Here is a 72,089-nt window from a genome sequence, read left to right as displayed (position 1 = left end):
GAAGAGGTGTAGATAGTACTTCTTGCGATCAAATCTATAATTAAAAAATACAATGATTTTATAATATATTTCTATAATCCCCTTTCCCTGAGAGTTATCTCTAAGCTTTGTAGGAGGCTCTTTAACAATTGCAGAAGTGCAGCTCTTTGGGATAGAAGGCAGAAACTGTGTAACACATCATCCTGGAAGACCAGTTTAGAAGAGAAAGCAAGGCAAAATACAATCTGTGTTTGAAACTGAAGCCAAAATGTAGATGAACAAAGTCAAAATGTAGTCATGTTAATACTACCCTTATACTGCTGAAAAAATTGCAATGGAAATCTACAGCTCATGTTCATAATCTTTTTCCTTCTCATCTGATAGAACACAGTGCCAGTAAATGAGCAAGTCTCATTAATACCAAGGTGAGGTACTGATTTCCTATTATTTCTGTATTTCCACTGCACTAATGCCTGGAGACTTTCATTAGAATGGGCCCAACTGTATTCATTTATGCAAAATCACAGGACTTCTGAAGTTGTTGAAAGAGAAACCTAGCCCTGCTTATGCAGGCAAGAATTTTCCCTATAACATACTGAGTTTTTCTTGGTGGTATCTGTCTCCAAACAGTGATCAGGCTTTATGTCCTGGATGGCAACATTAAGTATAATCTGCTGTCATCTCCTCATGACAACATATAAGCCAAAACACTTGCAAACAAACCAAAATATTTTCTTCTGGATCAGGAGTTTGAATTAGATGACTGAATTTTCCTGGCATGAGAGGATTATTCCTTGTCTTTCACCTAATCCTCCTCTGTTATGCAATATATATAGTTACACACAGTTTTTTGTTTCCCATGGGTATGAAAAGATTACTTTTCCACTGGGTTTCCTGCATCACTGTAATACTTCCCCTTGATTCTCCGGTTTCGTCTGCTCAACTCTGTGTTTATAGTGCGTCCGGTAACCTGAATGAAGTTACAGTTTTCAGATCTGTCATTTAGTCTTTGGATATACTACTAGAGGCCCCAAGGTCTTGTATTCAACCTTTAAGATCTTTAGTTCTATTATCCGCCATCCATTGTGTCAAAGTAGTTTTTCCCACAAGCGTTTCAATTACGAATTGATGCTTAGTATTTGCTAAGAACTTTAAAACCTTTGGTTTCCATTGAGCTTTTCATCTCAGGTCCTAGAAGTACGTTGAGCTTTGGAAGCACTTTTGTAGATCTTGTATTTATTTGATCCTTTGATCTTAGGTATCCTTTGCATTCACAGTTGTTTTAAAAAGATAATATAGGTTTAAATCATCTCCATTACATTTTGTGCTGGTGAGGCACAGTATGTTCACTCGTGTAAGTGGCAGGAAATTCTGAAGTCCTGTGATATGAGTCATTTCCTGTTTTCTGTGACCTTTTAATAATACGTGCACCTTCCTCAAACAAAATATTTTTCCAGTGCACAATACCTGTGTCTCTGTCTTGACTAGTATCTGGCAACTACCATAAATACTTACTGCTATTGCATTTCAACAAACATGGTATTTGTCTTTTCCATTGGTAGACAGGGTTCTGTGTTTCTGAGGGCTTTTGAGTTTGTTTGGCTGTTGTTTTTCCTGTGAATTTCAGGTCCATAGTATTATTCAGTTATTAGTAGACAGTGCAGTGGTGCTTCTTCATCTTCATTACTGGATATAAAGAGTTACAGTCACTTCACATTTATTTCAGCTCCTGTCAAGATCAGTGAAATTAATCTTTTCTTGACTGAACTGTCAGCACGACAAAGTTCAAGTTTTTTACTTGCAGATCATTTCTGAGGTATACAGTCTGCTTCAATATGTTCACATGCAACTGTAGTTTGTGAAATTAGATAAATTCTTCATATGGTATTAAGAAATTACTAGATCTTTTCCATAGGGGGAAAAGACCTCTTGATGTTAAATTGTCTTCCAGGAACCTAGCAGCTTTTTATGGAACTTTTTAATCATAAGCTTTTGTTACTTTGAATCTATACATGTCATAAATACCTGAATACACACTCTGAGCATGAGAGGGTGTAAACTGGCAGCAGTCCAGTACCAGACCTCATGTTTTCATTCACTACCCACTTATGCAGGGCTTTGTCCTGCTCCTGAGGAACTACTAATAAATCTCCCAGTGATTTTTGTGTAAGCAGAACTAAGTTGTAATGGTTTCCTCTCATATATCAGGCACTCTATTTCCTTCACACTCCGCAGTGCTTCCTTGCATGTAATTCCAGTTGTTTCAGCCTACTGTTGTTTCTGTCTCTTTACTTTTTTTTCTTTTTGATTTGGTCTCAAGTGTGGTTTCTTGTTGCTTAGTGTTTTAAGAGTCACTGAACAAAGAACTGCAAGCATATATTTTCAGTGAGATTTTGTTCATGTAATCTGATTCAATGTCTTATGTTGAACTTAGAATACGCAATGCTATGCATAAAGTAATATTTTTATATAATGTCTTGTTATTCGGGATGTGTTTATGGACTTGTATAGGCAGAGTGGCCCATAGGTTTTCTTTATTTTCAAAAATAGCTGGAGACTAATTTATTAATGATAACCAACAGTCAGCATCTTGAGCTATTTGAGATTCTCTAGTATTTCCCTATACTTCTCTATGAAGGATGATGTAATTTATCAGAAAATGTCATCTTCTTAGTACAAAGAAACATGAATGTGGGAAAGAAATAAGGTAGAGCTTAAAGAAGTCTTGGCAGAATTTGTCTGGCTGGGGGAATCTTGGAAAGGAGGAGAGCTGTGGCCTAAGTTCAGGATGCAAGGATGATGTGGAGAAGAATTTGTGGAGGGGAGATAAAACAGAGAAGGCAAGTCAGGAAAACAGAAGAGGCTTTTCAACCAGATAGAAAGATGAGAAACTCCCCCTGCCTTGAAATCTAAGCAGCAACCTCATTTCTAGCCAAATAAGCAAGCACAGATGCTATAGCAGTATGTTTTCTTAAATACAAGTGCAAGTCAACAGCGCATGAAATTATTCATTATTTTACCCTTTCTGTTTAAATAAACAATCTCTGCCAGAGTTTGGCTACAGGATGTTTAACGAGATACAACTTCTCAGGCAAACAATAGCTGTAACAATCTGGCTGAGTATACACAGTCAAGGCCCTATTACATAGTGGCTAGGTCACACCGTGGGCATTTGGTGGCCAGGGTTCAGTTTGGAGGCAGTTGGTTGGATGACCTATAAAAATGACATTATGTATTTATGTTATTATTACCTTCCTTTCTGTAAATTTGTAACAAGAAAATCAAGTACTTGACAGAACATTTCTAGTGATGGAAAGCATCATGAAAGAGCTAGACATTGCTATAAAGCCATACTGTGAGGCAGAAATAGTGTGAAACTTTAGCTCCATATGCTGGATTGTGTTTCACAGGCACTTCAAAAGCAATGAAAATTGATACTAGAAAATTTTATTTTGCCCTTTAGACACCAGGGCACATTGCCCTGTCAGAGCACATTGGCAGATGACTACTAGCTGACACGTGAAAGGCACTTCCCATGTTACAGACATAAGTAATACTGGCTACTTCTTCATAGCTTCCCTTTATTATAAAGTTGCATTGTCTTTAAGATCATATTCTAGTCAAACTCAATCAGATCCTACCTCTTCCTAAATACAAGCTGAAGGCATGATCCTGCTGGGCTGCCCATAACATCTGAGGAACAACAGAGATTGTCAATGGTCTCTATGCTTTGGGAGGAGGCAGTGCAGGGGCATGCTCTGCCAGACGTTATTACTGCTAGAGAGAGCAGAGCAGCCCAGATATACAAGCCATTCCCTCACTAACTCCATGGAGTTGCAGTAGATTAGCTGCACAAACTAATGTAGCCCTGTGACTGTACTAGCAACACTAACAACATTTTTTTTCCCCGTATCTCCCATGGAAAGGCCCGTCCATCAGGATGAGTAATCAGGCTGAGTGCAGGTTCTAGGTTTTACCCTTCAAGAGACAAAATTGGAGGAGTTTTTCTTCCTCACATAAAAATGTGCTGAATTAAGATGTGTAGCTATTAATAAAAATATCCTATCAATTCAATTCAAGTAGCACAAACAATACAATCCTCATCCTGCTGGGTAATTCAGATATTCATATGTGTCACAAAAGGAGCAGGTAGGCTCCACCTAGATGTTACAGGGAACTAAAGGCTTTAAAGGCTTATAGACTCAAGCAAAAACTAAAGCATAGATTCATTATTAACTTTTACAAGAGATTGGATAGGTCTAGAGCAAAAGTTGAGATGATAACCATCTATATTTTAGGAAACAAGCCACAATATTATTCTCTTCTCAAAATGAAGGTCTCCTGCCTAATCCATTATTCCTCAACAGTACTTTTCCAGGAGAGAAATGTACTTGCCAATACAACAGACGAGTTGCACAATTCAAGTGCTACAACATGAAGAGTTTGTACAGCTCCTACAATCTTGTTTTGACTACAGCTAAGGGGTGGATTTACTAGCTGCCCTAACAGTCTTAATATATCCTCCATAGCACAGGCACCCAGGGTGCACTCCACAGGCTGCAGAAGCCTCTCTGAGACCATACTGCTGCCGAAGCAAGGACTTCTATTGTTATTCCCACTCACAGCTACATTCTCCCACTGCTGCCTGATCATATGCAGTGGGAAAGCTTCAAGTCCTGGTGGAAAAGAAACCTTCCAGATGGAAGGCTTCTGTCAGATCAGCAAGTCAGTCTCATTCCCCCATGGCTGCAGTGTATGGGCTGAGCTGGTGCAAATGAAGTGGCAGGAGCACATGACCAAAGGGGTGAGGTGTACCCCCACTAACAGTGGCAGCACAGTCCTAGGTCCACTTGAGCCAGTCCTGCAGTCCTCAGTCAGTATGAATTTGGATGATTTCAGGTTATAAAGACAACAAGAAATTGGTAAGCTCTACATATATAGAAAAACACAGTCTACTAGTAGAGTAGCTTGCAGTTCTGCAATTCAGTTATGTAAATGAAGCAGTAAAAAGGATGTTTTATCTCTACCAATTTTATTCCATTTTTTCTTCCCAGCTTTATTTCTGGGAAAATTTTCACAAATATTTATACAAGCTAATAATTCTATCTTGATTCATAAATAGAATCCATAAGTCAGAATCTCTGTGTTGTGACAAAGAGATAACCACCTGCTTGAAATAATGCTATTTTAGATTCTGCAGACAAGTGTTTAGAACAACCTCTTTTAATGGAAGAGATTAATTCAATCATGCAAAGCTAATTTCAGCCTAGGAATTCCACCCACCAAAACTATGGAAACAGGATACTAAATTGCAAACATTACATCATCAAAATTATATCGCCTAATAATACCCTTGTGTACATGAAACAGGAACCAGCAGCTTTGGGCAGTGGATGACATCTGTAGACATCACATACACCACTGGGCTCATGGCAATATCCTGGGAGTTCATAACAAGCAGATCACATATGTCCACAGGTGATACAATCTTCCATTGTTTTAAATTACTTTGTGGGTATATACAACTGCAAACTTGTTGTCTAGTTTAATTTTTCTTGATTGGTGATGTGGAGACTGATGTGATCCAAGTAAAACCAGGATTATTTAAGGAAAGAAAGAAAAGGTTTTACAAAAATTGTTCAACGACTGATAAAATCAATGACTTGCTAAGACCACAGACACTTCTCAGCACTGTGTAGTAGATCATTGACTATTGTTTTACTAACAGATGCCAGAAGAAAAATTTCACATTGACTATAAATGTTTCAAGTTTAACAGGCATCCAGAATTCAGAAACTTTGAACTATTAAACCTCCGTCAAGGATCACAGATTATATTCTGCTATAGCAGAACTCCAAAAGTATTAAAAATATAGAAATCACTCAGACATTTTGAACTCTCAAGGAATAAATTGAGGAGTGAATAACAAGTAAAATAAAAATTGTCATCTTCTGGTAGTGTGATGTTTTATTTATTGTTTCTACAGCTTTTGGACTTTGCACTTTCCTTCTAAAGCTGGTTCAACATTCATATTGATCATGCCACAGAATACATCTTTGATCAGCCTGGATATATTATAATTGTGGGTGTCTGAATGACTGACAGAAAAGTACATTGCCTGAGATGAGCCATGGTCTGTATATAAATTCTATAATAACTCTTCAATAAGATAGCAATCAAGGGCTGGATGGACCTCTTTCCATAGCTCCTCTAGTTTCATTGCAGATGAAATACAAAACATGTCAATAAAAATTCATGGGCTTTTCCTCCTAGTTCTGTAAAGTCTATGCTACTTCTTTTTTATCAGAAGTATTATAATGTGGCTTTTTCTACCCTACCCTTTAAAAGTGTGAGTGCCTAGTCCTAGCTTAGTAAACCTTTCACTGTATAAACAGTATCATCTTTACTTTCTTTTCCTCTGCCCTATATCTTTGCACATCTGAAATCCGGCTGCTTGGCACATCACCTTCCATCACAGCAAGCAGTATGTATACATGTGTTGGTGTAGAAACCTGACCACGTACTGTCTGTGTACTCATTGTTCAGTCTGGTGAAAACCAGAATATGATAGGATCATAAATTGTTTCCTATGATCTAAACTGATCTGTCTAAAGTCTGCTCTTCAGGATTGTTTTATAATTGCTGTCTGGAAGCTTCTTTCCTGGTTGTTTCCTCCTCAGCCCTGGCATGAGTCCCATCTCTTGACAAGTGTCCTCCCAGCAGAGAAACACTGAAGAGTCTTTCACCTTTTGCTCTCAACTTCATGCTGAGCACAGGAGGTTGGAGGAGGCTGCTGAGGAGCAATAGGAGCCCTTTCTTCACCCCAGTTGTGTCCTGCCGTGCAGTGCTCCCACTGGCTCTCATCCAGGAAAAATCAGTGGCTGTGCTGTGCATCATGACACACTGGTGCAAATACTGAAATGCAGCTAAGTGAGTCTAGTCTTGCATAATTTAGCTCATGTTCTGTCCTTTTTGTCTGCAAATCAAGCTAGACTCCTGCAGACTCAGCATACTCATAGCATGAGCATAGATAACCTCTGAACTCAGCTGCCAGGACCCATGCCTGCTTTTACACTGGCAGAAACCTAGAGTCATTTTACTGAAGCTAGGGCTACAAAACAGCAGCTGAAGCAGCTACTGGGGCAGCCACAGGGCCTGGCTGCTTATGTGTGGGGGTTACAGTTATCTGCACTGCACTGGGGCTTACCAGACAACCAGTAATACTGGAGTCCAGATGACTAACTGTCCCCTACTGCAATCTCAGCCTGTATTTCCATAGGTCAAAATTTTTCTCTATTAAGCATTCAACCCTGTGGGCAAAAATTCCAAAAGCTCTTTATGCATGTGCTGGGCCCCGTGCCTTATGGAAATTCATGGTGCATTATGCAATTACTATCAGAAACCCTCCAGAATCAACAGGAATGACAGGTGAAACTCACAATTTTCTTTGTTTTATTGCTCTCTTATGATCTGTCCTTACTTTCATGATTAGCACTGCTATTGATCTCTTACTAGCTAGCATAGAGAAAACACCATTGGAGCTGGCAGTTTCTAGTGATATATTTGACAGTCTGCCAGTCTGCCAGAAGTTTTGCAATAGAGCAAACCTACTAGGTTTTGGATTTGTAGTGGGCTTTTATTTTCAGTGGTACTAGCCCATACGCCATCAGTGGTGGTAACAATAGGCAAATAGTAATGATAATACTAGGCAAGAGCACATTGACTAGACACTAGTGTGGGAATCATTTTTATGTCACGTACCTTTCCTGCAGTACAGCTTTTGAGGTCCTCAGCTGGTAGCAAAGGGCTCTGCCTCTGAGCTGGTAGCAGCAGTATTGCTGCCTGCAGAACTCCCTAATGACAGTGAAGCTGTGGAACTCAGCAACAGTGGGCACAGAGCTCACCTCTGCAGCACCCACTGGGTGAGTCCCCCTCACTGCTCAGGTGAATCTGTTTACCAGCTGAAACTTTGCTAGGTTCTTCTTCCTACAGTAAGGAGCTCACCAGCTTGAGGTGTGTGCACTAACTTTCACCTCAGTGTTTCCTTCCTGCCACTCAAAAGGGCATAAGCCCTTTTGTAGGATTTGAAATTTGAAGGTGTGTTCCCAGAAGTCTCTTGTTCTCCAAACTTCATAATCTGGGGGGGAAGGAGCTGCTCACAGCACCTACACTGTGCAGGCTGCAAAGCAAGTGCCATGAATGCAGGAAGCTGCTCTGAGAACGTATTTTTGGCAAGTCTGTCTCCTCATGATTTCTGGGACCTAACTCAGTATCTCCCATTTCTTTCCTACGTTCACTTGGGCCACAGAGAAGGATTTTGCTGGTTCAGCTGTGAGATCAGGATGAGGCTTTTACATTCAGTTCCCTGTCCTTCATTGAGAAGCAGGACACTAGACTAGCTATTAAGCAAGCAAGCAAGCTAGCTAGCTGAAATTATGTCTTATTATCACAATTCTCACTATATTTTCAGTATTGGGTAATATTACTGAAGGTGGCCCACTAAAGAGGAATACGTGAGCCATTTTGTGCCATCCAAGGCAAACTGAGGAGGAGAGACACATGGCTGGATGATTGAGAACTTTTGCTTTCTTAGAGCAGTCATGTCTTAAACAGCTCTTTCCCCCAAAACCACTCCTAATCCACCTCCCCTGCTACATTTTGGTGATAAGAGTTTGTTATGGCTGACAGCTGACAGAAAAAAATGTGGAAAGGAAAAGTCAGACAGCATTTTCACAACACTGTTTTTGGAATAATACCTCCCTTATAGACTTTCAGCATTGAAAAGGCTATTTAGTGGCCCAAATCTATCAAAAAAAAAAGCAACATCCAGCTAGCACCCAAAAAAAAGTTTTAGCCCTAACCACCAGTCATATAATATTTACCATCATAAATCATCAGCATACCTTTTAGGAGCTTATATAAATAGAAAAGTCCAGCAGCTTCATAGAAACCCTTTTACCACAGTAACAGGAAATTGTTAATAGATGTGTGCTCCAGAAGGGTCTAAAGACCATCTGCTCCACTATGTGATAAGACAACAGTACTTAGAAGAGGACCCTTCCACATCAGCTTGGCCAGGTGAGGGGTTAGTGTTGATTTCTTTTCCTCCTGCCCTAGGCTTTGCATCAAAGACGTTTGGTACAGAGTGAGGTCCTGCTGTTATCAGTCAGTCCCAGTGCCCCTGATAGCTTTGAAAGCTTGTTGATGTGAGCTTTAAAATGTGGCATGAGGGTGACTGCAAATTGTCCAGCCTGTTCCAATACAAACAGGTGTCTTCAAAGCAGACAGAGGTCTGGTTTTGTCCTTGACTTTCTCAGGGAGGCAGAGCCTTCTTCATGTGGCATGGATTTGTGTACCAGGTGTGACATTCCTTAGCTTTTCCTTTCATGACTTCAGTGGTCTGTCACAAAGGCATCCCAAACATCTGCTTTTTTTTCCAGAAGGCATGATGTGCCAGGCCTCTGCATTGCTCTTAGTAGAGATAAGTGGCATGGCAGTCCTTTATAGTGTTTACTGAAAGGTTAGAGCATGCTCTAATATGAACCTAAGAGCGTGCCACTACAAACAGACAGATCTGTGCACCAGCATTTAAGTAGGGAGCTGTCATCTGGTCGGCCTCACCTCAGCACAGTATTGGGCACGAAGGGTGAAAACATTGGGCAGTCCTTGTGCAATACTGGCAGAGCAAAGCAGCAGCTGGAAATGCATCTCCAGAGCCAGGAAAGTTGCAATGGCCTTAATGTGCTTTGAAAGAGCAACATTAAACACCTACTGCCTTGCCAGCTCATGGCATCGTAGTACTGCAGGGCCATTTCAACACAGCAAAACTGAGCTGAGCAAGCTCTCTGCCACCCACATAGGAGAGCTGAGAAGGTAGGCTTTTGAGGTGTGCCCCATGGGAGTTGTAAAGAAATGCACCTGTGAAACAGATCTACTGAGGATCAACCTAATTTTTTTGACGTAGTAACAATTTACGTGATTTTTTATATTGTAGCAGGCACTAATCAAGCCCTAACTCTCACACCTTACTGCAGACTTTGTAATCAGCCTGTAGAGATACTCAGCTTTCTACCCTTGGTTTTCCTCAGGCAACATATGAAATTACAACATAGAGAATGTCACTGATAAAATCTAAGCCATGATCAACTTCAGGCATACAATGTAAATGTTTGTAGATAGAAATAAATTAATCTGCAGCAGTAAAACACTGGTTTGTACTGCTTAATTTATTTTATTTTTAATAGGAATAAAAGCAGGATTGATACAAGGAGGAAAATCACATTAATTTCTGAGGAAATATCATGAAAGTTATATCTGGCTTTCCTGGGCATTTTGTTTTTTAAAGACTTGAGCATTTTTCTCCTTTAAGTAGATGTTGATATTGAACCACAAAAGACCAAGGGATCAAGCCCTTATTGCTTGGTGAATCGAATCTACAGGAAGATTTTTACTCCCATTGAATATAGTTAGTTTGCTTTTCACAGAAGCTACTTTTGTATCTCCTTTTAGGGTTTGTTTGTGGAGGGGTTTTTTCAGTGTTTCAGCTCCCCTATAAACCAACTTTATTTGCCCAGTATCACTGATATTCTGCTAGTTCTGCAGCTGGCCATAGCGGCCAATTTATTTCAGGAATAGGAGGACACTGCACAATTCTATTTTGGATGCAAAAGTATGCAGAAAAGGTCTAAACCAAAATAAACCTTTGTGAATTTTAGTGTCTGGTCATAGCTCCTATAGGTATCATAAATTTTTGATCTTGCAAGAAACAGCTGGTGCAAAAACCTCTGAACTATGTTAGAAGGGTAAAATACTTGATGCAGCCTGACTCTTAGAAAAGTGTGAAAACTGTCCTGAAATTGTATGCAATTTTAAGATATTTGTTGTTTTCCAACTGTGAATTGTATGTAAGATGCAATAAATGTTTTTCCAGTCTCTGATGGAATCTGAATTTTGTCTGTAACAATTGAACAGGTGCCTTTCGTGATATCTACAGAAGGAGAAAAATTCTATTTTCTGACATTGTAAGACAATATTCACAAGCCTTTGGGATAATAGGAAGAGATTAGTTTCAAGCAGGACCTTTTAAATCCTAGAAGTTTAGACAGCCTTGAAGTAGAAAGGTCTAGGCACCAGAGCAGAATTCACCCTGTCAGTACAGTCGGTCCAGTGCCATAAAAGCTCCTATTACTTTCCTAGGACTTTAAAAGATGAGTAACACAAATACAGGCATCTACACCATACATGTTAAATCAAGTGCACCCCCACTGCACTCACTGCTTGGCCAAGCACAGCCAAGGACAGCCGCATGGTGTGCACTGCGCTGAGCCATCAGCCATGCCAGCTATTCCCAAACTAAGGTTGAGAGCTAGACTGGGGCTGCAGCAGCCATTGAGTGGAGGAGTCACAAGCCTGACAGAAATAATGAGGTTGTTCATGCTGGTATTTTGTGATTTTGAACCTGACAGATGTGGACCTGCATGTGGAAAATTTGAGTACTGAAATATTCACACAAAGCAGAGGGAGGCATTTGAAGGACCCAGGATACACTGTACATAAAAAAATGAAGCATAAATGGAAGAAAGAAAAGCCAAAGCTATTAAATTATGTTTTGTCTGTCCTTGATGTTGAAAATTGCTATTATTCAGCAGAGTCCAGTCCATATTTGTTTTGTTTTAATGTCTGGAATACTTTGCATTTCACCCTAATAATCCACTCTGTTCTAAATGTTTATACAGCATGATTTACTACAATGTGGATGTGTAATTATAGTGATGATTAGACAAAACATCTTTGACAAGAAAGGAAAACAGTAGTTAATAATGTTTTCCATCTGTTTGGTAAAACCTCACTTAAAAAGAAAGAGCCTCTTAGCATACTGCAGGGTCCAAGGCAACACCTATGTGAGTACATGACAGCAGTATAAATGCGTAATGAATTCATTCTGATCATTGCTCACACATTTTTGAAAGCACTACCATCTGTTTTATAGATAAATATTACAGTAATTAATGTCAGCACATGTTTATATTATATCATTTCCAGAGTCTTATTTTAGAGTTAAGTCCTTTTTCTTTTCAGGGAGAATAATGGCATATTTTAAGCTATTGGCAGGAAATGCAATGTTATTAGGATAAAATGAGTGAATTTCAGTAATGGCCCGGTTCTTTATTGGAAAACTTCAGAGCACTTAATGCTTCTGTTCTTCATTAAAGGCTAAATACTGGGTCAGTGCCTACTCGTGGAAAGCCCAAAAGAAACTAAAGCATTGCTGAATGAGGTAAAACTATATCTGATAATATCATGAAATCTCTGAGCTCCTGAAATTGGTATTTTAAGTCCCTGTGGCAGCCTCCTGAGGACTGGGCATGGAGAGGCTTTTAATGCCTGGCATTGGCCACTCTGGCTTCAAATTAGCAAATGATCCAGGTTTAAATTAAATGCCCTGGTAGAGTCACATCTCTCCAGGGCTCTACCGTGTCTTGCTGCTTCTAAGGCCCTGGTATTGTTGGCTTTGTCACCAACAATACATTTGCCTCATGTGCATTACAAGAAAGCAAATATTTTCATAAGATTTTTGCTGCCTCCCCATCGAAAGCGCTAGGAAAAGTGTCCACAAGAGTGCAAGCCAAAAGAGTCTGATTCTCATCTAAGACTTCTGCTTACATGATGTGCCAGTCAAAGGCTTGATGAAAAACCCACTGAAGTCAATTTAAAGACTTCTGTTGACTTCTTTGGGCTTCAAATGAGGATTTATCTCTACTTGCACTCCAAGAAAAATATATTCCAGATGCACAGAAATGTGGATGACAGTCCTGAAACATAACTGTTTTCATTGTGTCCATTATATCAGTAACTTTCTCTCCTTCCCAGTGAAATTGAGTCACAGCTGAACTTTGCTTGTTCCCTTGCCAATACTCCATGCACCTGTACAGGGACCTGCTATTTGAAAATCTTTGCCTTGTGACTGACTGGTGAAATTTGTTTCTGATCTGGTTTCAGCTACATCTCCTGATGCCTTTCTAGATTTCATGCTGCCAGATCCACCTTTCATATGAGCACTGATACTGTGCTTTAGCGTGGTTTATTAGTACCTTACATTTATTTGACTTTTATCTTTTTTACTTTTAATTTTTATTGTATTTTTTCTTTTTTAGCAAGAGCTGCAGCAGATGCTGCGGTTGCTGAATCTAGTTGAGCTTTAAGCATCTCTAGAGAGAATTAAATCTTCTAACACTACTTAGTACAAACTGAGCCGCCAATAGATTTTCCTGGATGTCTTCCACCATGGATTCCACTTAAGCAAGGTTCTTAAGTATCCATCTAAGTTTCCAACCAAGTAACTGCTGCTAAGACGTCCTGCAAAGAAAGCTGCCCCATGCTTATTTCCATTAGAAATAAAAAAAATAACTGGGAAGGGCAAAAGAATTGGAGACTAAAAGGAGAATGAGAAATAAATAGAAGCCCCATCTACTTGCAGAATGAACCTGTTTACCCCTGAATGTCAGTTAGCTGTAGCTAAAACTTCACTAATTCCTGGGTGCTTGGAAGAGCTTCCCGTAAGTCTATGTTTTTCTGGAGGACACAATGTCCAAATGCTCAATAAAATATGACTGAAATACACAGAACTCAATGCACTCAGTGGGAAAAGTGCCCACAAGGATCTCTCCTTAAAAAATCCAGAAAGCTGCCATAATTTTAAAAAAGGCCAAGAAAGCTGGGAGCAATTCGACAAAGGCCACTCACTAGGACAGTGCTTTCATCCCTCTCACATCCAGCTACTAGCTGGACGTATCTGGAAACAGCTTCCTGTCCCACTCTCTCTCATTTCCATAGAGGTGATGGTGACTTTGGACAAATAAGGCCCAGGAAGCCTGGAAAGCCAGTGTAAAGTTCGGAGGAGCTTTGCTGTAGAGGTACAAAGAAGAAATTAAAATTAATCTGAAGATCAATTTATAGTCAAGACAGTGACACCATGGGACTGGATTCTGTGCAAAGACAAAACCACAAAATTCACACTCATATCTAGAACTGACCTATTTTCTACTCTGATAGAAGGGGAGGGAAAATGCCCAAGTTTCAGAAATTCATTTGTATCATTACTGCAAATGTCCTGCAAAGTTCTGCTCAAGATTTAAACTGTTGCCAGCCATGAGAGGCATTCAGCTCTGGAGTTATGAAGCAAGCATTCATGTACTCCTTCTGGCCTTCTACATCCCCTTCCTTCAGAGGATGACAAAGGATGAAGTATTAAATGTTATACAGTAGTCCCATGAGTTAGGGACTCCCACCCCAAGAGGGAGCGCAATAGCTGCTTAGCGATGAATGATTTTGAACACAAGCTTAGCTGGAAGCAGTGAAGGGTATCGTATGCCACTGGCAGAGCTGAGGGATTTGGGAAGGTGGAAAGTAATGACATACGTGGCTCTTGGCCACATTACTGGTGTTGACACTACAAAAGTAGTTTAAGCTCTCTGATGACCACAAACAGCAAGACACAAAATGGAGAGTTACTTAAAACTGAGCAGGACGTAAAGCAGAGTTTTATGTATTATCTGAAATAAGGTGAGTGCCTTCCTCAGAACAGAGCTTCTCAATATGGGCTTGGGATGCTTATTCAGTCTACTCTGATGGTAGAGCCCAATCTGTAAAATCACCATTTCCTAAGCTTGTCCTTTAGAGATTTTCCAGTCATGTAGTAACCTGGATTAATTCTGCCTATTCAATCGGCTACTTAGAGGCTGCATATAAAGTCCTTTGGTTACAAAGGAAGTATATTCCCTTGCATGCAAAGTGTATTACAGTGATCAACAAAAATGTAATGGCCATGTTGTGCAAATGGAACAACTGCTATAACCTTTGGTGCTCCTATGTTACACACATAAAATGTAAAACAGGTAAGCTTTTGACTGTATGATTTTGAGTATCCCCAATACATGAAGAAAAGAGAAGAGAAAAAGAGACAAAACAGTGTTTGCACTTAAATTGCACAGAATAAAGTGTTATTTCTGTACATATTAGTCAGGAAAAGCAGAGTCAGGAGCAGAAAATCCAACATTACATTTACAGGTCCAAGAGATCTTCCAAAAGTTTAACCTGCCTGCCTCTATTTCAGCATTCAATTATTCTTTAATAAAAGAAGAAGCTGGGATTGGACTCCTAAGTCAATACCCCTGTTTAACAGAAAAGTCTTAACTATGAAAAACACCAAATTCAACCCAAAAGAGTTGTTTTCTTGTTATTTCATATCTCAAGTCAAAAAATGACAGGAGATTGATCCAGCAATTTCAAGGTTAGCATTACCAAGTCTTCCTATATCACAGCTGCTCTTTGTTATTTTCTGAATGGGGTATGACTGTGTGCTTGTTACTGGTGTATTTCTGTATAAATCTGTTGATTTAGTTTAACAGCACACCAGAAGAATAAGCAGAACGTATGATAGTGGCTAAAGACTGCAAATCTACTAACACCATTGGCAGAGAAGGTACTCACTTGAACGTTTTACCCTTATGCCATTTATGCCACTGCTGAGCTCACTAGAATAGGTTTTCTTGTGAGCACATCTGACAGATCTTCAAATTGATGAACACTGCAAATTAAAAGGACATACACTGTAAGCAGTTGAGAGACTATTAAAAGCAATGCAGGAATGCAGAGCTGGAAGAGTGGGGCAGTTTGGAGTAGGGGAACAGCCCACAATATTTGGGGAATTAAAGTTTGCTTGAGATCAGGGTGGTGGTTGCACACATATGTGATATAAAACTCTGCTACTTAAAATCATTTTCTGTTAGGTGTTATTAAGCTGCTATTGTTAATACAAAGCAATGTTTCAATTAAAGAAAACTGCCTCTGTTCCTCACAGGTCCTGCAGGACTGAGGGGAAGAAGAGGACTGAAACCAAAGGCACCCTAAGCCAAAAGTGAGAGAAGAGCAGAATCCCCTTCCCAATGTATGGTCATCTGAGCCTAAGCTGCCTGATGGTTCACACTGTGTAGAATGTTGGCAGGGTGATCTGGAGCAAACCAGGAGGCTCTCCAGGCAGGCACAGAGTAGGGACTGTTCCAGTTTTAACCTGGCAGAAACTGAGTTCAGGTTTCTTGAACTCTTGAAATCTTAAATATACTTACCAAGGGGTGTCTAAAGAAACCAAGAAGACAATGGAGTTGCTTCTGATCTTATATACGCATTGCACTTATTCCTCACAACGTATTGTATGTACCCTTCTAAATTCATGCTGTTCCTAGCTCAGCTGTCACACACCTGCTATCTGCAGTAAAAGTAGATAAACTCACTCAATCTTATTACGCTCAAATTCTCTGATGCAAGAGGATATTCAGTCTTCAGCAAACCTTAGTATGCGTGCAATATTTTAACTGGACCAAATGGCACATGCAACATCTATCTCACAACCTGTGCTTGTTTTATGATCCAAAGGACATGAAAGACACACACCAAAAAAAAAGCCTTCTTCAGAGCAGGCACAGAGCAGGCATGTCCTGGAGTTTGGAACACGTGTTCATGGAGCCTGTGTTCTCAGAAGGATGGACAGTAAGTCATTTAAGCCATCAAGGGAAGCACTGAGCCAACTAAATCAGTCTGGATGGTAATACTCATATTAGCAAGCAGCCAAGAAACCATAGAAGATTGTGATTAAGCACTTGATGAGTAACTTTGCATCCTTCATTGTAAAAACAGACTTTTGAGATGGAGCTTTTGAAAACTTGGTTTTCCTGGTAAATTATTTTTAGACTGTACCCCCTACATTTTCATACATTTTCAGGCTGTTCCTGCATTAGTGTCCAAAAGATCTAGAGTGCCAATATTAGTAGTTGATGTATTTTTTTCCTTTTATACATTTTCCACTTGCTTTCCTAAGAGCGGGCTTGTATTCTTCTACTCAGATCCTTTTCTTCTGCTCAGAAGGCAAGATTTAAGACAAAAAGGCTTAGTGTATTTTCATTTTCTGCAAATCACTTCTCTCAAAACACTTGACTTTGACACGACTTTAAACTGCACAGAAGCGTTCAAGTAATTTGTAGGAATTATAATCAGAGATATACATGAGCTTCAAGAAGAAAACATACATTATAAACACGTAGTCTTGGTGCAATGGTGTTCTGAGAACCCAGAAATAGCACAGAGAGCTTTGTACCCTGTGAGTTATGCAAACACCATGTAACTGCTCTGACCTCAGACAAAAGCATACAATACCCTATTTAAAAAGTGACTAATATTATTTTAAACAAAACTACAGCTTTCAAACAGATTAAGAGTATTAACGCTATCATTTTTTAACTAACTGGTTGCTATGTTTGGTTTTCCATTATTTTTACAGGCCTTCTGCCAATAAATCAATAGAAATAAAAGAGAGGCACATTAGAAATCACACTACTATGCATCTATTTTGCCACTGTGTTGCAAATAGGTATAATCCATCATCTCCAATACTCCTTTCAATAGTATCCTTCATATTTCAAGTAATTTAATAGTCCAAGTGACAGTCTAATTCTTTCCTTTGATAGCCAAGATGTTTTCAGAAGTAAGGTTTTTTCCCCTCTGTAGCACTTTCTGGATTCTCTACTAAAATAATCTTTAGATGCAAAATGCCTTCCCCTTTTTTTGGCCAACTTGAGGAATGTTGGAAAGATCTGCAAAAGACATTTTCATTTTTCAAGTCTCTCCCAAAAAATCTTCACAATCTTTCTGTTGTTTCTATTCCTTTTCCAACCAATCTGATACTGGACCCTCATCAAATGCCCAAAAATATTTAGGTAAAATGTTTTGTCAATGTCAACCTCGAGACAGTAGATTGTGGACTGATTCTTCTCTTCCCTCCTGTCAGGATCCATTAATGGAAAAAGAGTATTTTTACTAGCAATGGGCTATGTATGGCTTATTTGATGGAGCTGGGTGCCATCATACTTAGTGGAATGATCTGAGCATACGACTGCATGTTTGAGTACTGTCAGGATTTCTGTATGGCAAAATCCTCCTGCTAGTTTGTACAAATAACACAAACCCACTGCTTAGTACGAGGAAAACAAGCAGGGAAAAGCAAAAATAATTTAACAATGGAGTGTAATTTACCCACGCAGCAACACAGTTTGTGTCACCACTTCAGCTTTCTCCTAGATTATGTCTGTAGATTGACCTACTTGAAGCCTTCTGAATGGGTCTGTGCCAATGAGAAAAACTGGCCCTGAATCTATTGTTTGTAACTTCTTTTCATAGTGTTGGATGGTTTAAGCAAGTGTGTTTGTAATTGTGCTAACAATGATTGCTTTGAAATGTTATATGCAGCTAACATTCATGGTTCAACACTAATACCCAGGGGATGTATAATGCTAAATACTTGTCATTCTCTAAAGAAAAAGCAGACAAATTCAGGACAGTATGTGCTTCCCATCTGTGCCTTGAAGGGAAGTAGCTTTTCTCTATCAGTCATCAGCTTTCCTATGCCTGATAATCCATTTTGCTGTTCTTCACTTTGGTGTGGTGATGATTGCAGCAAGCAAAGGTTCAGTAGGAAAAGGAGAAACTCCCATTTGCTGCTGTGGAGCTTTATGTAGCTCGCCTTTATCTCTGTAGTGTTGCTGCCTAATGGGGATTTCACATGGCAGCTCTTTCTAAATACTGTACTGGAAAAATCCTAGGTATCCTATTTGTCAAGACCATTTCCTTTCTGCAGCTGTACAGCACTGGTGATCCAACTGCAGCAATTGATGGCGATATAGCAGCCCAGCATATTGTATTTATATAATATCTGTCAGTTCAAGAATCCAGACGCTTCTCACAAAGAGGCAGTGAAAGGAAAACACTGGGAATTGGTTTTGAAATTACATAAGTGGTCTGACAAAAACTTCACTGAATAAATAGCTCCTTTCAAGAAGGATGAGCTTTCAGTGCTTCTTGTATCAGACAGAGAGCAAAGCATTCAAGAGGGCAAGAAGTTCAGCAGCACCATGAATAAAAAGAAACAAACCCACTCATTTGAAAAGAAAAACAGGAATGGAAAATACAATTGGTTGCCATGTAGTATAGTATTGCTATAAAGACTGTCACTTTTTCACCTCTCACTTGTAAGCTAGCAGCTTTAGATTTAATCTTACATTTTCCATTTTGAATTCTGCACTCTCTGTAAAGAAGAAAAAGAAAAAAGAAATCTAAAACCCTTCCCTCAAAATAAAACTATGTTAGAGGAACTCAGGGTGCTTGTAATTCCTCCACAGCTATTATAATATTCTTCCTAATATTTGTGTGCTATCATCCATTAACTCATGTCATCACTAACCAGGCTATTAACTATTAAATTATAGTATGCTTTAAAATTCACTATAAATACGTGGTTTACATTAGCCAAACACCTTACACATCACCTGAGCAAGAGCTTCACAACAGGATCTGCACAAGGTTTTGTACCACCCTTGGCAAGCAAAAAGCTGCTGTGACCTTCTAACCAGTCATAGCATGGAGTTCCCCAGAGTCCAACCGTTTCCCAAAACCACCCTCAATATTGTAGGTGCCTCTGACACAACCCTTGAAACGGGCTCTTCAGCTTTCAGAGCTGCAGGTCTCCGGGGAGGCAGCGAAATGTGTTCTCCGCACCACCGACACTGTTTTCCTCCGCTCTGTCTGCACGCACCGCAGTGAACATCCCCCTCCGTGCTCTCGCTGCTGCCCAACGCCTCTCGGCCAGCGGTATTTGAGAGGAACCGGAGCTGTAAATTCAGAGGGATCAAATCAAAGCGCCGCAGAGGGCGCCGGAGCCGGGCGCTGCCGGCCCGGATGACTGCTGGGGATCTGGTGCCACCTCCTGCGCCGCACGGATATTGCAGCGCTCCCTGCAGCGGCTCCAGGGTGCGCGCTGCGAAAGGCGGTGCGGCCTCCCCTGGCAGCCTGGCACGACTTCGGTGATGGTCATTAGAAATAGACCTCCATCTTCTGAACGAACAGATGTCATTGTTAAAGGACAACGTACACAGGATAGAGCACAAGTCTCATGACCTTGGAATAGCTTTGGACTTCTTTGAAGGAGAGTGCAGATGACAAAGACTTTGCCATGGGGCAGATGAATACTTCCCTGCCTCTTTTCTACCAGATACTTTAATGAGCAGATACCCTAATCTCAAAAAGTCTTGCATTTCTGTGTGCATTCACAATGGCAATTTATAAGGATTGGATTTGTAGGTACAAATCACTTACGTATTCATAATGTGTTCCAGGAGTGAACATGCAATGTAAATGCATGTGTAAACATACAGAATCACAGGATAGTTAGAGTTGGAATGGACCATAAAGATCATGTGACAAGTATGATGACTGGCCCGAGGAAGCTGGCCCCTCAGCCTTCTCCCTGTTTCCTTTGGAGCCCAGCAGAGAAAAGGTCTTCCTGGTAGATTATTAAATATTAGTTGATACATTTCTCCAGGATTTTTGCTCTCTTTAGGGAGGCATATGTATGGGACACCATGCTTTTTGACTTAGAGTTGGGTTGTCTTTGTTTCTGAGTAGAGGAACGAGCAGTCAAAGGGCTAAGAAATGACAGCCCACTGTGACCAGACGTAGCTAGCAGCAAAAGCACAACACCTGACTTGAGGTGTCCTTACAGGCACTTTGTAAGCATTACCAAATTTGACTTCTTCTATAATTATTTTCTGATGAACTGTGATGGCAAGAAGCCAGGCACTTCCATGACCTCTTTTCAGACTGTGAATTCTCCCTGACCTCAGGAAGCACTCGTGGCTTCGGGCCAAGTTCTGTGATGGGATTTGTGCCTCAAGTTAAATAAGCCATTTTCTATTTTAATCACAGGCCATGGCGAGCTGTTTATGGATTCTGTCATCCAACCGTACTGCTGCGGCTTAGGCCTTGAAGTGCTTCGTTGCGACTGCTGACAAGAAATACATCACAAAATCCTCAGATGATCAGTTCACAGGAGCGTTTCCTCAGCACACACACTGGAACTGAACTGACTACATCTGGTCCGATTCACTCTTATAGCAACTCTGGAATAAAGCTATGTGAGGACGAAATTAAGAGGCTTGACTTAATTTGAGATTTTTCTTTTTTAAAAAGTAACTTTAATTAAGTCAAGATAGGAAATTCTTACTCCTGAGTGTTCACTCATAAGCTCACACTGAAGCATGTGCAGCTGTGGAGAAAAACAGATCCAGTTACTCTTGGAAAATAGCGCACGACAGTGTCAGAAGCCCACTTATTGCAGCTGGGCTAAAAGTCCTCATGCATCTTGCTCTTATAGTGGAGGATCACGCTGTGGGGCTTCAGGCACAATGGCATGGCCTGGGAGGAGACATCTGAAGAGAGTGGAGCTGAGCTCTTTCTCCAGCTGCTGGGAGCATGGAGATGGGCTGGTCTCAGCATTCCCTGCCACACAGCTGAACCTCTCCATGTTGGTCCTGTGGGGCCACCAACTCACCGTTCAGCAGCCATAGAGGAGGTTTGCCCTGTCTCTGCCACTGCTTGGAGCTCCCGCAAGTTCCTGCTCCACATCAGCTGAGATGCCTTTGGGAAACATTTCCTGAGAGACACTGTCCTTCCAGTCTTCTGGATTATCTGAGAAATACTGCCTTAGTTGGCAGGAAAGCACATACATTTCATCAGTGTAGTGCAATCAGAATCTGTCAGCCTTTAGAGATTTGCTCTGTAAATAAATGACTCAGGCCCAAGGAATTAAGAGACGAAAAGCCAGAAGTCACTGTCCCAAAACATTTGTTCATCTCACTGTAAATCTCACAGAGTATTAAATGTTTCTGTGTGGGAGAGATGGATGTGCATGTATTTCTAATGTTACTCTTGCATCTTGACTACCACAATGCATGCAAGGTAACTCAACAGCAGTAAAAGATGAGCTGAAAGTTTTACATGGATGTCTCCTTGTCTCTTGCCCTTTGGTATGTAGAAGTACAGACACAGAGTGAGGCTGAATGATGCAAGGCATAAGGGCTTCTGTCAGTACAAATGTACATCTCTGAGTCAATTCTGACTTCGAGGCCCAAGCCATTTTGGCATGACTGAAAACATTACTCAAAGATTTACCACTGTGTTTGGAAAGCTGAGGGTTGTAAAGCTTTTTAGCAGCATTGGCACAGTGCTTAATACACTGGAGCCCTTAGCCATGATGCAGTCCTTAACAATATGGCAGGATTAGTACTGACAATAACAAGAAGCAGAAAGAATACACAGCCCAGAGGCTTATGTGCTGAAAATTTTAAGTAGCAAGTGATTACAAGCATTGCTTACAAAGTCATTGCAAAGCCTGGAGGATGAGACAAAATGGATGTTCCCTCCCAGTGCCTGACCTGCAAGCAGCACCAGCCTGTAGGAGATAGTGTCATATTCGTTCCTTGTTTGAACTCATGCGGAAAGTCCTCTGATTTCCATTTAAGTTGGCTGTGGTTTAGGTTCTCTCCTTTAAAGCAGAAGTATGAAAGCCACTTACTGTTTAGCTAAGGTCATGATGCATTCTGCTTTCTATCTGAAACAAGGACTTCCATCCTCACCATAAGCAATTTCCAGGTATTTCCATATTTGCCAGAAAGTAGGCTATCAAGCAGTTTTCCACACATATCTTCTGTTTTGCTTTTGTGGGCTGACTGCACGGAGCAGAACCAGTATTCTCTCTTTTTCTCATGTAATGCTAAAGGGAGTGTTGTTGCTCTGCTATTCAGAGAAAAAGTGAGATTCTAAACATTTCCCTTTGCTGTAGAGGAAAAGAAGACACATCCTCTCCCCCCTCATTTGTTACTTGTTTTGTATCCACACTAACAGTGAAAAGAATTGGATTTCTGCTGCTTTTGCTCGTTGTGCAATAAGTGTATTTGCTATTTCTTTGAAACATCGGGATGAACATCTGGTTTTGGTGCTCGCCAGTCTGCCAAGTTAGGAAGCTTTGAATGTTTTGCCAAACCATTTACCCAGCCCTGAATTTATAACTAATATCAGGAAAATCACTGGGGGAAAATGTAAGCAACTGCGGACTGTGTAACAGCCAAGGTCAATTCCTACAGGATAATTTTTACCATATTAATTTTATCAATGTGGTTCACAGACAGCTGCCCCTGGTTCACAGCATTGTATTCATATCAATGAGCTGCTCTAAAAATATGCAGCCCAAATAGTTTTATAATGAATGTACATTAGTGAAATGACTTGGGGAAATAAAAACAGATTTTGGAACTGAGTCATCAGCAAGTGATAAATATGAAACAAAACAAGTTGCCTCAATGTTTTAAGAAACCAAGCATCAAAACTTCAAAAGAGCCACATAAATAAAGAACAAAACTATTCCATGAAAACAGAGAGAATCACAGCAAAGAGGGAAGTATCAAGAAGCAGTGCATAGAGTTTTCTTTACACTAAGTTTATTTAAGTGCTGAAGCAGGTTACTTCAGGGTGCTGTGGAACTGTCATCGCTGGAATTCTTCAAGAATCACGCTAAACAATGGCTTGCCAAAAAAGGTTTCAGGAAAGTACGTCCTGCTTTGCATTAGCTCTCAGGATCTTTCCTTTGATTTCCTTCAGTGTGGTAAACAGAAGGACTAATGCTGGAGCAAAGCTCATCTACCTCCCCACTCACTGCCCAGAGCTAGCTGTGCTTTTACTTTGAGGTTTTATAGCTGCTTCTCCAGTCAGCCCCTGTCAGCCTCCCATCTTCTTCTCACCTGCCTGGTCCTGACTTTCCGGATCCTAGCTAGCATTTTCGGTATTTACTTTCATCTAACGACGGTTACCTCAGAGCTGAACCATCAGATAACGAGTGCTGCCAACGCTCCATAGACGTGTGAATTAAGAACCAACAAACGAAACGAAACCGCAGCAGGGAACCAGGCACGCTCCTGCGGCGCCTCAGGCGCTGCCCGTCCTGCTGCCGGCCCCTCACGCTGCCGCTGCCGCTGCCGCTGCCGGAGCCGCGCGTAGCGCCGCTGCCTGCGAACGCACGCCCCCTGCTGGCCGCTATATCGCCGCCGGGTGACCAGGGCGGGGTCCCCCGTGTATGTGGCCTGGAGGGGCTCCTGCGACCGGGAAAGCTGCAATTGTCCCCGGTGGTTGCTTCATCGTGGACAGTGAGCTCCGCGGCATTAACGGGAAGGGGAAGGGGAAGGGGAAGGGGAAGGGCAAGGGCAAGGGCAAGGGCAAGGGCAAGGGCAAGGGCAAGGGCAAGGGCAAGGGCAAGGGAAGGGAAAAACCAAGGTAGGGCAAGGGAAAAACGAAGGGAAGAGAAGGGAAAAACAAAGGGAAAAACGAAGGGAAGGGAAAAGGGAAAAGGGAAAAGGGAAGGGAAGGGAAGAGAAAGGAAAAATGAAGGGAGGGGAAGGGAAGGGATGTCATGGGAACAAAAAACAAGACTGAAAGATAACAAGGAAAGCAGAAGGAAGATAGGGACTTCTGGCCATGCAGCTGAAACATCTACCCACAGACCTTTCTAGGGAAGCAAGCTGGAAGATGGAGATGGCTTTAACTTTGTTTAACACAGCACACAATACAAGCTGGTCTATTCATCTGCCTCTTTCCCCTCTCTCTCTCAAAGACCTACTCTTCTATTGCATTTTGAACATTTCATTCTGTGGGCTTTATCCTTTTCAAAGGGAACTTAGCCCAATGATTTTGGACAGTTAATCAGCATGTTAAGGCTTCAGATGCAAAGCAGGTTTTAAGAATTTGCCTTTCCTTGGAAGACAGTCCAGAACCATACAGGAATTAAAGTCTTGCAGTGCCACAGAGAATATATGATTTCCAGGACTGCCAGAGGCTTCTGGGCAGTTTTTACTGAGGACAGTTCAGCAAAAAGTAGCTCATCAGCTGCTGTCCAGGAGAGCAGCAGAAACCTAAGGGTGATCTCTCAGAGGAATGGGGAAATCCCCACAGGTGGAAGAGAAAATGTGCATGGTTGAGCACATTGTTTCTTTCATGTTCAGTTGGGAGAAACAAGACCTTTAGTTTCAAGTCCTCTGCCTATTTCTGTATGTGGACTTTACTTATTGGTAGCTGCCAAAGAAGTTCTTACGTCTCCCTTGACATGAAGGGAATCTGGAAACCTGGTTCAGACACCGATACCTGTGTTCTTAGTTGAATGAACCCATCAGGCCCAGGCAAAGCTTACTCATGGGTGAGATCCAGATTCATGTCCGTGCAACAGGCCCAGGAAATTCCTGAATCACATTGAAGATAACTTTCTGGATATAGATACTAAGAGAGCCAACTAGGAAAGGTGTTGTCCTCGATCTAAATAGAAGTGGTCTCATGGGTGATGTGATGATTGGTGGCTGTTTTGGCCGCAGTCATAATAAAATGGTTGAGTTTAAAATCTTTGGTGATATGAGAAAAACTGTCAGCAGTGTTACTACCCTGGACTTTGTAAAAGCAGACTTTAGGCTCCTTAAGGAATTAGCTAGTACTGTCCCTTGGGAATCTGCTTTCAAAAGTATTCAAGTCCATAAATGCTGGTCACTTTTTAAGAGCCATCTTATAAGAATACAGAAGCAGGCAATTCCAGTGAATTGGCAGTCAAGCAAACAGGGCAGAAGGCTGGTTGGCTGAACAGGGATCTCCTTCTGGAACTTGGCAGAAAAAGGAAGTGTATGAACTTTGCAAGTAAGGTCAGGCCATCCAGGAGATTCTGTTTGCCACTGCAGGGAGAAAATGAACACATAAGGCAAGAAGAACAGGAAGAGCTGCTGGCTCTGGTCATGTTCTGGGCTACAGCAGCCCATCATGCACAAATGCCTTTCCCAGTCTGGCCTGTAGAAACCGTGAAAGCCTTGGACTTTTTAGGATCATAGAGTCATAGAAGAACTGTAGAATCATTAAGGTTGGATAAGACCTTTAAGATAAAATCCAATTGTTAAACCAGCACTGCCAAGTCCACCTCTAATCCACGTCCCTAAGCATCATATCTACATGTCTTTTAAATACCTCCAGAGATGGCGATTCCACCACTGCCCTGGGCACCCTGTCCAAGTGCTTGACAGCCCTTTCAGTGAAGAAATTTTTCCGAACATCTGATCTAAACCTCCCCTGGCATAACTTGAGGCCATTTCTTGTTGTCCTATCACTTGTTACCTGGAGCAATAGACTGTTCCTGACCTCACTAGAACCCCCTTCTGGGTAGTTGTAGGGAGCAATAACATGTTCCCTAAGCCTCCTTTCCTCCAGCCTACAAACCCCAAGTTCCCTCAGCTTGTGCTATAGACCCTTCACCAGCTTCCTTGCTCTTCTATGGACCCACTCCAGCACCTCCATGTCTTTCTTGTAGTAAGGGTTCCATAACAGAACTCTGTTCAAGGTGTGGCCTCACCAGTGGCCTTACCATAATCACTGTCCTAGTGCTGCTGACTACGCTGTTTCTGATACAGGCCAAGATGTCCTTGGCCTTCTTGGCCACCTGAGCACAAGTTGGCTCATGTTCAGCCAGCTGTTGACCAACACCCCCAAGTCCTTTTCTTCTGGGCAGTTTTACAGCCACTCTTCCATAAGCCCATGGTGCTGCACGGGGTTGTTGTGACCCAAGTGTAGAACGTGACACTTAACCTTATTAAACCTCATATATTGGCATCAGCCCATCAATCCAGCCTGTCCAGATCCCTCTGGACAGAGAGCCTTCCTATCCTCCAGCAGATCAATAGTCCCACCCAGCTTAGTGTCATTCGCAAACTTACTGAGGGCACAATCAATCCCCTTGTCCAGATCATTGATAAAGGTGTTAACTAGAACTGGCCCCAATACTGAGCCATGGGAAACACCACTTGTAACTGGAAGCCAACTGAATTTAGCTCCAGTCACCACCACTCTTTGGGGCTGGCCATCCAGCCATCTGTTTACCCAGTGAACAGTACAGCCGTACAAGCCCTGAGCAGCCAGTTTCTTCAGGAGGATGCAGTGTGAAATGGTGTCAAAGGCTTTTTTAGTTATTTGTGACCAAGCACTGAGTTAAGAAGAAACCTGCATAACTAAATACATTTCACCTGTGGAGTTTGTCTTTACCTCCTGCAACCCATTGTGCATTGCAGCTCCTGTGGAGAAGGGAGGAATACCTTAGGAGACTCAGGGGATGGGGTGGGGTTAGGGGCACCCATGAAATGAAGACTTTGAGAGCTCAAAGGCTTTGAGAGAGCATGCTGCTGCAGTACTGCATGGACCTCTGTGGTCAGTGGAAACAAAGCACTGAGTCCAGCCCTGGTGATGAGGCAGGATGGGCAGATGGCTTCCTACAGTAATTCACCCTTCATACCTTCATAGCAGGGATTTATCAGCATCCAGGAACCACTTGCATGAGGGGGGCACTGTTGCTGAGCTGAGAAATGGTTCTGGGACTGAGAGCTCCCCACTGAGAGGAATGAGGAAGATTGATGCCTTTAGAATAAAACCAAACCCCACTTCCTTGCCCTACCCTCCCACAGAAATGCCTCAAATGCCAGCAGAGATACAGCCCACACCTCATTGTACTGACTGGAAGAGACTCCCACTGCTACCAGTTTTGTTCCTGAGGACAGCCCTGTGCCATGCCCGGCAGAGCTGTGTCCCTGCAGTTTTACAGTGCAGACTCTGGCACACAAATTTAGTGCTTGACCTAACATGTCCTAGTTTGCTTCTTGTCAGCACTTGTTCATATTGCCATGTCCATCAAGTGTAGCTGCACTATTCTGTGAACACACAAAAAAATGCAGGGGAAGATAAAATTTTCAAGTGACAAATGTAGGCAACACTACAATTACTGTCAGTAGTTGCCATTTTCAGGTTTCTGCTGTGTTCCGTAAAGCATCCCTAACTGATCAACAAATTTGATTTTAACGCTCGGATGTTGTGCTAGTTTTGGCTGGGATACAGTTAATTTTCTCCATAGCAGCTGGAGATGTACGGGATTTGTGCTTAAAAACATGTTGATAACACAGGGATGATTTAGCTATTGCTTCTACAGGGTCAAGGTCTTTTCTGCTCCTCACACCACCCACCAGCAGGCAGGCTACGGGTGCACAAGAAGCACGACAGGGACACAGCCAGGACAGCTGATCCCAGCTGACCAAGGGTGAGGGAAGAATCACAGAATCACTGGAAGGGACCTCTGCAGATCATCCAGTCCAAACCCCATGCCAAGGCAGGGCCACCTAAAGCGGGTTACACAGGAACACGTCCAGGCAGGCTTTGAATGTCTCCAGAGGGGGAGATTCCACAACTGCTCTGGGCAACCTGTTCCAGGGCTCTGCCCCCCTCAATGTAAAGAAGTTCTTCCTCATGTTGAGATGAAACTTCTTGTGTTTTAGGCTATGGGTATTGCTCCTCCTCTTGCCACTGGGCACCAGTGAAAAGAGTCTGGCAGCATCTTCCTGGCACCCACCTTTGAGATACTTATATGCATCAATGAGATCCCCTCTCAGCCTTCTCCAGACTAAACAGGCCCAGCTCCCGCGATATTTCCTCGTGACAGAGATTCTCCAGACCCATGGTTGACTTTTCTGTGCCTTCTGTTACCAGGACACAAATCTAATTCACCAGTGGCTCCACATTTTTACTTATCTTCTATTTGCTGCTGATACACTTCTAGAAGCCCTTCTTGTCCTTGGCGTTCTTTGCCAGACTCAATTCTAAGTGGGTCTTGGCCTTCCTTGTCATATCCCTGCATACCCTGACAATGTTCCTAAGGTCCTCCCACTTGGCCCCTTCTTTTTGCACATCCCATAAATTCCCTTCTTGAGTTTAAGAATTTCTAGGAGCTCCCTGTTCATTCACACAGGTCTCCTGCCCCCTTTGCCTGATTTCTTCATCATGAAGATACACTGGTCTTGAGCTTGGAGGAAGGGGTGCTTAATACTGACCAGCTCTCTGGGAATCCTTTCTCTTCTAGAACCCTACCCCATGGAATACCTCTACGTAGGTCTTTGAAGAGGCTGAAGTTAGCTCTCTGGAAATTCAGGGTTCTAGTCCTGCTTACTGTTATGCTTCCCCCACAGAGGATCCTGAGTTCCACCATCTCATGATCACTACAGCCAAGGCTGCCCCTGACCATTGTATCTTCAACCAGTCCTTCCTGCTTGGAAGTACAAGGTCCAGCAACACCCCCATCCTCGTTGGCTCCTCCACCACTTGTATCACAAAGTTGTCTTCAGCAATCTGCAGGAACTTCCTGGGCTGCCTGTGCTGGGCCATGTTATCCCTCCAACAGACATCTGCATGGCTCAGGTTCCCCAGGACAACCAGGGCCTGGGACTCTGAGGCCATTTCCAGCTCCCATGGAAGGCCTCATCAACCTGCTCCTCCTGGTCAGCTGGCCCATACTGAACACCCACAACAGTGTCTCCCTTATTAGCATGTCCCTTAATTCTCATCCATAGACTATCAAGTTGTTCATCTGTCCCTGGGTAGAGCTCGATGCATTCCAGTTGCTCTCCACCACGAGAGAGCAGCTCCACCACTCACCTCCCTAACCTGTCCTTTCTAAGCATACATGGCCAGCCAAGACAGCATTCCAGTCATGTGAGCTGAATGACTCAGTAACTGCAGTGAGAACATGGCCCTGTGACCGCACTTAGATTTCCAGTTCATCCTGTTTATTTCCCATTCTGTGCACCTTTGTATACCAGCACTTGAGAGAGGTAATTTCACAACCAGGTTCCCTAGGAAGTTTGTAAGAGGATTCACCATAACCACACTCTCAGTGTGGTTAGCCCTTCATTCCTTGTATTGAGAGGTAGTCAAGGAACATCTTTCACTGCACTGGTTGGCAAGATCTATCCCCCAGGAGGAAGCAATGGCATATTGACATCCCAAATCCTTCAGTTTAAAGCCTGCTCACCAAATTGGCCAGCCTGTGCCTAAAGATTCTCTTGCCCCTTCTAGGCAGATGGAACCCATTCCTTCCTATCAGTCTACAATCATAAGCACAAACTATTACCATAGAAGCCAAAACCTTCTCAACAGCTCCAGCCATGAAGCAAGTCACTGATCTGCCCTATGTGTCTGCTTCTGGCTGTCCCCACTTCACTAACAGGTAGGATAGAGAAGATGATTTGGGCACCAGTATTTTTCACCAGCCTTGCCAGGGCTTTATCGTCTTCATTGATCCTAGCTATTTTTTGGCTTGCTGAGTCATCTGTACTCACGTCAAAAAGTAACATCAGGTTGCAGTCCATGCTCTTTACAAGTCGGGGAACCCTCTCAGCAACATCACAGATCCTGCCCCTGGTCAGCAGCAGAATCTTGTAACTCCCTATCAGGCCAGTGGACGGGCACGTCAGCGATTTGTCCATTATAATGGCTCAATGTTCCTTTTTATAGTAACCATCATGCACTGCTGGTGCAGGCTCTAATTGAGGGCCTTGCTTGTGGATATCTAAAGACTTCAAAGCATCATACCTGTTATTGGTCTGGATGGTGGAGGGGGGGCATTGAGTTGGACCCCTGTTTTTGTGGTTCCCTAGGGTTCAAGGTGACTCAGACTCAGAAGCATCCACTGTATCCCTTATTATCTTTGTGGCCATCCTCTGCATTTGGCTCAGAAGCACCAACCACACAGCTTGGTGTCATCGGCAAACTTGCTGAGGGCGCACTCAATCCCACTGTCCATGTCAGCGACAAAGATGTTGAGCAAGGCCGGTCCCAACACCGATCCCTGAGGGACACCACTCGTTACTGGTCTCCAGCTGGACATTGAGCCACTGACCACAACTCTTTGCGTGCGGCCATCCAGCCAGTTCTTCATCCACTGAGTGGTCCATCCATCAAACTGATGTCTCTCCAATTTAGAGACAAGGATGTCATGTGGGACAGTGTCGAATGCTTTACACAAGTCCAGGTAGATGACATCAACTGCTCTACCCCTGTCCGTCAGTTCCCTAGCCCCATCTTAGAAGGCCACCAAATTGGTCAGGCAGGATTTCCCCTTAGTGAAGCCATGTTTTGGCTGTCACCAAGCACCTTGTCGTTTTCCATGTGCCTTAGCATGCCTTCCAGGAGAACCTGCTCCAAGATTTTGCCAGGCACAGAGGTGAGACTGACTGCTCTGTTGTTCCCTGGGTCATCCGTTTTCCCCTTCTTGAAAATGGGGGTTATATTTTCCCTTTTTCCAGTCATTGGGAGCTTCTCCTGACTGCCATGATTTCTCAAAGATGACGGACGGTGGCTTAGCAACTTCATTTGCAAGCTCCTTCAGGACCCGTGGATGGATTTCATCTGGACCCATGGACTTGTGCACGTTCAGGTTCTTAAGATGGTCTCAAACCATATCCTCTCCTAGCTCCATGTTCTTCTTACACGATACTTCCCCGAGGGTTTTAATACTATCCTACAGACCTGAGTCAATTACTTGTGTTTCTTGAGTGTTGCAGGGAAAACCTGCTCAGCCCAGACGGTTTAAACCGAACTGGGATCAAAACACTTTGTTGAGCTTTCGAGAACGTGGAATTAGGCAGCAGTCAGTGAGGTGTTGCATTCAAGTAGTAGCACAAGAGGTTAATGCCCAAACTAGACACATGAATGTTAACAAACACAAGCAAATATCTAAACACCCTCTGCTACAAACGTTACCTTGTGTAACAAACGCAGAAGAGATTTCTTGAATTCTCCTTTCCAAGAAGACCTCACCATAGGCAGTGTAGTAGCAAATGCCAATTGGTGTATTGATAAGGAATGGTGAGGAAATGCTGCATGCTCTCTACGTTTCTGCCAAGTTCATGCAGATGGAACCCAAACCCCTTTCCTTTCCCCTTTGGGATCGCCACACTCCAATGACTGTACGTGGTATAAAAGCCTTTACGGATACAGTATGAACATACAGATTTATTTAGAGGGACACCCCGCGGCGATGCCCAGTGTGTGGCCACCATGGGCAGGGACATCCCCTGGGCCTCCTGGGCACAGGCGCTGCCTCAGGGCCAGCAGGACAAAGGCCTTTCTCCAAGGGATGCTGGGTGAAGGGGCAGCAGCAGCAGCAGGGCTGCGGTGGGCAGGGCTGCAGGGGCCCCGTCACCCCCGTGTCATAGTGCCGGCACCCGGCCACGCAGCATCACAATGCTCCGGGGCAGTATGAGTCCAGAGCCCTCCCCTGCCCCACTGCCAGAGTGCCCAGCGCTGCCACCAGGACAGAGCTGGCAGGCGGAGGGCATCCGAGAGGCAGTCCTTGGGGCACCGGGGGAATTCCTGGCAGGGGAAAGGGGGTTGATGGGGGCAACCCTTGAAGCTGCACGAAGCTGTAGGAGGTTCTGTGCTGCGGTTCCAGCTCCTGAAGGGGCCACGCTCAAAGCTCAACGGATCTATGGATGGATGGATGGAAATCCTGCCTCAGTCATTGGGGAGCTCGCTGTCCTCATCTGCTGGGCACCAGGGTATTAGGTGAGGGGGAGACTAAGGGAGGGAACACTTGAAGCTGCGAAGCTGCAGGAGGTTCTGTGCTGCGGTTCCAGCTCCTGGAGGGGCCACGCTCAAAGCTCATCGGATCTGTGGATGGATGGATGGATGGAAATCCTGCCTGAGTCACTGGGGAGCTCGCTGTCCTCATCTGCTGGGCACCAGGGTATTAGGTGAGGGGGGGACTAAGAGAAGGAACCCTTGAAGCTGCACAAAGCTGCAGGAGGTTCTGTGCTGCGGTTCCAGCTCCTGGAGGGGCCACGCTCAAAGCTCATCGGATCTATGGATGGAAATCCTGCCTCAGTCGTTGGGGAGCTCGCCGTTCTCATCGCTGGGCACCAGGGTATTAGGTGATGGGGGGACTGAGAGGGAACACTTGAAGCTGCGAAGCTGCAGGAGGTTCTGTGCTGCGGTTCCAGCTTCTGGAGGGGCCACGCTCAAAGCACCATCGAGGGATCCTGCTTTGGTTGTCAGGGAGCTCGCCGTCCTCACCTCCTGGGGAGAGAGTGGCAGTAGCCAGAAGAAAAAGGATGCACAGGCGGCTCAGTGCCCTCCCCCACTGCCAAGCACAGGAAGGATTCGTGCTCCGAGGATTCATCAGGCCAATGGCATTTTGCTGCTGTTGGAAGCCCCTGAGATGACTTCAGGCGGAAGCAGAAAAAGCAGTGCCAGTGTCCCCTTGTCCCCTTAGAGGCGTAACCAGCGTGTGGAGCGGGAGCAGGTCTTGCTCACATGCTCAGGGAGTAGCCGACCGCCAGCACTGGGGTCAGGAAGGAATTTTCCCCCGGGGCAGATTGGCACCGGTCCCCGGGGGTTTTTTGCCTTCCTCTGAGCACTGAGCATGACCCCTTGTCAGGGCTCCTGGGTCCATTCTGGCTGCGTTATCGCCCGGTGCTCATGCTCCACGAAGGCGGCCCCTCGTGTCCTGCAGCTGGGGGAGGGAAGTGCTTTTTTCCCCCCAGGCTGGACTAGCAAGCGTCCCTGGGGTTTTTTGCCTTCCTCTGCAGCCGAGCACAGCCCCTTCACGGGGCTCCTTTGGGTCATGGTGTCCCAAAGGCAGCTGCTCGTGCTCCACGCAGGTGGCCCTCGTGCCCCGCATCCGGGGGGAGGCAGCCTTCTGCACTCCCAGGGTGGCCCCAGCGTGGCCCCGGGACTTGCTGCTGTCCTCTGGAGTACTGAGCACCAGCCCTCGTCAGCTCTTCCCTGGCCCTTTCTGGCTGGGTTGGTTCTTGCACTGCTCTCGCACCACCACGGCACCGCTCCTGCCCTGGCTTTCCTTTGTCAGGCTGCAAGGGAGGGTTTTTCCAGCTAAACTGAAGGGTCTAAGCTAAACCAGACTAAAATTAACTAAGCTAAACTAAATCAAATCAAATCACTTTATTTAGAAATAAATCAAATACTCTTTCTACCCGTAACCATTCTGAGTTGTGTCTTTGAAAGTGGTTTTGGTGCTGAAATTCCCTTGGCATTTCAGGTAAATGAGGATCTCCTCATTGTACAACTTGTGAATGCAGGGAAGGGGAGGCAATAAAATGGAATGGACAAGAACAGAAGAGAGTCGAATGGAACTGAACAGAATGCAACAGAAAGCTCTGCTATGTTATGCATATAGAATCTTAGAATAGTTAGGGTTGGAAAGGACCTTAAGATCATCTAGTTCCAACCCCCCTGCATGGGCAGGGACACCTCTCGCTTAACCATGTCACCCAATGTTCCTTCCAACCTGGTCTTGAATACTGCCGTGGATGGAGCATTCACAACTTCCTTGGGCAACCCATTCCAGTGCCTCACCACCCTTACAGCAAAGAACTTCCTCCTTTTATCCAATCTAAACTTCCCCTGTTGAAGTTTTAACCCGTTACCCCTTGTCCTATCACTACAGTCCCCAATGAAGAGTCCCTCCCCAGCATCCTTAGAGGCCCCCTTCAGATACTGGAAGGCTGCTATGAGGTCTCCACACAGCCTTCTCTTCTCCAGGCTGAACAGCCCCAGCTTTCTCAGCCTGTCTTCATACGGGATGTGCTCCAGTCCCCTGATCATCCTCGTGGCCCTTCTCTGGACTTTTTCCAACAGTTCCATGTCCTTTTTATGTTGAGGACACCAGAACTGCACACAGTACTCCAAGTGAGGTCTCATGAGAGCAGAGTAGAGGGGCAGGATCACCTCCTTTGACCTGCTGGTCACGCTCCTTTTGATGCAGCCCAGGATACAATTGGCTTTCTGAGCTGTGAGCGCACACTGAAGCCGGCTCATGTTCATTTTCTCATCCACCAACACCCCCAAGTCCTTCTCCACAGGGCTGCTCTGAATCTCTTCTCTGCCCAACCTGTAGCTGTGCCTGGCATTGCCCCGACCCAGGTGTAGGACCTTGCACTTGTCATGGTTAAACTTCATGAGGTTGGCATCAGCCCACCTCACAAGTGTGTCAAGGTCCCTCTGGATGCATTCCTTCCCTCCAGCGTATCAACCGAACCACACAGCTTGCTGTCATCGGCAAACTTGCTGAGGGTGCACTCAATCCCACTGTCCGTGTCAGTGACAAAGATGTTGAACAAGACCGGTCCCAACACTGATCCCTGAGGGACACCACTTGTTACTGGTCTCTAGCTGGACATTGAGCCATTGACCACAACTCTTTGCGTGCAGCCATCCAGCCAGTTCTTTATCCACCAGGTGGTCCATCCATCAAACTGATGTCTCTCCAATTTAGAGACAAGGATGTCATGTGGGACAGTGTTGAATGCTTTGCACAAGTCCCGGTAGATGACATCAGCTGCTCTACCCCTGTCCATCAGTTCCCTAGCCCCATCTTAGAAGGCCACCAAATTGGTCAGGCAGGATTTCCCCTTAGTGAAGCCATGTTTTGGCTGTCACCAAGCACCTTGCTAGGCACAGAGGTGAGACTGACTGCTCTGCAGTTCCCTGGGTCATCCGTTTTCCCCTTCTTGAAAATGGGGGTTATATTTTCCCTTTTTCTAGTCATTGGGAACTTCTCCTGACTGCCATGATTTCTCAAAGATGACGGACGGTGGCTTAGCAACTTCATTCGCCATCTCCTTCAGGACCCGCGGATGGATTTCATCAGGTCCCATGGACTTGTGCACGTTCAGGTTCTTAAGATGGTCTCGAACCAGATCCTCTCCTAGCTCCATGTTCTTCTTACATGATACTTCCCCGAGGGTTTTAATACTATCCTACAGAACTGAGTCACTTACTTGTGTTTCATGAGTGTTGCAGGGAAAACCTGCTCGGCCCAGACTGTTTAAACCGAACTGGGATCAAAACACTTTGTTGAGCTTTCGAGAACGTGGAATTAGGCAGCAGTCGGTGAGGTTTTGCGTTCAAGTAGTAGTACAAGAGGTAAACCGCCAGACGAGACACATGAAGGTTAACAAACACAGGCAAATATCTAAACACCCTCTGCTACAAACGTTACCCTGTGTAACAAACGCAGAAGAGATTTCTTGAATTCTCCTTTCCAAGAAGACCTCACCATAGGCAGTGTAGTAGCAAATGCCAATCGGTGTGTCCTATGAAATCCTACTTTCCATGTCACCGACAAAGATGCTGAACAAGACTCCGACCCCTGCGGGACACCACTCATTACGAGTCTCCATCTGGACATTGAGCCATTGACTGGAATACTGTGCATGTGTCCATCCAGACAATAAATGATCCTTTGGCAGTTCGAGTCAGTCCTCTGCAGCCGTGGAAATACCAAGGGAGGCCGCCAAGATTTTTGTGATCAGACAGGTATTATGGAAGAGCGACTAGGATGCTTTCATAAATGCTTCAGGTAACGAGCATAATATGCACAGATGGGCTGGCAACCATAATTATATCCCAAGTCAAACTGACTTGTGATGATCATTGTTAGTCGTCAAGGAGGAATAATTCTTCTTTCCCAGCTGGTGTGTATTACATACTGCTTAACCTCTCTTTTTCCAGGCAGTGTGTATTACATTCTGCTTAACCTCTCTTTGAGAGAAACTTATTTTTTCTCCTATTTCTGTGCTATTGCTTGCCTAAAGCCAACAGAACCTCAAGTTCTTTGCGCATTGTTCAGTGACTTCTTCTGCAGAAGCAGCCATCACAGGCAGTGTTGAATCCACTTCTGTTGGTTTAATTTCAATATTTGCTTTTCCTCCATGGTTTCTAGTACTTGAGTCAAGATGTGGAACACAACTAGGACGTTTAAAAGATGCAGACGAACATTTCTTCTGCTGAGTACTAAAATCAATTCATTCTGAAAAGCACAGTTCTACAGGCAAGTAACTCAGCAAGTCTGGAGAGAGCAATTGATTTCTTATGTTCAGCTGCTCAGCTGTGTTTTCTATTGTCAGTTTGAAGTATTCATTTCAAGTGTAGAAAGGAGAAATAATTCCAGTGGTCCTCTATGGGAGTAGCAGCCTGTATTTGAATAAGCCATTTGAGATCCTGTTTCTTCCAAACCTAGCCCAGCTCATCTTCATACTGTCCCAAACTCACCAGCTTCTTCTCATTTGCAAGGAGATGCTGAAAATAGGTTTCAATTCATAATCCTGACACACGGATATTTAAGGATCATGTCCAAAAGGCTTTTAAGAACCTTTAAGGATGGAGACTCCACCACTTCCTTGGGCAACCTGTACCACTGCTTGGTCACCCTCACAATGAAAAAGTGTTTCCTGATGTTCAGAGGGAACCTCATGTGCTTCAGTCTGTACCCGTTGCCTCTGGACAACACTTTAAAAAGCCTGGCTCCATCCTCTTTTCACCCTCCCTTCACGTACTTACACAGGCTGATCACATCCGTCCTGAGACTTCTCTTGTCCAGCCTGAACAGACCCAGTTGCCTCAGCTTTTCCTCATTTATGAGGTTCTTCAGTCTCTTAATCATCCCAACAGCCTCAGATGTCTGAAGAACTTTGCTGTAGCTCTCCAAAGAGCCTGCAAAATGCATGTCTTGTTTTGTTATTAATGCCACCATTTCTTATACCTGTCTATGAGATCACAGATGCAAGCACTAAGTAGCAGGATCAAGACTACCTTCCACCAGCAGCAAAGGAAGAGCCTGTTGAATAAGATGCGTCTCAATTTGTTGATAACACTAATTAAAACATTTAGATGGATCAATTTAGGATGCAGCATTTTTACTTCACAGTGATAAACAATGGTTTATGGTTATGGTGAATCCTCTTACACACTTTCTAGGGAACCTGGTTGTGAAATTACCTCTCTCAAGTGCTGGTATACAAAGGTGCACAGAATGGGAAATAAACAGGATGAACTGGAAATCTAAGTGCGGTCACAGGGCCATGTTCTCACTGCAGTTACTGAGTCATTCAGCTCACATGACTGGAATGCTGTCTTGGCTGGCCATGTATGCTTAGAAAGGACAGGTTAGGGAGGTGAGTGGTGGAGCTGCTCTCTCGTGGTGGAGAGCAACTGGAATGCATCGAGCTCTACCCAGGGACAGATGAACAACTTGATAGTCTATGGGTGAGAATTAAGGGACATGCTAATAAGGGGGACACTGTTATGGGTGTTTAGTATGGGCCAGCTGACCAGGAGGAGCAGGTTGATGAGGCCTTCCATGGGCAGCTGGAAATGGCCTCAGAGTCCCAGGCCCTGGTTGTCCTGGGGAACCTGAACCATGCAGATGTCTGTTGGAGGGATAACATGGCCCAGCACAGGCAGCCCAGGAAGTTCCTGCAGATTGCTGAAGACAACTTTGTGATACAAGTGGTGGAGGAGCCAACGAGGGTGGGGGTGTTGCTGGACCTTGTACTTCCAAGCAGGAAGGACTGGTTGAAGATACAATGGTTGGGGGCAGCCTTGGCTGTAGTGATCATGAGATGGTGGAACTCAGGATCCTCCGTGGGGGAAGCAAAATAGGTAAAAAGTTGGGTTAGGGATAGATTAGACAGACTTAATGCCCATAAATCCATTGGCATTGATGGGTTGGATGTATCCGTGGGTGGTGAGGGAGCTGAGGGAGCTGGCAGAGGTTGCTCTGCCTCTCTCCATCATCTTTGAAATATCCAGGAGAGCAGGAGAGGCGCCTGATGACTGTAGGAAGGCCAGTGCTGCTCCCATCTTCGGAAAGGGAAAGAAGGAGGACCCTGGAAACTACCGGCCAGTCAGCCTCACCTCCATTCCTGGAAAGGTGATGGAACATGTTGTTCTGGAGGGCATCACCAAACATGTAGAAGAGAAGAAGGTGATTAGGAGTAATCAGCTTGGATTCGCCGAGGGCAAACATTGCTTGATCTGTCTGATGGCCTTCTATGATGACATGGCAAGATGGGTGTTCAAGGGGAGAGCAGTGGATGTTTTCTACCTTGACTTAAGCAAGGCTTTTGATGCTGTCTCCCACAATATCCTTGTAGAAAGGCTTAGGACATTTAGATTGGATGAATGGACAGTGAAGTGGACAAAAACTGGCTGAATGGCAAAGTTCAGAGGGTCCTGATCAGCAGAGTAGAATCCAGTTGCAGGCTTGCAGTCAGTGGGTTTCCCCAGGGATTAGTACTGAGTCCAGTCTTACTCATGCTGCTTATCAGTGACCTGGACGAAGGGCTAGAGTGTGCCCTCACAAGTCTGCTGATGAATGGGAGCTCGGGCAGTGGCTGATACACCTGAAGGCTGTGCTGCCCTTCAGCAGGACCTCGATGGGCTGGAGATTTGGGCAGAGGGAAAGCTACTGAGGCTCAAGAAGGGCAAGTGTAGGGTCATGCACTGGGGAAGAAGAAGCCCAAGCATCAGCACAGGCTGGGGCCTGACCTACTGGAGAGCAATTCAGCTGAGAAGGGCCTGTCAGTATTGGTGGGTGATGAGTTGACCACGAGCCAGCAGTGTGCCCTTGTAGGCAAGGGGACCTATAGTGTCCTGGGGTGCATCAGGAGGAGTGTGTCAGCAGGTTGAGGGAGGTGATCCTCCCCTGTACTGGACCCTGGTAAGCCCACATAGAATCAGGGAATAGTTAGTGTTGGAAAGGACCTTAAGATCATCAAGTTCCAACCCCCCTGACGTGGGCAGGGACACCTCACACTTAACCATGTCACCCAAGGCATCATCCAACCTGGCCTTGAACACTGCCAGGCATGGAGTGCTGTGTCCAGTGCTGGGCTCCTCAGTACACGAAAGACAAGAAGCTACTGGAGAGGGTACAGCGAAAGGCCACAGGGATGATCAGGGATCTGGAGTATCTCTCTCATGAAGGGAGATGGCGGGAGCTGGGCCTGTTTAGTCTGGAGAAGAGACGACTGAGAGGGGATCTCATTACTGCATATCAGTATCTCAAAGGCAGGTGCCAGGAGGATGGTGCCAGACTTTGCAGTGGTGCCCAGCAACAGGACAAGGAGCAATGGCCATGAAAGAAAACACAAGAAGTTTCACTTCAACATGAGGAATAACTTGATGTTGAGAGTGGCAGAGCTGCCAAGGATGGGTTGTGGTGTCTCCTTCTCTGGAGACATTCAAAACCTGCCCAGACATGTTCCTGTGTAACCTGCTTTAGGTGGTCCTGCCTTGGCATGGGGGTTGGACTGGATGATTTGCAGAGGTCCCTTCCAACCTTAATGATTATGTGATTCTGTGTCTGAGGGAAGCTGTTATCAGAAGATTGCCTCTATCAACTGTATACCTACTTCTCTGAGATATAATGTGAATGAACAACTGGATTGGAAAAGACCTTAACATCGCAAATTCCAGCTGTTGGTCCAGGACTACCAAGTTCACCACTAAACTATGTCACTGAGTCTGGGGTTTGTCTGCCTGGTCTCAGGGCCAAGATAGCTCTGCTGGGGCCATGGAGAAAGGCTCCCATGGCCACAGCCAGCCTTGGTCTTGGGGAAATGCTTGTAAGCTTGAGGCTCCATCTCCCAGCCTCTGCCAGACCTAAGGCCACTGCTGTGCTGTGGTCCTGACATGCTGTGGCCCCTGGTTTGGGTGGAGGCCAACATGCACGTTACCAGGCATTACATGATCCAGGCAAAAGAAGAAACAGACACTGGGTTACTTGCAGGAAAATGAAATTGTTAGTTCAGCTTGCAAGCTCCTTTTATGCAACAGGGGGATGTTTTGGTGAATTGCCTGGGGCTGAAAGCAGAAAGTGAGCACATTTCCCAATGAAACATTAGGGCTCTTTGCCATTAATTCTGTATTTATGTCGCTGCTGTTTAGAACATATCTGACTAATTGCATTTATGGTTGTGCTCCGAGAAGGGGAGACAAATATTTTAGCAGTTTGGCTAAATGTTATATCACTTCAGGCTCTGACTGTAAAAATAAATAGTTTTCCAAGTACTGTGCCAGCATCATGATTAACTTATTACTGAGTATGCATCCTGCTAATGGGATCCTTTCTCTGATAACATGATTGAGAGTTTGGAGATTGAGAGCATAGAATCTTTAAAAATACATCCCACGTAGTTAGCTCTATCTGAGATTAATTGCAAAGACCAAACAACACTGTCACTAAAAGCCTTCTGTTAAACAGAGATACAGAGGGTTTTTTCACAAGTAATTTATCTAATTACAGTTCAGATTTTGAGCAGAACATCATTTTTCAGGAGGAAATGACAGCTACTGCTTTCTTCAAACAATCACTTTTCACAGAAGCTGATGAAGAAAAATACCCTTTTAAACTAATTCAGAGACATAAGCAAGAACTCCAAGGTCCTGCTTATGTGTTCCAATTACAATGTTTGATAGAACAGCACTGGAGACTTTGTCACTGCTCCCACAGCACTAAGGGTTGCTTCTATGTTTTTGCATTCCATTCTGTTGCTTGTGGGTAACTTTTCCTTCTCTTCCAGCTGGTTGCTGCTTTCTGGACAAGCATATCTCTGAGCTACTGTGTCATCTGTGTGGATTTCCCAGGCTATTTTTCTGATCATATGTCCTAAGTATTTGTCAGACACAAAGAAAATAGTGCTCTGCCACTGCTGTCTTACCATGCATTAGAAACTGATGCTGTCCGTTTGCCAGAGCATCTTCCAAGATCAGATTTCTCACTATGTTCTGGGGGATGGCCATGGTCTTGTTTTTGTTCATATATTTTGGTCTCTGGGACATTTATGGCAGATCCACAGAGTAGACAAAAGCAAAACACACTAGAAGACATGAGCTCCTTCAGCAAAACCTCAGAATACAAGCGCCAGCAGTAGATTATGAAAATCCAGCTTTCACAGTGCTATCGTAACAGTGTTTAATTTGCCAAGAGAAAGCCAAAAACCTGACCAGACAAATGAAGCATGTTTAGAGAAATAAACACAGTATAAAAACTTACCTTTAAAAATATAAACAGAATATTAAAAAATCTGGAAACTAACAACTGACTGAAATACATAATAATGTGCCTCCTTCTGTAGTGCCTTCAGGGGCTCTCTACAGAGCATTTCTGTGTCCCAGACAAATCTCTGCCTTCCCAAAACCCAGCAGGCAGGAAAACCCACCTCCCACTGATCCTTTTGCAATGTCCAGTGTCAGCTGCCCATGGGTCCCTAAGCCCTACTGGAACTTCTCCTCACCACCTACCAACCCCATGGAGCTAACCACTGGCTGCTCCATTCACATTAGGCCTCTTGCAAGGACATCTGCCACTGTGTTTTCCCTGGGACATCCCATCCCGCGCCATGAGGTGCAGGACTATGAGGTGGTCCAGAGCTGCTGCTGCTTCTCCTCTGCTCCCACACCAACAATGAGCAGTCTGGCAAGCCCTAGCCAGCCTTTGGACAGGTGTGGGCAAGCCATCAGCAGACATCACGGCTCACCACTTGGGCTTCTGCACTGCAGAATATGTCTGCTCGCTTGAGGTGAACCTCTGGCTAATGAGTTTAGGCGGGGAGCAGGAGGGGAGTTTGAGAGCTCGGTTTGAACTCTTTCTTTTCTCAAACCATAGGCCAGCTGGGAAACAGGGTGCTTAGCAATGCCCTTCTTCTTAGATTTGCAGTCCCTCCTCCTGCCACTGTCCTAAGTAAGAAACCATAGCTGTCCTTGCTTTGAATTTTGACATGGGCAGTTTGTCCTGGGGTGTTGAGCCTCCTCACATCTTCTGTATCTGCTGTTTTGCCAGGAGTTGACACAGACGGCTTTAGCATGGCGCAGTTAATACATGTGTATCATCTCTATTTAAGTTAGCTCCAGTGCCTATGACACTGAAGAAGCCACTTTTGAGTTCAAATCATTTTGAAGCAGCAATGAAGCTCTACTGCACTGTCTCCTCAAAGGACATGTTCCTTTGGATCAGGCATTATGCTGCGTTCTCAGCACTTCAGTGACCGTTGTGTATCTCATTACAGCAAGGAGAGCATGTTGAGCTTCCTGAAGAGCATGTGTAACTTTTGATTACACCTTCTTCTTTGCAGACTGAGGTGAGGCGACTGCAGGAGCACAGGGCTTTGCTCTCCTCGAGAGCACATGCCGCATTTCTGTGGACTTGCTGCCATGTTTTTGTTATTGTTTAGCACAGGTTGGTTCTTTGGAAATGATTTATGAGCCGTGCTTGTAGTCAGGCCTGATTTTTCAGAAGCTGGAAAAATACTTATTAAGATTTCATAGCAGAGCTATCATCTGTGATTTCTCAGTGACAAATGGGCCTACAGTGCTTGGTTTAACAGATGCTCTGAGATTGAAATGTCCCTCATAAGGCAAATGTAGTAAAAGGATAGATGTATATGTCATAGCTCCGCCTATGTATAGAGACATAGCAAACATAGAAGCTTAAGCAATGCGATACCTCAAATAGGTGATAGGTGATAAACCCACTCAGGGCAGGAAAGGTGACATATTAGTAGTCAGTTACCTCCCTCCTCTCTCTTTTTTCCAGAAGATATTTTCTCAGCCTTTCCTCATAGGATTGATGCTCCGGTCCCTTAATGTTTCCTGGACTTTCCAGTATGCCGTGTCTCTCTTCTACTGAGGAGCCCAGAACTGAGCACAGCACTCCAGGTGTGGCCTCACCAATGCTGTGTAACATTCAGGTAAAAAGCTTGCTCTTTTGCAGGTGGGATGCATTAATTTCAGATTGTTCAGGATGACAGTGCAACATTTCCCATATTGCTGCCTCTGATGAGTTGGTCATATGATGTAGTACAGAAACAGTCATCTGAGGCAATGGAAGCTTCTGCTTTCTTCTGTTAGAGCATACAGTAGTAAGGACGTATATAGCATCTGCAGTTCACTCTGGTTACTTTCCTGGTTCACACATCATGCTTGTCAGTGCAATTCTTGTGACCAATGGCCATGTTTGACATAATGGCAACTATCCTTGACATCACACTTTCCGGAGTGTGTCCCTCAAGCCCTCAACTGACCAGAGACTGATGTCACAGAATCACAGAATCACAGAATGGTTTAGGTTGGAAAGGACCCTAAGGTCATCTAGTTCCAACCCTCCCTGCAAACAGATCTCTTCTTCCTCATATGGACTACTACAATGTGAGTAAGTTGAATACGCCATATATGTGTTTTTTCTAATAATACTTGAAGTTAAATTTTTCATTTTAAAAATCAGAAAGCAAAGAAAGATCAAGTGGTTTACCCCAGAAATCAAGTGGTTTACCCCAGAAGTTTACCGTGAAGTGTTTGCCAAGCTCTGTATCATACAATGTATTTCTGTGAGAAGCAGCCCTGTTACATTACTGCTTTGACTTTGCCATCAGCGCTGCAAGGTTCTTGTGCTTTTGCACAGGGAACAGCACAGGCAACAAGCACAATAAATGTGCGTGTTTCTCTGCTTTGTGAGTTGCCTGGCTATTGGTTAAGTTCTGCTGCACCAGAACCACTCTGGACTTAAAAACCTCTCTGTGCCTTTCTACATATGCCTATGCGTATATTTATATACATATAGAGGTACTTGCTCCTTTCTTCATGCCATGCTTCCCTCCAAAATGTTTGGGCAAGGTCACAGGGATCTCTTCCCATACAGAACCATAAACTTGGAATGATTCAGGTTGTAAGGGACGTGTCATTTAGCAGCAGTTTGCAGTTTTAAGGTGGATTTTATAAAGCAAGTCAATAGAATTTATGACAATTACTATAACAATCTATGCAGACATACGCACACATACATATATGAAGACATATATGTCTATATGAAGAGGAATACCTGTTAAAAATTCCACACAAGTTGGTGAAGTATTCAAGTCCAATGTCTCTGCATTTCTTCACAGGTAGTAGTCAAATCTCTAGGAGTGGGGGACTTCAGCCCAGGGTCTGTCTTTTGGCAATAGTCCTCCAATTACAGCAAACTTGGGAGTTTGCAAACTCTGAGGGGCATCCCACTCAGAGGGACATGCTGGTCACAGCCTGCTTTGGTTGAGGAGAGTTCAGAGGGTCTCACTTAGGAACACTGTTTGTAGGATTGCAAGATAATTGGCTTTAGTCATCAGTAAATTTCCATCCTGGCCACAGCCTGAGTTGGAACTACTAGCAACTTTTCAAAACTGCAGTAACAATTGTACCATTCCACTTGGGCTATGATCAAGAGGAGTGTTCTAAGGCTGTCAGGGGATAAGTGATTATCCCCTCTCTTGCTCCCCCTCCTTAGTCATGGAACAGGAGTCTGAGGTATGATCAGTGCCTCCCTCCTTAACCATGCAAGATTCCTGGTGTGGTCAAGGGGTGCTTCACCACCCAACTCATTACACAAAGGCCAAGATCTGATGGGAATTCCTGAGATCATGGAGCAGCCCAGAGGATGGGGGAGGGAGGATGCACTACCACAGCCTAATGGGTGATATCAGCAGTGCATTTGTCACATTGGAGAGAAGGGCCACTATTCAGAGGGATAAGCAGCTTAAGAGAATCTTCATCAATTTCAAATATGGTGAATGCAAGGCCTTGCACCTGGAATGGAATAGCCCCCTGCACCAGTTCTGCATGTGAAACAGACTAAGCCCACAATGTTATGAGCTGGGAACAGCTTGGATATAAAGAATCAGGGAGTCCTGTGGTCAGTGGACTGAGCACAAGTTCACCGCACATGCTGGCAGCAGTGAAGGCTAACAGTCAGGTGGACTGTATCTGCAGGAGCATAGCCCATAGATTGAGGGAAGTGAATCTTCACCTTTACTCACTACATCACACTGGTGGTAGAACCAGTACACTGCACTTCACTCATTACACCACATCTAGAACCCTGGTCCAGTTCCGGACCTGACAATATAAGAATGATATAGATAAATTTGACTAAGATCAGCAGAAGGCCATCAAGATGCTTGGTGTCTGGAGCACCAGAGCAGTGAGACAAGGCTGAGGGAACTAAGCTTGTTCAGCCTGGAGAAGAGATGGTTTCAGCAGGACCTCATAGTCCATGGATACTTCATACACTGGAGAAGGCAAGCAGCGCTGGAAGGGACATCTCACGATGAATGATAATCAGGTATAAAAGGGAGAAACAATACAAGGACACTGTTCCCATATTAAGATATTATAAATGAAGTTTTCTTCAATGTCTCTGGAAAAAAGTTTGTATTTTCTAACTGGGGTAAAACAAAGGCAGGTGTTATGATTAGGAAAATTTAAACCAGGAGAGTGGGTGAGGGACAGAAAATCAAAATAAGACAAAAACACACCTTAGGCTTTGTTTTTTAAACTTTTTTACTCTTGTTGTTTATTTGGGCTTTCATAAAATGTGGTTAATTAATAAAGAAAAACAGTTGCTTTACTGTATGCTTTGCAACTGATAAACTTTTAAGATTTTTGCATACATAAGGAAAATAATGTTTAATTTTTTGAGAAGAAACCTTTGAATTTCACAACATTTAGACGTCTTTCAGAAAGATGTCTATACATTTATACACATTTGATAGTATTCAAAAAAGAGTAATACATTAAGAATACAATAATGACAAAAATAGTGGTAATCTTATACTCTTTTACATGTATATTCATCATTTAGAGATGCAAACATACCATTTCCATCAAGACTTTAATATGGCTTTGTTGTGGTTTAGACCCAGTTGGTAACTCCACCATGCAGCCACTCACCCCTACTTCACTCCTCCCCAGGTGGCATGGGAAGAAGAATTAGAAGAATGTAGACCCCCCAGGTTGAGATAAGAACAGTTTAATAACTAAAGTACAATATACTACTACTAATAATAATAATGATAAGGGAAAAACATGGCAGAGAGAATATAAAACTAAATGGGGAAAGGAAAAACAAACAATAAACACAAGTGATACACAATACAATTACTCACCACCCACCCACCGATACCCAGCCCAACCTGAGCAGCAATCTGGGCCTTCTGGGTAACTCCTCACAGTTTCTATACTGGGCATAACGTGCTGTGGTATGGAATACCCCTTTGGCTAGTTTGGGTCAGGTGTCCTGTCTCTGCTTCCTCCTGGCTTCCCATGCCCCTCCTCACTGTCAGAGTATGAGACTGAAAAGTATTTGATCACGGTAAGCACTACTTACAACTAAACCATTGGTGCGTTATCAGCATTATTGTCAGACTAAAGCCAAAATGCAGTGCTGCACCAGCTACTAGGAAGAAAAGTAACTCTGTCCCAGCCAAACCAGGACAGGTTTAAAAAATGCAATGTGTGTTGAACATCCACCTTTACCAAATTAAAATGTGTATGTATTAACCTACCTATTTCCAGTTAAAACGAAGATACAAAACATTGAAAGTAACAAGTCAAACAACTGACTGAAATTAAAACGGCTAACACAATGGCAGAAGAATGTAGCTGTGGGGTTTTCTGGGTTGATGCAGAAGAGCTCACCAGATATTCTACCTGGTCTGCAATGACTCATTCTTAGGTACTATGAAGGGGCCAGGTATCTTCAAAGCTACACAATTCCTGAATGAGAAGACTCTTATAGCCAGCTTCCATTTTCTGTACTTTCAACTACAGGGTGTTTTTTCTTAACTATTCCTCTTGCCTTGCTTGTTTCTTCTAAAACTACTACTAAATTTGACAGAGTTGTGTGAGGATCAAGCAGTTTCAGAAGAGGTATGTTCACCTTTCTCTCTTGAAAGACACGGTTCTGAATTGTCATAGCTAACATAGAGTCTATGCCCAATGATGAAAGTGCTGTATTCATGGTTAGGTCATCTGGGCTCAAGTTGGTGAGTTCAGTCACCAGTGAGATGATATAGTCTTCAGGTTTGATTGAGGCGGCATCCTGGACTTGAGTTTTCTCAGAGATTTCAGGCTTGTTCTTGTATTCTTCTGATAGAAATGATTGGAAGCGATTTTTGAGTGAAATAATCTGAGAAAAAACATGATGTAATAAAATTTGATAGTTTAATTTGGCTACAACTTGCTGTGGATTATTCATAAGTAAGCTCCTCCTGAGATACTCATGAATTTCATGCACTTGCAGAATGTCTATGCCCTTGGATTCCAGAACGGACTGAAGATGGTTTTGATTGAGCAATATGCCAAGGTTCAAAGCACCCCAGTTAATGGATTGGCCAGAAAGCCCACAGTTCCTCCTGTAGAGGCAGAAGATATCCAAGAAAGAGTTTGCAGCTGCATAGTTTGTCTGGGTGGAATTTCCCAGAAAGGAAGTTACAGAGGAATAGCACACAAAGTAATCAAGCTCCTGGCCTCTGGTAGCCCAGTGAAGATTTAGGGTCCCTGCTACTTTTGGACTCAGCACTTTCTGAAAGTCAGCCAACTTCAGAACTTCAAGATAGCCGTCATGTAAAACAACAGCACTTTGAAATACACCTTTGATTGGACTCCCCGCAAAGATGTTTGCAATGGACTGGAAAGCTTTCTCAACATCATTGGTTGAAGTAACATCACACTGCACAAACAGTATTTTGCTCTCTTTATACTGCTCCTGCAAAGCTTTAATCTCTTCTTGCTTCTCCTTGCTTGGCATTTTCCTGGAGAATATTGCAATAAACCCTCCTCCATTCTTGGCTATGAATTTCACTGTTTCAAAGCCAAGTCCAGTGAGCCCCCCAGCTACTACATAAACAGCATTCTGCTTAAACAGCTTCTGGGATCCATACAGTGGTATATCTGAAAGCATAGTCATGTCCTTCTGTTTTCTCAGTACAGCAAGTGGGACAGATTTGCAGGTAAAATATGACATCACAGAGTTTATGCTTTCAAACTGCTCAGTCTGCTGAAAAACATAACCTGACAGATGTCTAAACTTTTTCATATCCATGGAATTGATCCATGCGCGCAGAGCCTTTTGCAGTTCCTTTAGAGATGCTTTCTGGAAAATATTGGTAAGTGTAAGGATATGAAAGCTGATATTTTCATGATCCATTTCATTGGCGTTCTGGATACACTCAGACTGTCGATGGCCACACACTACCACCACATCTTTAAGAAAGCACATGTGGGCCAGATCCTCCTGAGACAATCTGTTTACTGGAGGAAGAACAACAAGAGCATTGCATAAGCTTATATACCGGAATTTATCAGGAGTGGGCTTCGCAAGTACTGTTCTCCAACCCATCTCTTCTGCTGCAGCAGAAAGAACATGGCAAAAACCTGATGATGGCTCTGTAGATATAATGCCCAATGTTCTACCATATTTCCCCTTAGGTAATCTCTTATTGAAGATTTCCCATGCAATGATGAAGTATGACATACAAGGGACATTCTGGAAGCATGGGAATTTATTTACTTTGAAACAAACTGTTCCTGGAATCTGAACTCTGGATGACGCAGCAGATGGATAACATGAAACCACATGATCTCCCACTTTAATTTTCTTTACATCAACACCTGTTGCTGTGACTGTGCCACTGAAATCCAGAGCTAAAAGTCTGTGTTTGTCCACTACTTGTGAATTCCAGTACAGTGTCTTACCAAAATTATAACTGGAAACACTAATGGGAAAATAATCTTCTGAGTGGAGACATATTTTATCCAGTTGAATTTCAACGCTGTGTTTATCAAGTTGAGTAGCAATGCTGGTGGACGATTCAGCAGACAAGTCTTTTGCCGTGTACGGATCAGAAGTGTACAAAGTAAATATTTCTGAATTCTGGACAGATCTTACAGGTTGGCAGTAATCTGCATCTACAAAAGGTGTGCGTCTGATTTCAGCCATGTAAGTTCTTCCTTGGCTGATGCAAAGTTCTGAATACTCTACAGTTTTGTGTTTGACAAGAACATCTGCTAGCACTGAGATGTCCAGGGAACTGGCAGAGCTGAGGTCAATCATCTGAAATATGATTTCTGGAACTTCAAGGATACAAGTTCTGGTCATGCCATACAATGCAAACCCACAGTTAACATGGTCTACGTATCTTTCAGTTGTTCTGTAGGTGATCACTCTGACTAAACAGCGTGACATTTTCTCTCTTAATGCCACAACAACTTGGCGATAGGCTTCACAACACTTTGATAATTGGTCTACCACTTTGCTTGGGAAACGTTCATTTAACTTTTGAATTCCCCACAGGAACAGAATTTCATCATAATTCTCAACCTCTGCTCTCATTTTATCCTGCGTATGGCCTTCCAGGAGGGCTTCCCAATCTTCATACATAATGTATCTTGAATCAGGATGCAAATATTTTTTGAGCTTCTCAGCTATCCCAAATTTGTCAGCAAACACTAGGACTCTGGGCATAGCCCCCCGATTTCCAGCTATCTGTGAAAGGGATATTTCTGTCCACTTGTTTTCAAGCATTAACTCATTACCTCTGGAAGATGCTTGCTTCATGAAAGTGATGGCAACACGCTTTAGTTCAGCCAAAATGGAGCCTTGTTTGTCCATAAAGCACCCACAGACCTCCAGGCAGTTCTCAGTGGATTTGCTTGTTCTCATATATATCATCATTTCTTCCTCCAGCGGTCGGAGCACCACCAGGCTGCCTATTTCTGAAGGAAAGCCTACTCTAGATGATGGGAAAGTCCTTGAAGTCATAACAGTGGTCATCTGAAGAAAACAGTCAAGCAGTACTGGATGGATACAGTAGCTGTACATATCTATGGCCGTCTCCTTGTTTACCTTTATGCTTGTTATAGCTTCCTTTAGTTCCTGGCAATAGTGCACATCACTGAGCTGCTTGAATATGGGGCCATACTGAAAGCCAGTTTGAGACAGTGCTTCATAAACCTCCTCTCTGCTTATCACCAACCTGCATCTTTGACAGATGTCTTGGAAGGAGATGGTCCTTTCTTCCACCACAGCTTCAGGCCCCTTTGTTACTTGGCCTGCAGCATAAATTACATTAGAGGGAGACAGTATCTCAAAGGCTGTCACTGCTTTTTGTGGACTCAGCTTGATGCTCAAGACTTGGGAGCTCTGTGTGAGAACACACGGTGCAGAAAAATTGATACTCATCTGACAAGAACTGAGAGGCACTTTAGGCCTTGAGCTGCTCATCACAGAGGCCAGACCAAGCTCCACATAAAAAGTACCAGGGACTAAAGCCACGCCATTGTTCTTGTGCTCATATATGTACGATGCTGTGCCCTGAGACAGCAGGCAGCTAAACTCCATTTTGTCACTGTTTATGCCTTTAATCAAAGGATGACTGTCACTGACGTATCTTCCTGCATCTTGATATAATTTCAGATACCTAATAAGTTTTTTGCGATCAAATTGATACCGTGGAATGTCCACTGGAGCACTTTGATACCCATTATAAAAGTGCTGCCAGTTGGGGTTATATCCCAGTTCAAACAGATTTCCTACCAGGGTAAGGAGTGTCTGATACTCTACATCATTTTGCAAAGAAGAGAACACCTTTGTGCTGTTTCCTAGAGTTTCCCTTATGTTCCGCTGCAATGCTCGGTGAGGACTTATTTCCACAAACACCACATTTTCCCTATCTCTGGCTGCAGTTCTGATGGCTTGAGTGAAAGCAACAGGCTCACGAATATGCCGGGCCCAGAATTTGCCCTGAGCAAAGTCATTTTCAGAAGCAGCCACCCCAGTCAGCGTTGAAATCACTTCAATTTCCCCCTTCTGTTTTTCTAAAGGCTGTATGTTCTCTTCCAACTCCCCAAGTATCTTATCCATGCTAGGGCTGTGGTACGCAGCTGAGACGCTTAAAACATGAAGAAAGATGTTTCTCTGTCTGAAGGCTTGAGCTAAATCTCTCTGGACAGCATCCATAAAGTAGGAATTCCCAGACAAGGTGCAGGAAATCGGGCTGTTGAAAGCGGCAATGCACACCTTTCCTGAGTAGGGATGCAGATATTCAACAATCTCTTCAACAGGGATGTTTCCAACCACCAGCATTCTGCCACTCTCAGTCTTTGACTGCAGCCTGCTCCGGTGATAAATCACTTTGACTGCATCTGCCAGGGAAAGGCACCCAGCAAAATGTGCAGCAGCAACTTCCCCTACTGAGTGGCCAACAACAGCGACTGGCTTAATACCCCAGTATTTCAGAAGGGCACCTAGGGCAACCTGCAGGGTAAAAAGCATGACCTGGAAAAGCTCTGGATCCAACAAATCCTTCGGGCTTTCACCTCTTGCTGGCAGGAAGCTAATGGGAGCATGTTTCTGAAAAAGCACTTCGATTTCCTTACACTTGTCTCTGAACACGGGCTCGGAGCTCAGCAACACCTCACTGAACTCCTTCAGTGTTACACCATTGCCACAGAACACAAACACCAGCTGTGGTTCCACCTTTGACATGGCAACTTCAGTGCTGGCTGCTGGCATAACCTGCTGCTGCAAGTGTTGGAGAGAATTTGTGACAAATGCTTTTCGGTACCTGTGGTTAGCATGGCTTCTTCTGCAGGCAGACGTATAGGCCAGGCCTGGGAGGGTTATGGAATTCCTTGTGCTCAGCTGGTCAGCTGTATCAGCCATTGTCATCTGAAGGGACTTACTTGATGCTGCTGACAGCAGAACTAATTCAAGAGGCCTCTTGAAGGCAGGAAGAGGCTCTAGCTTCTTTGCCTGCCTGACTACAACATGAGCATTGGTTCCTCCAAATCCAAAGCAGTTGATGGCAGCTACTCTTCCATACTCACCGGATTCTTCCCAGGGCTCTACAGTTGTGGGAATTTCTAGGTTTAATTTCTCTGTATCGATGCTGCTCATCTCCTTCGAGTAATGCAAGGATGGAACAAACTTTCCATGATGCATCATCAGAAGCACTTTGATTAATGCTGCTGCTCCAGCAGCTGATTCAGTGTGCCCAATATTTCCTTTCACTGAACCAATTTTCAAAATGGAAACCTGTGAAGACCTCTTTTTACTAATGACATTACCTAGGCTTTCAGCTTCAGTAGGATCTCCAGCAGCAGTTCCTGTACCATGTGCTTCAATATACTGCACAACTGAGGGATCAACATGAGTTTCATAAATTCTGCGCAGTAAATTCTCTTGCTGTATTTGAGATGGTCTTGTGATTGGTGTCACAAACCTACCATTCTGATTAATTGCACTGATGCTTATAACACCCCAGATTTTGCTGTAGTCTTCCTTTGCCTGTTTCATTAAAAAGGAAAAATAACCTTTAATAATCTTGTGCTTTCTCTGTATAGGAGAGAACAGAACAACAAAACCAAGAACAGACAAAGTATAATGCTAACTTTTAAATGTGTGATCCATTTCCCATAGTAGGGGAAGTACATAAATGCTTAATGCTTAATAAATGTTCCATTAATCTTAAGCTTGAATTGGAAAATCTTTTCTGGGAAAGTAATTTTAAGAGCAGGTGAGCAACCACTCCTATGTTACACTGCTTCACAAGCGGTCTTACCTTTTTCAGTGGTTTGAGGAAAAGAACACCACAGCCTTCTCCCCTTCCATAGCCGTCTGCCTGTTTGGAGAAAGGTTTGCTTAGACCCTCCGGAGAGATCATTTTTGCTTTACTCAGAGACACAAAGGTGCGGGGATCTATTATGCAGTTCACTGCACCACAGATTGCTGCCTCACAATCTCCTGGAGTAAAATAGAAACATACTCATGTTGGGATGTCCAGAATAAGAGACAGAAATAGTAGCAATCCTAATTTCACTGTCTAGCATCTCTTCAGTTCTGTTACCTGATTTAATTGTTTGCAAGGCGTAGTGCAGAGCAAAAAGAAAAGATGAACATGCAGTGTCAATAGTCAGTGATGGTCCAGTCAGATTAAATGTGAATGACACCCTGTTAGCAATAATACTCATCGCTGATCCAGTACCATCATAATGATTCATTTCAGTCACTATTCTGCTTGTTATGACTTCATAGTCTCGATTCATAATTCCTGTAAAAATATCAAATACATGGCATATTAACCCAAGCGAGGAAAAGGGATGTACACTTCTAAAACTGATAGTGTGGTTTGAGTTTTTTTGTTTTAATAGCAAACTACATGGCATCAATAGTGCTTCTATGGTGAAACTTTGCTTCAACACAAGTCACAGGCAAAACTCTCAGCAATTTTTCCTGGACCCAACTTACATAAACATACCTAACACTTGAAATTGCTACCTGCACAGTAAATGACAAGCCTTTCCTGATGGTTTAACTCATTGTATGATGCCGCTAAGCTCTTTGTAGCTTGTATCTCAGTTTGAGAGTGGTTGTTTTGATTGAGCTATGGAAATTAAGAAGCTACAATGAGAACAGCTGGGATAGAAATACACAAGACATTCGTTTCAGTTCCTCACGTGTACCATGTTAAAGGTCATAGCATAAGCTACATCTAACGCTTTTATCTTTGGTTTGCTTGATGTGATCCAGTAAATAAGACAGAAATAGAAAAGAACAGGGCCTGTGAGAGAAGTTGTGTCCTCTTTCTGTGAATACATATGCTTGAAATATGGTGGATCCTCAAGACCATGGGCATGTGTAGAAAATGCAACATCTTTATTCAGAGAGCAAGGAATAGTCTTGTCTGTGAAAGAAGAGCATATCTCAGACTAAAAGGTAAAGAGTTTACCTTTATAGTTACATCAGGCTAACTTTCCCAGAAAACTCCCTTAAAAGAGACACAGATTACACCAGGAAAAATGTGCTGTTATTCTAGCTCCTTGACCAAATAGCATAGCAGAGTACAGCACAGCACAGCACAGCACAGCATAGCATAGTTCAGTTGAAAGTTACCTGCAATTATCGTGTAGTCCAACTGCCTGACCAATTTGCATCTCACCAAAAGTTAAAGCATATTATTAAGGGCATTGTTCAAATGTCTTTTAAACACTAACAGGCTTGGCTCATCAATCTCTATGGAGAGCTTTTTTCACTGTTTGACCACTCTGTAAATAAATGCTTCCTAAGGTCAAATGCAAACCTCTCCTGACACAGCTTTGTATCATTGCCATGCTTCCTGTCATAGGGAGAAGGGAGCAGCATCTCCCTTTCCACTTCCTCCTCTCAGGAAGCTGTGGAGAGCAGAGTTCACCCTTCAATCTTCTATTCTCTCAACTAGACAGACCCAGGGGCCTTAGCCACTCCTCAGAGCATATGCCTTTCAGCCATTTCACCAGCTTTGTTGCTCTCCTGTATGCACCTCCTTTTTAAATCGTGGTGCCCAGAAACTGCACACAGTACTCAAGGTGAAGCTGCACCAATGCTAAATACAGTGGGATAATCACCTCTTTTGACCAGCTGATTATACTGTATTTAATTAATGCACCAGATCTCTTTCTGAAAAGCACTCCTTTCTCCAGCCTTTCTTCAGCCACTTCTCTCCCAGTTTATACTTGTGTCCAGTGCTACCCTGTCCCAGGTGCAGAATCTGGCATTTTTTTCTTGTTAAATTTCACGCCTTTGAGGATTCCACAATGCTCTAACATACCTAGATCCCTCTGCGAGGCCTCTTGTCCCCTAAGAGAGTCAACACTATCTCCCAATTTAGTATCACTGCAAACTTACTAATGGTGCATTCAACTCCTGCATCCAGACCATCGATAAACATAGTGAACAGAACTGGCCCTAGTATTGAGCAATGAGGAACACTGCTGGTGACTGGTTACCAGCCCTATGCAGCCACATTCACCATAACTTTTCAGCCCTGCCCTTCACCCAGTTCTTCACTGAGTACACAGTGTACCTGGTCATCTACCAGTTGGACTTGTCCAGAATGCTGCGAGGGACAGTATCAAAAGCCTTACTAAAATCCAAGAAAACTACATCTTCCACTTTCCTTTCAACCACTAGGTAGGTGTCCTTACTTTAGAAGGATATCAGATTAAACAAAACTTTTCCTGTTGACTGTGTCTGATGACTGCATTGTCCTTTAAATGTCCTTCAACAACACCCATTATATTCTCCAGAACTGTTCCAGGTACTGAGGTAAGCAGCTGGACATATGCACCTTAGTAGCACACTAATATATACATGAGGATTTCTGATGATTTAAAAGGATCTTAACCCCCACAACACTTTAACAATGTTATACTGGAAAACAGTATACTGGAAAAAAGTTTAGGCCTGTCTTGAGAGTATCATTCCTGGAAAGGGTCGGGAAGGCAGTTTAGCTGTTTCCTGCTTCAACCTCAGGGTATGAAGATGCTAAGAGAGGCATCTAAAATAGATACATGAATTATAATGAACTTCTAGAGTAGCCTAGTAATTCCTGTGAAAAAATAATCAGCAGTGTCATAGCACAATAGCTTTAGATCTCCAGTGCTAGATATGTATGTAAAGTTTATGAAGGAGTGCTCTGATCTCTGTGAGGTTCAAACATAGTTAATTCACTGCTAAATTTTCATCTTACCAACAAAAACACCTGTGTTGGTGCCACTGATAGCTTCTACAGGGACTCCTGCATCCTCCAGGGCTTTGAACGTGCATTCAATCAGTAACTTCTGTTGCGGATCCATGCGTTCAGCTTCCATATTATTAATCCCAAACAGGTGGTTGTCAAATGAATTAAATCTAAAATACACAGCCCATAAAATGATACACTATCTATGCAATATGCTTCTACTTCTAGACACAGAGTATACATTTTTTGCAATTTCATCTAAAGCAAAGCAGTAACTGGTGCAGTAGTACTATAGACAGTATGAATCATTTGAAAGGCTGGAGCCCAACTCAGATGCAGTATAAATACCTACTCATGCATGATACCTGTGTACTTTTGTAGACCAAAAAATGCAGACAGGCATGCACATGGCAGGTAACATCTCAACACATGGTGAGGATCTACATACATGCTGGATTATGTGATTTTTTTATTATGTAATCAAAGGTCATATGTGTTCACTACCGTGTACATATGTGCTTAACATGGACTGCAACTAAATTTGCTCATTGAAGTTCCACACCAGAAATTCTTGCAGTTTGACTGAACTGAATGTTCATCATGTTATATAAAAGAAAGACAGTTCCTAGGTCCCATTTATAAGCTCTCCTTGTGCCTTGCACCCTCTGAAAGACTCGGCATATCAGTCTAAGAACAAAAAAAGTCAGTGGCACAGCAGAATAACAGACTCACTCATTGAGAAGAGCAGCTCGTGTTGTACATATTTTTCCCGGCTTGTTTTCATCCGGATCATACCATTCTTCGACATTGAATCTCTCAGGGGGAATTTCTTCTGTGCAATTTCTGCCTTCCTCTAGGACTTTCCAGAAATTGTCAATTCCATCACCTGTTGCAGAAAGGCTTTTAAGTAGGTTTAAGTCTGTGCTCCTCCTCCCCATGCAGACTCAGAAACGCACACTCAGTTACAAGGAACTCCCACAGATAGATCTAGGTTGCTCAAGTATAATCACCAGAGAAACAAATGATCATTCTTCAATAAAAGGAAAATGGAAAGGCATGACTGATCCCTTCACTGCTTGCCTAAAAGCAAAGGAACTTCACAAAATCCTTAACCTTATGCTGTAGCCACTTCCATACCATGCCACTGCATCCACTACATGCATGCATCATGTCCTTAATGACCACATGGATATGATGAGGTCTTTCTGAACCTGTACAGCACCACTCCTCAAGCAGCTCCACTGACAGCAAAAGGTCACCTCTGCCTCTTTGAAAATAGACTGAGCTTACAAATACCTGGAAAATGCAAGAGGCATTACCCTTTGTAACCTAACACCAGAAGGGCATCTAAATCAAACATAAAAGTATGCGTATAATCAGTACTGAGGGAGCCAAAATACCCAACTACTGGATTGTGGACTACTACTTGTCCTTACTGGTTGAGATACAGAGCTCCAGGTCTAGGCACTCAGCCCTGAAACCAGCTAACATGGCATCCACACAGTGAGCCATATTTCTCCTCCTCCCAGATTCCACTTCCCCAGCATACAAAGCGGCCTCACCCACACTCACTCTGCAAACAGCCCCCTGCTTTTAGGCAAGCAGTGAAGAGATCAGTCCCCATGCTAACTAACCTGTGGCAAGCCCAAGCACTGACTAGGAGAGCACTAACTGATGTGGGCCAGCACTAGGCTGGGGACTCTGCCAGCAGTCAGTAACAGTGATCACAGGACAGAATTCCCACCTAAGCCCTCCCACAGTTAGTCCTTCATCATAGGCACAGCCTCAGACACAGGGTAGTTTAGCAGCTCCCATCACTCAATGGTTCTTTTGTGGCAAGCTCAGAAAAGCAGTTCTGAGCATGCACAGCACAGGATGAGAGCACATGTTCACATACTGCATGGCGAGATAATTACGAACAATGGTTGTGAAAAGAGTCCTTTTACGTGTATGGCTGGACCAACAAGTGGCTTGCACTAAGTTGGCAGTTAATGCTCAGGCAAGACACTGCTTCTACATATTTACTAGCACTTTAGTAGACTCAGAGCATTCACATTTGCTCACAACTAGCTATAGGAATCATAGTTCTCATTGTACCACATATACCTACTGAATCTTGGACAAAGTGAAGTCAGGAACTGAAATGTGGTGAGGACAAGAAAGAAAACAAGGAAAGGCAGAGATTAGCATGGTCACCTTTAAAGCTGAATGCTGGTTTGAAAGGGCAAAGCTGTATTCCACTCCCTGGATTATTTCTGGATTTTTTAAATCCATATTTAGCTAATGTAAAGAGCACAGTTTGACAGCAACAGACAGAACCTAGCAGCCTCTCACAGCTATCTAAATATTTCCACCCAACTAATCTCAAAATTAGTCGACTAATCTCATTAGTCAAATAATCTCACTAAATCAACTGCCACTTTTACAAGGACTAATATAAACTAAGATTGTAAACACAGAACTACTGTAACACAGTCTTTTATTATGGTAGGCAATACCAGTTTTCTTTATTGAAGTCAGCTTTCTATCTTGTACAACAGGCAGCATTTAGGTATGTATTTATAAAAGGCAGAACTTGACCAGACACAGAGTTGATTTATCTAGCTCATCTGGGACCTTTCAAAGTTTATACTGTAATAAAGGAGGAAGCTTTCATTTAGGAAGACACAACCTATTCATATTACAGGCAGACCTGGTGATACTGACAGGCCCTCAATCTGTCCTGTCCCTATGGATGCATATTCCTGCAACAATGCACAATCATCTGGCCAGTGCACATGAAAAAGTTCAAATCATCCCAGGCCCATCCGGTTTGTTTGTATGAGTTACACATGTGCAGCTCAATGCCCTGCCCATCTACAGCACTACAGGTCTGTCTGTCAGTGGACAAATTTGAACCAATTATTTTCCACCACAGCAGGACCTTATAAAAAGATCAAGCAAGTAGCAAAGCAACAAATTCTACAGAAGTAAGGGAGGAATGTGTTCCTTTTCTCCATTTCAACGTTAATAAATGATTGTGCTTTTCAATATTCACTCAGCAGCCTGCTTTGTTTTCACCAAAACTCACCCCCAGGAAAGTTGCATCCTATTCCCACAATTGCAATTTCGTCTGCAGTCTCGATCTCCATCTTCTGGGCTGCACAACAGAAGTATAAGTGTCAGACTTATAAGTGTCAGCTCAAACAGTTATGCATTTGTTGTTAAATAAATACTAGGTTAAAAGGTGAGCTTCCCACAAATGCACATACTTGCTCAAATATTGATTATTGTGAAATGATGTATTATTTGTTGTAATGAGAAATGACACTCCCCACAGGTAACCAGAGCTATGCTTTATTTTTCCTGTCTCTACTTTCAGAGGGAAAGCCCTTGCTAATTCCCAGGACTCCAGCTCACAGCCATTTCCTTTTACTGTTTAACCTCTATTATTCCTGCCACCTGCTGAGCTGCTCTTGAGCCTCTCCCTACATCAGTCCCACTTCACTTCTTCTTTACAGGACTGAACTGTGCATTGACCAAGGCACATTTCCAGCTCTATCATCTCTATCTTATTCACAAAGCAGATCTCCCAAACAGGCTCTGCAAATTACCAGTTAAAGTCGGACCACCTAAACAGGCAACAGACAACCGTATAGTTGAAGCAACAAAAGGTGTGTCTTTCACAGCCTGGAAAAGTGCCTGGAAAGAAAATCCTTATTCAGAGCTCTGCTTTACTGGATCCTAAGGCTGCTTAGTTTTTGCCTAAGTCAGCTTCCTCTGTAGTCAGAGGTTAATCCCTATAAACCACACTTAGAGCCACCAACAGCTACAAGATCTCTCTCTTCCTAACAATGTGCAGTCTCCGTGTAGCCCCACTATAGCCACATACAGCCTTTCAGTTCATTTGCAGCTTCACAGGGAAAGTTGTTTTTTTTTTGTGAAGCAACTCAAAATGTGATTTTTTTTTTTCAACAAATTAGACTGTAAATTTAAAAAAAAAAAAATTGTTTGGGATCAAATTAAATACTTCAGTATAGAACTTAAAGCTGATGGGTTGTTTTTTTTTTTTAATTCTGGGAAGGGAGCTTGTCAGATAAAAATCAGTTCAATTCAATTAATTAGAACTTACTAGGGTGCCCACCTCAGAACCCCTCAGTCTTCCTGGACTTGCTTCAAACTACAAAGAGGATTAGATTCATGTTGAAAGGGATTTTTGGATAATCTTGGCAGTGGTGATAGATTCTCAGCTCATTGATACCGCAGCAGGTATTACAGTAGGCCCTTCTCAGTTATTGATTGACAGCAATGAAGCAGAGATGAGGCTGTTATACAGCCCCATACATCATTCATAGTTACTGTTTCTTGGAGGTTTGCTTTGAAACATGAAATTAAAAATGACTGCTCAGATTCATACTTTGAAAAATTTATTTCCTGTTTCCATTAGACAGAGAAAGTTAAAAGGCCACCCAGCAAAAATTAGGAGACTGGAATCTGACTTTCTATGAGTCAATCCTATTTTACCATAATGCAAATTCTAAAATGCTAAAAAAAAAATTTGTTTTTAGTTCTTTCAAAACTGTCTGTGATTTCTATGTTTTTGTCTATTTCATATTTTAATTTCATTGCAAACTTAAAGCTGTGAAGCCCAACATAGATATTTTTATCACAAAGGTACTTCTAAGCATTGTTCTTAAGTTAGCATTTAAACAGCATATAAAAGAAAAATAAGGACCTTCCAATTATAACATAAAATATATCTTTGGCATCTATTGAGTTATCCAGTGAGCTATGTAACTCTTACCTTATATCATCCCAGTATGGGGTACTAATAAGCTGAGTCTGTGGAAGCTACTTATATAGGATTCTGTGAGGATTCTTTTTCAAACACGCATGCTAAAACATGGTAAAAATGTTAACGCCTTTCAAAGAAAAAGAGCAAATGAGTCATGTGACTAGTCAGTGGCCCCGACTAAAGTTCGAAACCGCTTCCCTGAAGTAGTAAATTCTTGATGAAATCAGGATAAGAGTTCTGTCTTATCTAACTTACAGTTAACAAAACGATAAATTGCCACTATCATGCCATGAAATAGCCCATAAAAATCTTACACTCTTAAGAATATGATTTAAAATAAAGTCTTTAATAACTCAGTTTGGTTTGCTTTTAATATCAACAAATCTGAACCAGTGTTTAAAGCTTCATCTATTTTTTGGCATCACCATTTGTGAAAACGAAGCACAAACTCTCTATAAACTCAAAACCTGAGTTTCATGTTTGATTCCACAGCTGCATGCTTTTACTTTTTAGCAGGAACACAGAAATACGCAAACACACACAAAAAACCTTGACAAAAGACAAATAGTCCCAAAATATTTCTGAGTCCACCAGGACACTGAAAACAATACTGAGCTTTCTTTCTAAAAACTGCTATCTTCTTAAAAGCAAAACAAACAGCAGAATATCCATAAGCAACCTCTGAACGTTACTCTGCTAGATGCCTTTTTAACTCTTTCAACCAGCCAAACTCACCTTTCCCTTAACTTTGTAATGGAAATACAGTGTTGGATGAGCCAGGAGAGTTCATATATAGTTAATGTTTTCCCTGGTCGTGGGACCCAACTCTTTCCAAGAGACAGCAAAAAACCACTGTGCTGAGAAGGAACAATTTAGAGTATCACTGCTTCATAACCTGCTCTGAAAAGTTCACATTCTGCTCTCCATTTCAAAACTGTAAATCTCAGTCACTCACTTTTCTGAATTCTGAGGTTATTAGGAGTTACCTAATGATTTCTCTAAATTAACCAGCTTTTCTGATGTAGTTACTATGCTGATGAACAAGATGGCTAGTCTGAAGCTGATGTGAAAATCTCCATATTTTACAGATGTCTAAGAAGTACTCTTGTCAGTGCTGCATTAACACCCCCTAGCAGAGCAGAATGAGGATTCATCAGGTGAGCTTAGAATATGTTGTGGAACTTTCATTGCATTTTCACAAGTACCATCTAAAAGTGATAAATACTAAGCCATATTTTGAGGTATTGGTTAGGTACTGGAAAGAGTATTGAAATTAATCCTGCACAGCTGTGGACATTAATTTCAATGCAAGTTAAACTAATCTGAACATCAGTGACCCAAACGTGATCTGAACAATATGAACACCAGTGCAGTACTAAGAAAGTGCCGTTAATATTATTGGTTCATAAATGTAAGATTGGTTTATAGTTATAAGTGTATTGGCTGAGTGTTGATTACTTGAACTAGCCTCATCACAGCTGGAGTATATTCACTAACCCAAAGTAAAGCAACCATTGCTCAATCCTTCTGAGAAATGCCAGTAACAGAAATGTGAACTAAGCATGGAAGCCATATAACAGTAACGGGTTGAGTCTACTATTATTGGCAGGAGCGGCCAATTTATAACTGAATTATAAGAAGTTGGTTTGTCATCAAGTTTCTTACAAAAGTCATCTCAATCTAGAAGTTAAAGGTTAAAAATGGAAACAAAACCTTGTGGCCAGGAGGGCCAATAGTAGCCTGAGGTGCATTGAGAGGAGTGTGGCCAGCAGGTAGAGGGATGATCAGGGGTCTGGAGTATCTCTCTCATGAAGGGAGATGGCGGGAGCTGGGCCTGTTTAGTCTGGAGAAGAGACGACTGAGAGGGGATCTCATTACTGCATATCAGTATCTCAAAGGCAGGTGCCAGGAGGATGGTGCCAGACTTTGCAGTGGTGCCCAGCAACAGGATGAGGAACAATAGCCATAAAAGAAAACACAAGAAGTTTCACTTCAACATGAGGAAGAACTTCTTGATGTCGAGAGTGGCAGAGCTGCAAAGGATGAGCTGCGGTGTTTCCTTCCCTGGAGACATTCAAAACCTGCCCAGACATGTTCCTGTGTAACCTGCTTTAGGTGGCCCTGCCTTGGCATGGGGGTTGGACTGGATGATCTGCAGAGGTCCGTTCCAAGCCTAATGATTCTGTGATTCTGTGATATGGCAGGCACTACATTTGCTTAGTCGTCCATGTCATTACAGTACCCACCTCTGAAACAAACTTTTGGGTTGTTCTATCCAAATCTATGTCTGATAATTCCAAATAAAATATCTGTGTATTTCGCCAGGTTTTCAAACAATTACATCTTGCCAAGATTCATGTATAGAGAAATAGCTACTCATTTGCCTAGTCTTCATTATTTCAACCAAGTTTTTCCTGTCTTCTGGTGGGGAAACATGCATAGAATCGTAGAATCATAGAATCATAGAACCATAGAATAGTTAGGGTTGGAAAGGACCTTAAGATCCTCTAGTTCCATCCCTCCTGCCATGGGTAGGGTCTCCTCACCCTAAACCATATCGCCCAAGGTTCTGTCCAGCCTGGCCTTGAGCACTGCCAGGGATGGAGCATTCACAACTTCCTTGGGCAGATTATTTATGAAGATATTAAACAACATTGGGCCCATCATTGATCCCTGGAAGACGCCACCTGTGAAAGGTTGCCAGTAACTATTTGCCACATCCTCTGCTTGCGGCCAGTCAGCCAGTTCCCACCCACCACACAGACCACTTGTCTATACCATAATGCATCAGTTTCTCTAGGAGGAGGCTGTACCTTAGCCTTCTTCCAGCCTTCTGGAATGTCCATCCATCTCCACAACTTCTCAAAGATTGTGGAGAGCAGCCTCACAGAGACATCAGCCAGATCTTTGAACAACCTCAGGTGGAGAGTGTCATTGATTTGTAGGGCTTAAGCACCTATAAAATAGTTCACAGACCAACTCTTCCTTCACTGGTGCTGGGTCTGTGTTTGCATCAACCTGGATTTTTGTTCCCAAGGCCAACAGTGCTGGTAAAGACAGAGGTGAAGAAAGTGTTGAGAATTTTTGTCTTTTCAGCATTGTTGGTTTTGAGGCCAGTAGCAGATGAGTATTATAAGATCTTCCTTGGAGACAACTCCTCTGATCTTGACCCAGAGGCATTTGATAGGGTTTTCTCAATCATCATAGTTGACTTCTATACATTCAAAGTTCTCCTTAATATAGAGCGCAACTCCTACTCCTCTTCTTCTTTGCCTATCTTTAAGAAAAAGCCTACGGCCATCCATCACAATCCTCCAGTCATGGGAGTTGTCCCACTGTATTTCAGTTATTCCTACAATATCGTAACTTTCTCATTCGGCACAGAGCTCCAATTCCTCCTGATTGCACCACACGCTTTGTGCAATATATACATTTGAAGTGCCTGGTCTCCTGGTTCTCATTTTGGGACACAGATAAGGAACATTTGTAGCTGCTCTGGTGGGCCTGGCTTATTCCCCAGTTGGTTGCAATGGTCTGAGCATTGCCGTTTTGGACCCTACCCCTCAGAGTCCTCCAGTTTAAAGCCTGCCTCACCAAGTTGGCCAGCCTGATGCCAAGGATTCCCTTGCCTATTCTAGACAGGTGGATCCTACCTCTCTCAGATAGGCTATAGTCATCAAAGAGTGTCCCATTGTCATAAAAGCCAAAACCCTCAAGACCCCAAAGACAGAAGTTGATTTGCATTATACATCTATTTCTGACTGTGCCTTTTCCTCTAACTGGTGAAATGGAACAAAAGATATCTTGGGCATTGGGCACCAATACTTTCCACTTGCACCTCCAGGGCCTTGTAGTGTTCCTTGATTCTGCCCAGGTTCCAGCTTGCAGTGTCATTTGTACCTACATGATAGAGTAGCACTGGATAGTTGTATATGCTCTTGCCAAGCTGTGGCACTCTTTCAGCAACATCTTGGACCTCATTCCCAGAAGGCAGCATAGCTCTCATGATTCCCTGCTCAGCTGGCAGGTGGGTACCTCAGTGCCCCTTAACAGAGTAACCCACTATGAGCAGTCATCATTTCCTACTGACATATCCAATGCCAGACAATGATTGAATAATTGCAGGATCCATACATAGAAGAGAAAAAGTACAGATTTCAGTATCACAAGGTACAGCATATAGCAACAGCACCTAGTCATGCTTGGAAATATTTGACCCCATCCAGATTCTGGCCCAAGGGCATTTCCTACTTTCCTGTGGAAGACAGAGTCATATCCACTGCTGGTACAGTTTCTCCTTGCAGACTTTGGTCATGGGTGTCTACAGCTGTTAAAGCTTCATATCTGGTTGTAATGCTGGAGGGTGGGGACTGAAGTAAAGTACTGCTGTTGTGGATCACCTGTGACCAAGGTGCCTCATTCTGTGGTGTCCACCACAGAAACATGGTTCTGAAACCGCTTACCTATCTCTGTCTCAAACCCTGTAATACCGCACACCCTTTTAACTGTTTCCTGCAACTTGGCCACCCGATGTAACAGATCCTCAACCTGTAAACACCTTGTGTAAGTACTTCAGTACTTACTTTTTCTACAGGAGAAGGGTCTGGACACTCACTGCAACCTACCATCTGTACACAAGCCTCCTTCCTTACCAGTTCTACCTAAGTGGAAGCACTAGGCATCTCAGGGGTTTTCTCTGTAGAAACACTGCTCTTAACTTTGAAGTGAGTGCCCACCATTATGGCAGAGACTTGGAGCACTTCCTGGGTCTGTAGGCCTACAGGCAGGATGCACAGCTCTTACCACATGCCCTTCTGTATGAATGGTTGCATAAACTGTGGCACCCTCTCGATGCCTGTTTTCACACTCTGGTCACCACATTCCCAGGCACTCATACTCTCTAGGGCCATTTCAATTTCCTACAGTTTTTCCTGGCGACACCCAAGCCACATCAGCTTCTCTCTCAAGAGCTCCTAGTGCTCTTCCTCAGGTTCCCCTGGCTCCAGGAAACCCCCTATATGCCTGGATCCAGTGTCCAGCCACAGGACTTACCACTGCTGCCTCTGTGTGCTTCACCAACTTCACGTAATATTCAAAAGCAGATAATTTATGCTTTTCCCCAGCATTAACTTATAGAAAAATTACAATATTTAATGCAAAAATAAATTGTGTAAATTTAAATCTAGCCTGTAACCAGAACAGTAATGAATACAACAGAAGCTCTCTAGTTGACTGTTAACAGATTGTAGCCCGAGGCTTCAACTGACAGCTCAGCCAACTCAAAACTGTTCTTTAAGAGAAGATTCTTTTCTTCCTGGTTCCTATAGACATGGTAACAGACCTCAGCTCAAAAGCATGTATCAGCCTTTGCAGATTGGCACACTGTCACCAGATTACAGACAGCAAACAAGCTTTCATGGGAATTGCATCTTCTGGCAATTAGTAAGGGTGTTATGCAAATGGTGAGACAGCCAGGTAATTCTGTTTAAAAATACATATGTATTACTGAAGGGAATTTCCAACTGGCTAAATATACAGGCTGCTTTGCCAGTCTTTGTAGGCAGCAATGTTGTATTTCACTTTTCTAAGTAACTTCACATACATGGCTATGTAGATAAACACTGCACTGTAGAGATATCTCTGCGATGTGACTAAGAAGTGGGCAGACTAAGAGACAAGAGTTTCTTACTAATGGAAGAGTTCCAAAAATGCATTATGTCTTACTGCCTCACAGCAAAGTAAACCAAGATCCATCCCAGACTTACACAGTTCAGGTTACACTTTGTACACTTTGTACACAGGATTTATTTCTAGTTCTTAACAGCTCTTTCTCCAAGACAAGGAACAAAGATGTGAACAACAGCCCAGAAGAAAGACTTGATGACTCTTCGGCTCACCTGTGGGCTTGCCTCCCTGATTTCAGGCTTCCCTGAAAGCATGACTGAATGGCATGTCAACAAAAGATGTGGGAAATACAAGTTTTCATAGAATCACAGAATGGTTCAGGTTAGAAGGGACTTCTGAAGACCATCTGGTTTAATGGCCCTGCTCAAGTGAAAAGTTGAAAGGAAAAGTTGAAGTGAGGCTCAAAAACACGTTAGTGAATGAGAGCAGAACAAATTTGACTTACCTAAAAAAGTCATTCAATGGTATAGATACCTACATGCAATGACCCTTATATTTTCTATAGTCCATGCTGAAACAACAACAAAGATAATTTTTGTTTTCTAAAGCATGCGTTCATCTATTATTGTCAACAGGAAAACAACACAGACTGGATCCAAATGAAGATTTCAAGAGCTACCTCAAGATTTCAGTGAATGTTAGGCACTTAATAGACATATTTCATTTAAATTAATTTGCTTACATACCTGTCACTAATCCAGGAGGTGAATTGACAAGATTCCTCTGTCTTCAGTTTATATGTGCCCTGAGCCCTGAAAACGTAAGCAACACTTTCTAGACGAGCCTATGGAGTTCTAGACAGACACAGTAGCCAGTCCAATCAATTTAATCTGGTTTAGCTGGCCCAGAGCACACCTATCTCAACCAACATGGGTGGAGCATTTCAAAATGTAGCACTGATAACATTAATTTAGTGCTCTTCTGGTTAGCACTGGAGATGGTGAAACATGCCAGCAAATACAATGTCCACCATACTGGGGTTCCAAGTAACCTGTCCTACAATGCTTCTTTAGGCACCAGGGAATAAGTAGGAATGTTTTGTACTTTTTACCCTGAATTATCTTGCTAGTTGAGTCAGTAACTATTTCATATAAAACCATTACTCTTGGTTTGGAACTAGGATCCATCATTTCCATCTCCCACATAAACACCCCAGCCTCCAGGTTGCAAAGCCAAGCTCCTTTGTGCTTCCCTGCTTGGTGTCCTCTTTGTTCTCCTTATGTAACCACCCAGCTAAAAGGACTCACAGCCATGCTCTGCCCTTCTTGGGTAGGGGCTGTAGCCAATAAGATGAAGAAGTGGTACATCTTTACGGGTTGATGTTCACCTCTTCTTAATTCCATGTACACCGAAGTCTCCATCTGCAGCCTAAAGTAAAGTATGCAAAACATGAATGACTGGTGCCACCCAGAGCCATAATTTTCTCTTGTTCAGTGGTAAATAGGACTTCTTCCTTATTCTTAATCTCTTCAGCTGTTGTTCAGCCTTCTGAAGCTCTTGTCTCCTCATCCAAATGGGGGACTTTAGCCACCTACCTTTAGCTTCTGGATTCACTGTTAAAGGCAGTGAACCTACCAGGTAGCTGAGTGTCCACCACCAAGGTCTTAAAGTGGACCTATCCACCAAATGACAGTTGTGCTGGGTTTGGCCAGGACAGAGTTAATTTTCTTCATAGCAGCCAGTAAGGGGCTTTGGTTTATATTTATGCTGGAAACACTGTAAATAACATGGGGATGTTTTAATTGTTGCTGAGAAGTTCTTACACAGAGTCAAGGTCTTTTCTGCTCCTCACACAAACCACCAGCAGGCAGGCTGGGGGTGCACATGTTGTTGGGAGAGGACACAGATGAAACAGCTGACCCCAGCAGATTCAAGAGATATTCTATACTATATGACATTGTGTTCAGCATATAAAGATCAGGAAGAATCACAGTATCACAGAATCATTACGGTTGGAAGGGACCTCTGCAGATCATCCAGTCCAACCCCCATGCCAAGGCAGGGCCACCAGGAGCAGGTTACACAGGAACGCGTCCAGGCAGGTTTTGAATGTCTCCTGAGAGGGAGACTCGGCAAAATCCTCAGGCAGCCTGTTCCAGGGCTCTGCCACCATCAACATCAAGAAGTTCTTCCTCATGTTGAGGTGAAACTTCTTGTGTTTCAGAGAGGGAGGGAGAGTAGCCATTTATGTCAGTGATAGCCTGGAAAGTATAGAACTATGTCTGAGGACAGTCAACAGAGAGTTTTTGGGTCGGGTCAAAGGGAGAACAGCTGTGGGGGACATTACTGTGAGGATCTGTTACAGACCGCCTGATCAAGAGGACTCTGTGGATGAAGCGCTCTACACATAGGAAGAGCCTCACACTCGCGGGCAATTCTCCTTATGGGGAACTTCAACCACCCTGACATCTGTTGGCCAGCCCGGCACAAGAAATCCAGGAGGTTCCTCGATTGTGTGGAAGACAACTTCCTCTTGCAAGTAATAGAGGAGCCAACAAGGACAGGTGCCATGCTTGACTTTGGTTGATATTAAAGAATCACCAGCTACAAGCTCAGGAGTGTTGCATCCTGACTTGAAGGAAGTGCAACAGGAGGGCCAGGAGACCTCCTTGGATGGATAAGGAGCTGCTGGGGAAAATTAGAAGGAAAAAAGAAGCTTATATAAAGTGGAAGCGAGGACAGGTGGCCTGGGAAAAATACAGGAATATTGTCCAGGAAGCTAGGGACCAGGTTAGGAAAGCTAAGGCCCAGTTAAAATTAAATTTGGCAAGGGATGTAAAAAATAAGAGGAAGGGCTTCTATAAGTACGTAGCGAATAACAGGCAGACTAGTGACAACATAGGCTCCCTCTGGAAGCTATCAGAAGAACTGGCTACCCTGGATTTAGAGAAGGCTGAGGTTCTCAATGACTTCTTTCCTTAGTCTTCACTGGCAAAGGCTCTGACCACACCACCCAAGTCTTGGAAGGCAGATGCAGGGACTGAGAATGAAGACCTTAGGCCCACTGTAGGAGAGGATCAGATCTGAGAACATCCTAAGAACCTGAACATGCACAAGTCCATGGGTCCAGATGAAATCCATCCATGGGTCCCAAAGGACCTGGCGAATGAAGTTGCTAAGCCACCGTTCACCATATTTGAGAAATCACGGCAGTCAGGTGAAGTTCCCAAGGACTAGAAAAAGGGAAATATAACCCCCATTTTCAAGAAGGGGAAAATGGATGACCCAAGGAACTACAGAGCAGTCAGTCTCACCTCTGTGCTTGATAAAATCTTGGAGCAGATTCTCCTGGATGGCATGCTAAGGCACACAAAAAACAACAAGGTGCTTGGTGGCAGCCAGCACAGCTTCACTAAGGGGAAATCCTGCCTGACCAATTTGGTGGCCTTCTAAGATGGGGCTACGGAACGGATGGACAGGGGTAGAGCAGCTGATGTCATCTACCTGGACTTGTGTAAAGTGTTTGACACTGTCCCACACGACATCCTTGTCTCTAAATTAGAGAGACATCAATTTGATAGGTGGACCACTCAGTGGATAAAGAACTGGCTGGATGGCCGCATGCAAAGAGTTGTGTTCAATGGCTCAATGTCCAGCTGGAGACCAGTAACAAGTGGTGTCCCTCAGGGATCGGTGTTGGGACCGGTCTTGTTCAACATCTTTGTCGCTGACACGGACAGTGGGATTGAGTGTGCCCTCAGCAAGTTTGCCGATGACACCAAGCTGTGTGGTTCAGTTGATACGCTGGAAGGAAGGAATGCCATCCAGAGGGACCCTGACACACTTGTGAGGTGGGCTGATGCCAACCTTATGAAGTTTAACCATGCCAAGTGCAAGGTCCTGCACCTGGGTCAGAGCAATCCCAGGCACAGCTACAGGTTGGGCAGAGAAGAGATTCAGAGCAGCCCTGCAGAGAAGGACTTGGGGGTGTTGGTCGATGAGAAAATGAACATGAGCCGGCTTCAGTGTCTGCTTGCAGCCCAGAAAGGCAACCGTATCCTGGGCTGCATCAAAAGGAGCGTGACCAGCAGGTCGAAGGAGGTGATCCTGCCCCTCTACTCTGCTCTCATGAGACCTCACTTGGAGTGTTGTGTGCACTTCTGGTGTCTGCAACATAAAAAGGACATGGAACTGTTGGAACAAGTCCAGAGAAGGGCCACGAGGACGATCAGGGGACTGGAGCACCTCCTGTGTGAAGACAGGCTGAGGAAGTTGGGGCTGTTTAGCCTGGAGAAGAAAAGGCTGCGTGGAGACCTCATAGCAGCCTTCCAGTACCTGAAGGGGGCCTATAAGGATGCTGGGGAGGGACTCTGCATCAGGGACTGTTGTGGTAGGACAAGGGGTAACAGGTTAAAACTTAAACAGGGGAAGTTTAGATTAGATATAAGGAGAAAGTTCTTTATTGTAAGGGTGATGAGGCACTGGAATGGATTTCCCAAGGAAGCTGTGAATGCTCCACTCCTGGAGGTGTTCGAGACCAGGTTGGAAGGAGCCTTGAGCGACATGGTTAAATGTGAGGTGTCCCTGCCCATGCAGGGGGGGATTGGAACTAGATGATCTTAAGGTCCTTTCCAACCCTAACTATTCTAGGGTTCTATGGTTCTATGATCAGACACCTCTCCGCTCTCCAGGATATTTCTCCTGGATGGAGATGGAGAGAGGCAGAGCAACCTCTGCCAGCTCCCTCAGCACCTCTGGGTGCATCCAACCCATCAATGCCAATGGATTTATGGGCATTAAGTCTGTCTAATCTATCCCTAACCCAACTTTCTACCTACTTTGCTTCCCTCACTGAGGATCCTGAGTTCCACCATCTCATGATCACTACAGCCAAGGCTGCCCCCAACCTTTATGTCTTCAACCAGTCCTTCCTGCTTGGAAGTACAAGGTCCAGCAACACCCCCACCCTCGTTGGCTCCTCCACCACTTGTATCACAAAGTTGTCTTCAGCAATCTGCAGGAACTTCCTGGGCTGCCTGTGCTGGGCCATGTTATCCCTCCAACAGACATCTGCGTGGTTCAGGTTCCCCAGGACAACCAGGGCCTGGGACTCTGAGGCCATTTCCAGCTGCCCATGGAAGGCCTCATCAACCTGCTCCTCCTGGTCAGCTGGCCCATACTGAACACCCACAACAGTGTCCCCCCTATTAGCATGTCCCTTAATTCTCACCCATAGACTATCAAGTCGTTCATCTGTCCCTGGGTAGAGCTCGATGCATTCCAGTTGCCCTCCACCATGAGAGAGCAACTCCACCACTCATCTCCCTAACCTGTCCTTTCTAAGCATACATGGCCAGCCAAGACAGCATTCCAGTCATGTGAGCTATCCCACTGTGACTCAATAATTGCAGTGAAAACATGTCCCTGTGAACACACATAGATTTCCAGTTCATCCTGTTTATTTTCCTCTGGACCCCAACCCCTGAGTCCCTTTGTTTAAAGCCCATCTCACCAAATTGGCCAGCCTGTGGCCAAAATTCTCTTGCCCCTTCTAGACAGGGGGATCCCATCCTTCTATATCAGTCTACAGTCATGGAAGCACAAGCCACTGTCATAAAAGCCAAAACATTCTTGATGACATCAGCCGTGAAGCCAGTCACTGATCTGCACTATCCGTCTGCTTTTGGCTGTCCACATTTCACTAACCGGCACGACAGCAAGAAGATGATTTGGGCACTAATTTTTTCACCTGCCTTGTCAGGGCTCTATATTCT

At 43.6% G+C, this 72,089-nt stretch overlaps 1 protein-coding gene and 1 long non-coding RNA gene across 2 annotated transcripts; both read right to left on the bottom strand.

Annotated features, from left to right (window-relative positions):
• Positions 1-33,288: 33,288 nt before the first annotated feature.
• On the bottom strand, positions 33,289-33,627 carry LOC130611742 (uncharacterized). Its single transcript, XR_008975296.1, has 2 exons — positions 33,581-33,627; positions 33,289-33,548 (listed from the first exon to the last, which is right to left on the bottom strand). It is a non-coding gene; the product is annotated as an uncharacterized LOC130611742 (long non-coding RNA).
• Positions 33,628-47,072: 13,445 nt separating this feature from the next.
• On the bottom strand, positions 47,073-60,393 carry LOC130611738 (uncharacterized). The gene is made up of 7 exons (XM_057432801.1): positions 60,040-60,393; positions 58,987-59,055; positions 56,649-56,802; positions 55,926-56,086; positions 53,265-53,468; positions 52,980-53,161; positions 47,073-52,705 (listed from the first exon to the last, which is right to left on the bottom strand). Exons 2-7 carry the CDS (start codon positions 59,045-59,047, stop codon positions 47,150-47,152), a joined length of 6,318 nt encoding a protein of 2,105 aa, XP_057288784.1. The 5' UTR covers positions 59,048-59,055; positions 60,040-60,393; the 3' UTR covers positions 47,073-47,149.
• Positions 60,394-72,089: the final 11,696 nt, after the last annotated feature.

Source organism: Pezoporus wallicus, unplaced genomic scaffold (assembly GCF_028554395.1).
Source record: "Pezoporus wallicus isolate ANWC-B61680 ecotype Strahan unplaced genomic scaffold, APGP_CSIRO_Pwel_v1 scaffold_2584, whole genome shotgun sequence".
NCBI classification, from domain to species: domain Eukaryota; kingdom Metazoa; phylum Chordata; class Aves; order Psittaciformes; family Psittacidae; genus Pezoporus; species Pezoporus wallicus.
The sequence above is the reverse complement of the archived record's forward strand: the minus strand, read 5'-3'. Positions and strand labels throughout refer to the sequence as shown.

Bases quoted from the DNA above. Each gene is read 5' to 3' on its own strand.
- LOC130611738 (XM_057432801.1), bottom strand. From the start codon at position 59,047: ATGGAGATCGAGACTGCAGACGAAATTGCAATTGTGGGAATAGGATGC. The intron at 53,162-53,264 runs GTAACAGAACTG...ATTTTACTCCAG, and splicing joins CTTGCAAACAATTAAATCAG to GAGATTGTGAGGCAGCAATC. The intron at 52,706-52,979 runs GTAAGACCGCTT...TTAATGAAACAG, and splicing joins TCCTCAAACCACTGAAAAAG to GCAAAGGAAGACTACAGCAA.